Here is a 70,184-nt window from a genome sequence, read left to right on the forward strand (position 1 = left end):
ACATATCTCTGTCTGGGTTGACTACATAGAGAGGATCCTTCTGAGAGGGAGAGTTCAATCTGTCTTTGTTTACTGGAGCAGCTCAGGAGTTTCTATTTGGTCCTTCCTGTTAGAGATCTGATTCACCCTGTTTGATTAATCATTATGCTGATATAGCTTTGTGGTACCATAAACATAAATTACACATCAGCTCAGTTCATTGGAATTTGATGTATTTTTCTGGCTCATTTTTAGTGTTATTGTTTAGAGTGGGGTGAAAACACCCTCTCAGGCAGCTATAAAAGAAAGCAGCTCCAACTCTCTGCAGAAATCTGAACATCCTGTACAAAGAAGCTTCAGCAGCTCCTCATCACACTTTGAGACTTAAAGCTCCAACATGATCTTGCTCCTCTTCCTGCTCGGTCTGGCTCTGGGTGCTCCTTCTGAGTCTCCTTCTGATGAAAATGAAGTAAAGCTCCAACTTGGTAACTTTTTTTTGTGCATTTTTTTTTGTCTTTTTAATATTATTTAGCAAATAATAGATTTTAAATGCACATTTATCATGTTTCTTGTTTTGTTTTGCTCAGGAGAAATATGTGTTAGTGTAATTGGGGATACATGCATTAATTTGGTTCCACGTTTCAAACCTCCAGCAGAACCAGGCTCAGACAGGAGCAGCCATTTGCTGTGACTGGTGGAACTTTAGGCCTCATCAAAAAGAAAAGCTTAATATTAAAAGTAGATTATTGATTATCTGTGTCCTTAATCCAAACTGGCTGATTACACATTAGAGGAGGCTTAAAGCGGAAGGCTCTGCCTCCCATTCTACTTTTAATTAACCTCAAAACCACAAGTAAACCAGCAGTCTGAGAGCAAAGTACTCCATTGCTCTTAAAATAAGACGTAGCCTGAGTATTTAATACCTTGTATGTGAGGAGATGGATTCTTAATTTTAATCTGGATTTAGCAGGGAGCTGATGCAGTGAAGCTAATATGTAATGTTTCTTTGTATTCCCTGAAGTACATAGAGAAAAGCAGCCTGACACCAGGTCTCACCTTTAGGATATTAGCAGTACAGATCAGGTTTCTTCTGTCACTAAAAAACAAATCATGATCTTTTTCCTCTTCTTGTTTCTGTCTTTTTCAGATGACCGAGCAGTGAAGCTGCAGCATGGAAACTGTCCAACGTTCTGGTGGAGCTTCAACGGCCGCTGCTATAAGTATGTAGCTACACCGATGAGCTGGTCTGATGCAGAGTTCCACTGTTTGTCACAGGGAGCCAACCTGGTGTCCATCCACAACATGGAGGAAGAGAACTTTGTCAGATCCTTGATCAGGAACTTTGATCCTGCTCAGAGAGCCTCTTGGATTGGACTCAGTGATGTTCACAGAGAGGGCAGATGGATGTGGTCTGATGGCTCTGTGGTACGCTTTTTTAACTGGCTTGCAGGCGAGCCAAACAACCTGGGAAAAAACGAACACTGTGTGCAAAACAACTTTGGTCTTGTTAAGAAGTGGAATGACGAACCATGCTCTCGTGGTTATCCCTCTGTTTGTGTAAAACGCAATGCCTGTGTTTAGAAACCAAGACGCTAATTCAACATTAGACAGTTAACCTGATGTTATGTTGGCATGTAGCGTCCCTCCACAATAAATTTAGCAATGTTAATATTAATATATCCTAATTAATGTGTTTATTAATTAAACATATTAGAAGTACAGAAGGGCAAGGCTGGAGTACTGAAATTTAAGGACTCTGTAATACTATATTAAACAGATATTTTCATCATGCATTTGTTTGTTTGTTTGTTTGTTTTTCTGGATCACTTTAAATTGATAAAATGAAAGTGTTGCACAGCAATAGGTTGTTTGGGTGACTCTGGGTGCTGAGTCCTCTTTAACGTTGAGTATTTGTTCTACATTTGTTTATTAGAGAAGGCCATAACTAGAGCTTGTGAGCTGCTGTCTTCTTGTTACAACTCTGACCTTTCATGTTTGTTTAATCATTATAATGAAAAGGCCTTTGATCATATCATGAATGCAGAATTACAGCAAATACAGTCACGTTCTTCTGAGTCTGCCAGGAGGACGTGGCTGTTCAGCAATTATTAATTTCTTTAGAATCTGATGGTGTTTACTGCCCGGTGTTAGTGATGTTTACTGTGGAGAGTTTTGTTCCATTTGGTCAATGATATCACAGTGATCGGTGAAAACTCCCTCTCAGGCAGCTATAAAAGAAAGCAGCTCCACCTCTCTGCAGAAATCCTGTACAAAGAAGCTTCAGCAGCTCTTCATCAAAGGTTGAGACTTAAAGCTCCAACATGATCTTGCTCCTCTTCTTGTTCAGTCTGGCTCTGGGTGCTCCTTCTGAGTCTCCTTCTGACGGCAATGAAGTGAAGCTACAACATGGTAACCATCCTATATTCTGACTCTTCCTTCCCCTCCTTTATTTAACTTTATTTTTGTGGGGGGGGGTTTTATTATCTTAATCACAATTTAGTCAAATACTCCAAGATTTTCTGTTGTCTGTTTCAGCAGTCAGTGATACAAAATTCTTGGTGTTTCATTGTAACATAGATTTTTTTTCCCCCCCCGTGTCAGATAAGTTCTACTATACTGTAGAGTTATGATAAAGACCTGCTAATAAACGTAATAAGAGCAGCTTACTTCTCTGCATTTTTTTAACTTTCACCATGTCAGCTGTGCAGACGTGCTTTTCTGATATTCTTCAGAGGTTACATCAAAGAAAAAAAATGTCAGTCACACTGACAAAAACAGTTATTTGTTTTTCATCGAGCTCTGACTGCTGTGTCTTCTTCAGATGACCACAGAGTTCAACTACTGCGTGGAAGCTGTCCCCCGTTCTGGTACAGCTTCAATGGCCGCTGCTACAAATATGTGGCCACACACATGAGCTGGGCTGATGCAGAGCTCTACTGTGTGTCACAGCGAGCCAACCTGGTGTCCATCCACAGTACAGAGGAACAGAGTTTTGTGAAAAACCTGATCCAGAACTTTGACCACGCAGAGGGACTCACCTGGATTGGACTCAGTGACAAGCATAAAGAAGGCACCTGGATGTGGTCCGATGGTTGTCCACTGCGTTTTGTCTACTGGAATCCAGCACAACCAGATAATGCGGGAGGAAATGAACACTGTGTTCACACCAATGTAGTATCAGATAAGAAATGGAATGACTACACGTGTGCTACCAATTTACCTTATGTTTGTGCAACACGCATTACCTGTCCTAGAAGCACCGAACCTTCTGTTCCTGCTAGTACAGTGCTACAATAAAGATGTGAATGCACACTGTAATCTGTCTTTTGTGTGTCTGTGCAAAAGTCATTAAATTTCACTCACCTTGATTTTCATGAATACAGAATCATCCACTGGTAGCTCTGATGGTGGATCACAGGGAATATTTACTCATTGTTTTAATCTCACAGCCAGTGTTGGGGACTAACGGAATACATGTACCGCCGTTACACATTTAAAATACAAAATATGAGTAACTGTATTCCGCTACAGTTAACCTGCCCTTAGAAACTGAAATGTATCTTTTCGCTGCATTGTACAGAAGCAAATCGTTTTTGGCCCATTAATAGATGTTTAAAACTGCTCCAAATAAAAAGGAAAAAACAATTAAACATGAAAATTCATCATCAGTGCCACCACTGTTTAACTCTGGGGTTACAGGTCCTATGAGAAAACATGCAAGCGTGTAACTGGTGTCACAGACATGCGGGTGCATGTTTCATCAGCACGCAGTTAGTATTCAATTCAACTAACCTTGATTTTCATAAATGTGGAAACAACCACTTGTCACGGCAGGGTGCGCCGGTGTGAAGAATGAGGTAGACCAACCAAAAACAAGGAGTGAGAGTCCAGGAAAACTGACAAAATCACACCAAAGCCAATACGAGCCTCAAAAAGTTCAGGGGGCCGACCGTGCGGGCGGCAGCACAGGAGTCCAAAGTAAAACAGGTCCGGAGGCCGGCCGTGAGGAAGACTGCAGCAACAGATCAGGAGGCCGTCCACGACACCAATGACGTCTGGCGGCCGGCCTGGAAAGTGGCCGGCAATCCCGAGGTGGCGTGGCAGCCGGAGCTGGACCAGCCGGAGCTGGACCAGCCGGAGCTGGACCAGCCGGAGCTGGACCAGCCGGAGCTGGACCAGGCGACGGCGTAGGTGCTGCAGGCAACGGAGTCGCAGGTGGTAGAGCAGGTGGTGGCTGGATGGGCTCCTCGGGCCCTCCAGCTGACAAGGCATGAAGCAGCGGGGGTGCTGCAAGGTGCCGAGGTGGCACACCCAGGCATCCAGCTACAGATGCAGGATGAGCAGTTATGGAGACCCCTGGCAAAACAGAGCTGAACAGGGGGCTGAGCCGTTACTCTGGCAGAAGAAAGATGCCGCTGACTCTCTGGGAAATTTAATGTAACATCACACAATTCATTTCCCACCAGATCGCCCCTGAAAACATTATTCATTTGTTCACCGTGTGGTTCAGAACCCAGAACAGAAATGTCCATGGCAGTCTGAGAAAAAGTGGTGTCACAGCCAAGTACTATGTGTGTGTTCCTTTCAGAGGTCTTGTCCAAATTCATATTTTCATTTTCCTTCACAAACATAAAGACAGAGTCTTTAGTCTCAGTCTTTGGTTCTTTTAACTCAGAAGCAGAAAAACACAAACTCAGATTGGCTGCCTCACCCTCACCAGAATTACATAGATTAATCTTGGACACACAGGCAGCATCTACCCCATAATATTGCCCAGAATCAGTAACAGTCTCTGCATCAGCTCTAGCGGAAGTTTCGCCGTTCTTAGCAAGCAAGTTAACTGTTATGGAAAAACCCTGTTCGAAAGTTGGACCCCCAAGGCTCTCAGTACAGTTCATTTCCTCTGAAGAAACGTCACGTTGTCTTCCTGTGACAGTCTCCACCTGTGACAGGGTTTCAGTCACCAAAGGGGCTAGTTCGACCACATGAGCTGCATGTATAACTGAACCGTTCATAGAAACATGATTAATCAGTTCATGGCTAGGTTCCTGGACATCCATTAAGTCGGCACAACTGGTTAAAGAAGACTCATTCACGTTCATTTTGCAGTCATGTGGTGGACTTGTAACCTGATCAGAGTCTGTGCTTACACATACTGCAGTTACACTTACTTCTGATGGGATGGCTGGCACTAGGTTAACGCCAAGAGTCTGAATAAACTCTTCTGTGATTGGTTTGACAGAGCCATTAGCTTTAGCAGAGACCACATTAGGCACAAACAAATCAAAAGTGACGCTGTCAGAGGGGATTGAAGCCTCATTACGCTCTGACTGACAGGAATCATGCGGCTCGGCCTGGTATTTGGCAGTCTCAGGCCTGCATTCCCCAGCTAGCCCCCCACCAGAAGCTGACTTAGACAGAGACTCTGAGTCATCTATGAATGGAGGTGCAGCTAACACAGAGTCTAATAGAGCTGTGGCTGCCAGTGGTGGTGCAGACTGTGAGCTTACTATATCAGTAGCACTCCCAACCAACACCCCATCCTGAAATGATTTAGAAACAAAAGAACATGATTCCAAATTTACACAAACTGAAGGTAAAACATGATCATTAGAGACAGTATCGGAGGCCCAGATCTCAGCCTCAGCATTCACTGCGCCCTGAGGGGTGCTGGAGCTACATGGTTCAGACATGTGTCCCCCATCTTCTTCTGGGGGGCACAATTCACTTTTAGAGTTCAGAACATAAACCACATTCCCATTACTGTTCTCTTGACCTGGAACACAAAACTCAGGTGAATTGTGCTTGTTGAGTACAGGAGTGAGAGCATCACTCAGAGGTTGCTTTGAATTGTTCTCCTCTGGTTTACCTAATAATTTGGTCTTACACAATTCATAGCAAGTAGTAGAGTCACAAGATGAATGAGCTGAGGAACAGTCAAGTTGATCACTGGGTACAGACAGGGTGTCATTATTTAAGTCACACCGCTCATGACCAGAGGTTATATCACCACCCTTCACACCAAACATGAGCTCGTGATCAATACTTTCATTGTTTATTAAGAGAATGGGTGGTGTTGAGGAGCACTGGGTCGATATCGCTCCTCCAGCACATGTAGAAATTGTCTTTATCTCTGGAGCGTCTGCGAACCCTTCATGACAGTCACATTCCAGCAACTTAGGAAGACTTTGAGGCGAAAGATTGTCACTAACCTCTATTATTAACGGAGTCCGAGAGGAAACGAGAGTTCCACCAACCTCCAGCTGCTGCGGCGACGTGGATGTCGCCTCTTCTTTGAAGAAACCACTGAGGCTGAAGCATTGGCTGTTGGGGAAGTGAGGGGTGGCAGACCCTGGCAGCTCCGAGGGCCCCCGAGAGCCAGGCGTGTTCCCCGAAAGATGTGCTGACAATCGGGGGTGAGCCACGGCTTTCCCCGGAGCTCCTCCTCTACGTGGGTGCAAGCTGCTTGCTGCCGCTCACAGAAGCCGGACTCCATGATTTCCGTAGTAGGTCTTTCTAAACAACTAAACACTGTACTGTCAGTCTCAGAACACGATTCAGTCATAGTTTCCGGCCCCGGCGAATCAATGCACATCTCGCTCCTCTCTATAAAAGGATTATGAGACGCAGACACACAGTCACTCACCCCCGGGGGTAGCGCGGTGTGACGGCGGCGCTGACGCCGGTTCTTTCTGGAAGGATGGATGCTGAAGCCACCGAAGCAGAGGGTGATGTGGAAGCGATCTCCTCGTTGTCCGCCCACATCCTTGCCAGAAAAGAGGCAGGTGAAGTAAAGTCCGAGCGGGGTGGAGAGGGCGAGCGGCTGGTCCGAGGCGGTGCAACAGTTGTGAGTTCCTCCTCCGAAATGAGCCAGGGCTTCCAACGAAGCTCGTCCTCCCGTAAAGCTAGCAATACCTGCTGTCACTCATCGTTGTCGAAATCTGTGGCCTCCACCATCTTGGTGCGCTGGGCTGTGCAGCTTGACAGTGGCGGAGACGAACTGTGAGTCGATGGCGGTGCAGCGGTGAGCCTCAGAGTCCCTACTCTGACTGCCTCCGGCTCGCGAGGCAGCGGCGACGACAACGACAACCGTTTACGAGTCTGAGTCGTAGGTGCGGAGGCGGCGTTTAACACCCTCTGGGCCAGCGCGCGGGCGCAAAGCTCCTCCTTCAGGGGGGCCAGAGAGTCGAACACCTCAAAAAGCTGGGGAAACTGCCGGAGCTGTGGCGCCTTCTGAAGGATGGCGTCAATGGCCTCCAACCCAGTGGACACCACTCTGGGGTCCGTGCACCCACAGATGCGCGTCATGAGCCGACTGATCCGTTGCAGCTCCTCCCCAATCTCGTCCGGACTGTCCGCTGGGTCTGACATAGTCAGATCGTACTGTCACAGCGGGGTGTGCCGGTGTGAAGAATGAGGTAGACCCAAGAGCAGACACAGTGGAGACAGAACTAGGTTTCCAAAATAAGGCAAGCCTTTATTGTGGCTGAAGGCATAACAAAAACACTAGGGAAACACGGAAACTGGGAAAACTAAGAAGACAGAGAACACTGTGTAAACTAAAAAGGCTAAGACACTCTGTGAAGGAACTATGGAAAAAACTATAAACACAGAGTAACTAAGCAGGCTATGAAACACAGTGTCACAATAAGGGAAACTACGAAAATACGATGTGAGGATAACAGACAATCTGACACTGACACAAAGACACACTGGGCTTAAATACACTGAGGAAGTCATCAAGGAATTAGAGACAACAGGGGAACACAGCTGGGAGGAATAAGACCTAATGAGACAGGGGGAACAAAGCTAGAAACACTGACATAAGATGGGAACATGAACCTTCAGAGTAAAACAGGAAACAAGACACCACTAAACAAACACGCAGACACGACACAGAGAGACAGACTAGACACTGAACTAAACCTGCAATAAACATGAGAACACAAAAACTTACGAACTAATCCCTAAACAAGAATAACCGAAACATAGAGTCATAATCATCATTATCATCATAATAAGAAAAGAATCCAAAATGCAAAAACACACCAAAAACATAACAACTCAAAATACTGGGTCAAACTGACCCAGAACCGTGACACCACTGGAAGCTGCATTCAAAGGGAATATTTACTCATCGTTTCAATGTCAAAATTCATGAAAGCAAAGACTGTTTTAGGTGAACAAATAAATAGTTAAAACTGCTCTAAAGTAAAAGAACTGAAAAGCTATAAATAAAAACTCATGATCAGTGCCTCCATTGTGTATCTCTGGGGTTACGAGACACATGTCTGCAACATCAGTAATCACATTTCATGAGTAGTATTTAATAAACACTAAGTATTACAAAAGGAGACAAATGGAGATTATTCACATCTACCTTTATCGTTACCAGAAAAAACTCTAATGTAGTTAAGATCTATAGTTTGGCTTCATCCTAAAAAACACACAGAATAATATCACTGAGGAGGTGAGGAGAGAGGTACAGCAGTGAGTGTCTACAGCCACAGCCTGTAAAGGTAACATCCAAAGAAGAAGTTTGACTGTTTTTCAAGCTTATGTTAAATATGACCAGCGGTTAAAGTGGGCTGGAAGGATCCTGAACTGTATTCTGGTTCCCTCTGTTAATGAGCAGTTAAATCTTATAGGCAGATGAATGTGTGTTACTACAATCTAAAATTTGATTGTAGGAATGTTTTCAGGTAACTAAATACTACTGCCCTAGTACCTGCACTTTGTTGTAGTTTTATTGTATCATAAAGGTCCTTCTTGGCAAAGTGGAACCTTTAGATCAGATCTTAAAATGTGAGCTCTCCACTCTCCTTTTTTTATAACAGTAAAGCCTCATCAAAATGAGTAGGAGGCCAACATAGAGTCACTAAAGACCTCTGTCTATACAAACCACGGTCAGACATGTCATTTTAAAAATAATTTAAATAAAACCACTGAAAGGCTATAAAAAGATAGAAATGCACCTCCAACTGTCAATTTTCATTGTAAGAAATGTTATTTAAAAAAACTTAAACCAATAAGGTGGGAGTTAAGATGAAAGCTGGAAGATGAAGAAAGTTTTAAGGCTGAACTTCACATTTTAGGGTAGAAAGCGACACAAACCCCCCACATGAGTGTCAAATATCTGCAGGACAGCCTAGCTGGCACAGCAGTGGTTATGATCTGCTTTAGTTTAAAAGTCTATTTACTGCAATCTTTTTGTTTAGTTTGGTTTATTTAAAAAATGTAATAGACACAAGGGCATTTAAACATTTGTACAAGCTGTAAATAAAGTGGCAAAGTAAAAACAAAAATTAAAGATTAATTGTACTTTTTTTTCTCCTCTATTTTTAAAATGTGCTTCTTTTACTTTATTTTTATGTAAAAAGGGGGGCCTTTGCTTTTTCTTTTTTTGTCTGTGCATCACATTTTCTTTTTTGTAGTTGCTCGTGCCTTGCATGCCTTAGTTGCAGTGTTTCTTCTTCATTGTTCACTTGTTTATTTAGACATGTATAGAGTGATTAAGTGTATAACTCTTACAGTTACATAGACAGTCTTTCTTTTTATTGACTCTGAACAGGCCAGCCACAATCACTTCATTTATATGTGTTCACTGCAATAAAAAGTGTGCACAAGGTTTGTTTTGGATTTGTTTACTGAGAATGATCGCACACTTCTATTTCCTCTTCCTGGTATAGTAACCTATTCTGTTAAGCATTTTGCTGATGATGTGATTTTATAATATAATAAATCAATAAATACTCAGTCAAACAAACAGTGAAGTTCTCTGGAAAAGGCCAGAGCTCAACACGTGTCAATAAGTAGTTAAGTGATGTCTTTGAGTTGTGGATAATTTTACCAAAACACACTTAAATCAGTTTTGCAAAAAAAGACTAAAAGTTCAACGATGATCTCATAAATAAATAATATGTCTGTCCTGAGGCTTTTGTTAGAAATGAAGTAACCTAACAAACACTAGGAAAGACAAGCAGTTTCATTCATATGGACTTCACTATGAGTTTAATTTCCAGCTGTTTTGCTTTTCTTTTTTGAAAAGCAGAGCTTACTTATACTGGACCCATCCTACTGTCTCTTTCTCCTGCTGAGGTCCAGTTCTAGGCTCAGCATCAGCTGGGAGCACGTGCACGTGCACCTGGACCAAACCAAAACATGAAATAAGGAGGGGGGAGGCTGACTGGATATTATTGTTGTTGCCAAAAACAAAGCTACATTAATCATCCTCTCTGTTGTAGCTCAGGTCTGTTTTTTGGTACTGCAATTATTCAGATTAATATTAATAAGATGTGACCAAAAATACTTTTATAAACTGCTCAATGTCATGATGCCAGAGTTTTCTAATGACATGTAGCTTTTGTGACAAGGATTTAACAGCTGGTTTGATATCATGATAAATATCACACATATCCAACAGGTGTGTATCAATCTGAATGCATGAAAACATTATTAGTGTACTTACTACTATTACTATAATTACTGCGTAGAGTAAAAAGTAAGTATTTCTGTCTCTCTCCTTTTGCATACTTGCACAGAGGCAGTCAGGCGATATTCAATATGCAATCAAATAATAAATGAGTTTATTGATATCCATTGATGTTTATATAAAGCATTGTGAGATCACAAAAAGCTTGATAAAGACCACATGTATTCAAAAATCATGCAGTTTGTGGGGATAGGTTAAGTGACTAATCTAAATTGCCCATAAGTGTGAATGCAGGAGGGAAAGTGGTTGTCTCTCTCTCTGTGTGTTAGCCCTGCGACAGACTGGCGACCTGTCCAGGGTGTACCCCGCCTCTCGCCCTATGACAGCTGGGATAGGCTCCAGCGCCCCCCACAACCCTGAAAAGGATGAGCAGAAGCGAATGGATGGATGGTATTCAAAAATCCATCTATATACCAAAGGTCCGAATTATGTTATTTAATTTATTTTAAAATGTGTATTTACTTCAACTTTACTGGCTGCTATAGCAGAGTCACATATCTCTGTCTGGGTTGACTACATAGAGAGGATCCTTCTGAGAGGGAGAGTTCAATCTGTCTTTGTTTACTGGAGCAGCTCAGGAGTTTCTATTTGGTCCTTCCTGTTAGAGATCTGATTCACCTTGTTTGATTAATCATTATGCTGATATAGCTTTGTGGTACCATAAACATAAATTACACATCAGCTCAGTTCATTGGAATTTGATGTATTTTTCTGGCTCATTTTTAGTGTTATTGTTTAGAGTGGGGTGAAAACACCCTCTCAGGCAGCTATAAAAGAAAGCAGGACCAACTCTCTGCAGAAATCTGAACATCCTGTACAAAGAAGCTTCAGCAGCTCCTCATCACACTTTGAGACTTAAAGCTCCAACATGATCTTGCTCCTCTTCCTTCTCGGTCTGGCTCTGGGTGCTCCTTCTGAGTCTCCTTCTGATGACAATGAAGTGAAGCTACAACTTGGTAACTGTCCCACATTCTGGCTCCTCTTTTCCTTCATTTACTCATTGTAGTTTCTTTTTTGTTTTTGTCTTTTTAATATTATTTAGCAAATAATAGATTTTAAATGCACTTTTATCATGTTTCTTGTTTTGTTTTGCTCAGGATAAATATGTGTTAGTATAATTGGGGATACATGCATTAATTTGGTTCCACATTTCAAACCTCCAGCAGAACCAGGCTCAGACAGGAGCAGCCATTTGCTGTGACTGGTGGAACTTTAGGCCTCATCAAAAAGAAAAGCTTAATATTAAAAGTAAGATTAGTGTCCTGAATCCAAACTGGAGCTGGTTCCACAGTAGAGGAGGCTTAAAGTAGAAGGCTCTGCCTCCCAGTACACTTTACCTCAAAACCACAAGTAAACCAGCAGTCTGAGAGCAGAACAGAGTATTTAATACCTTGTATGTGAGGAGAAAGATTTTATATTTTAATCTGGATTTAGCAGGGAGCTGATGCAGAGAAGCTAATATGTAATGTTTCTTTCTATTCCCTGAAGTACATACAGAAAAGCAGCCTGACACCAGGTCTCTTCAGGTTTCTTCTGTTACTAAAAAACAAATCATGATCTTTTTCCTCTTCTTGTTTCTGTCTTTTTCAGATGACCGAGCAGTGAAGCTGCAGCATGGAAACTGTCCCCCGTTCTGGTGGAGCTTCAACGGCCGCTGCTATACGTATGTAGCTACACCGATGAGCTGGTCTGATGCAGAGTTCCACTGTTTGTCACAGGGAGCCAACCTGGTGTCCATCCACAACATGGAGGAAGAGAACTTTGTCAGATCCCTGATCAGGAACTTCGATCCTGCTCAGAGACCCACCTGGATTGGACTCAGTGATGTTCACAGAGAGGGCAGATGGATGTGGTCTGATGGCTCTGTGGTACGCTTTTTTAACTGGAATGCAGGCGAGCCAAACAACTTGGCAGGAAAAGAGCACTGTGCTACAAACAACTTTAGCTCACATAAGAAGTGGAATGACAGCCCATGTTCTCTCAGTTTTTCATCTGTTTGTTTAAAACGCAAAGACTAATCCAAGTTACTAATTCAGCAATGGCATGGTATGTTGACATGTATGGGGATTCCACAAAAAAGATAACAATGTAAACTTTTATGTCAGTTTTGTTGATCTGTGCTTTAAATTGATAAAGTATTCCTACTGTTTCTGTATGTATGTAACCATTGAATGACAGAATGTAAAGAATCCACACACGCAGACCTGTCTGTACAACGCTGTTGGCCTAATGACACTTATCAACTTTCACAAAACAGTAACAGGGACTTTTTCATAGTTTTCAGTGCATATCTTATCTTCACTGGGTTAAATACACCATAACTTATTTATGTGATTTGTTTTTGCTTTGACATCAGAACACTCATACAGAGGCCACGTTGTCATCTTTGTTATGGTTAACCATGAAATTAGTTCACTAATTGTCACCACTAAAGAAATACTTCCTCCTTTTGTTGTCCAGTTGTAGTTTATTTTATCCAAACACACATTAATGCACTTTTTTAACTACGATGTGTACAAACAGATGATAACATTTTATTACACTTTGATGCTTTGCAAAGCCGATTTATGTGGTGAAACACAAATCAGTTCCTTTTGGAACAACAACTGTAAATAACAACTGATAAGACTGATAAAATTGAATATATCAAAAAAATGTTCAATTAAGGTTTTCTCACATCTCTGGGAGAACTGACAGTCTTTCGAGCTTGAGATAATAATGAACATTAGCTGTTGTCCAATGACATGAACCCCTTCTCTGAAAGCCATAAAAGAGTCTGTTAACATGTCTCTGCAATATTCTCAGTAATGTTCAAGCTCCAGGAAAACATCAAGGCCTAAATCATCAATAAAAATGTCTTCCTCTTCTCACTGGTTGTGGCTCTGTGTGCTCAGTCTGGTCCTGATGAATGTGAAAGCTACACTGTGGAAAAACACAGCCACACCTGTGGCTCGATTAGATTGGCTGACAGAAAAGGAATACCATGGCATTATCCTAAATCACTTATCCCAGCTTTTCCACACAGAGGCTAATTATCAAACATTAACCATAAATTATGTGTAAAAATGTCAAGTGACACAGGGGAAAACTGAGCAGACGAGGACATCTGGTGACAATTTCATGTCAATAACACCTTTACAAATATAATTAGAGAATTGGTGACGTGTTCAAATATGTATTTTACCCACTGTATATCTGATCAGTTATGATGGAAAGTGTAAATAAATCAAATATCTCAGTGTCATATACTAAGGTGTCATATTAAAAGGAATAGAGAGAAATTGTTCTTCAGGTCCCTTTGCTCCCCTTATGAAGTACTGTTTGTCCGTGATGTGGACTGGGGTACAAATTGTGGCAGGATCAGCCTGATGTTATTTGTATCCCACTTTAACTTTGCAGTTTAAAGAGCTAACATCTCCAAAATTTCAGGTGAGTTAATCATTATAAGAAGTGTTTGTGAACAAAAAATCAAAAATGTGGGACACTGTTTATCCGTGATTTGGACAGCCCAGCGTGTGCTCCCGACGCAGGGGAAACTAATTCTGTCGTGGAAACCTAACTTAGCACCACCATTGTGCAGGTGAAGCCAAAGGCAAGATATGCTTCATCATTTTTCCTTAATGTCCTTTGTACCCCTTTTGTAAAAACATAGAGAAATGCACCACATAAAATATTGCAAAAGGAAAAGGTTGTCTTGCATGAATATAGTGTACAAACTCAAAACACACATTTCTCCTAAAAATTAAGTTGTGCAAATGTGAACAAATCAACTTGTTACAGATATTCATCTCCGCTCGAGAAAAAAAAACAATCCCACAGAACAAAACTCCACCAAACACCACAATAATACACAGTAAGGCCAAATTAATAAGTCTTCTCATCAGACATTGATGCTTCTTTACTATGTGACTCAAAAAATAGGAGACAGATGTTTGTTTGTTTTTTTAAAGTTCATTCATAATAAAAACTAACTGTAAGATGTTTAACTATAATGCTGTCTGTATTATTGTTGAAGTCCTAAATTATCACCTTTAAAGTGTTTATGCTAATAACACTGTGTACAGTAAGACAGGCATGGAGAACAGCACTGACTGGGAGAGGCTTTGAACAGATCACATACTCGTTTCAGTTAAACATATAAGACTTACACAATTATCTACCTAAAATCTATTTATTTGAAATATCATCTTATGTACAATTATAATGTATTGTTCATCTCCCTTAAATAAACAGGCAGCCTTAAAGTATGAAATATTCATATATGAAAACACATAGATTTGTCTATTGCCTCAATGGTGGATGGAGCCCCACAGGCCTCAATGTGAGCTTGAAGCCATTTATAATGTTTAAGTTGTTTAATGTGTAGGCACTCATGATAAACAGATTTTGAATGAAATTATAGGCATTGAAGCCATTGAACCCAGTCAAAGAGGTGGTAATATTAATTTTATCAGATAAAAAGAGAAGCATTCTGGATATTTTGTTTAAAGACTTCACACCCGAGAGGCATGAATGAGGATTTTTCTATCAATGAGTTTCTGTGAAATGTACCTTTTGTGTTTGTATGTTTTTGACTAGATTTTGGCATTGTCTCCCTCTTTTAATGTTCTTGTACTCATATTAACTTTTTATTTTTATCTTTTTTATTTTTTATATTAACTTATTTGCATTTTTTGTGTCCAGAATCTATTTGTACTGTGACTTAACCAATTAGCCAATACCACCTCTTAAATGTCAATTGTTCAGGTGGTTTATCTGTGAAGGTGTGATTGGTCCATTTGAAAAAATTTCAGTTTCTTGTCTTTTATTTAAACACAAACGGTTTCACATTTTACAATGACCCTGATGAAGGCCACAAGCCGGAACGAGCTGGTCACGTAATAAAGTTGTTTCTCATTACTTTAAAGTGTTGCTGGAATCTCCGCGTTGTCAACTCATTTTATTTCTCTTTCTGATAAGAAAACTATTCAATCAGATAGTTATTTGTGGTGAATTAAATAAAGTTACAGTTTCAAACACCTTTTAGCACCACATCTGAAATTCAAGCACTTAACAAACCTTGAAAATATAGTATTAATATTAAAGCATTTTCAAGGATTTCAAGCACCCGTACGAAGCCTAATAGATTGATCTGGAGGTCAAAGTGGAAATAATTCTATATAGACCTTTTTATTAAAACTATGTTTCATACTGCCATTGTTTGTATTGACAGGATAGAGACAGTGAGAAAATGATATGTGGGGATTCTAAATACCACGTTACTTTGGACCTCTGACCTTTTCTATAAGGTCAGACTTTCCTAAAATGTATTTTAGCTTTAAAATGTGCTTAAAACTCTACTGCCTTTGTTTCTAAAAGTACATTTATAGTTTACATTTGAATATCATGTCACATTTCACACACGTCACAGTTAATCTCTGATTTTAACTGCAATACAAACGTCTCATAGCATGTTTAAAATCAACAAAGAAAACAAAATGTTTCATTTTGTTTTGGTGGTTCAGTTTTTTTTTTATTGACAGTAAGATGGCCTGCCATAATCAATTTATTTCTGTGCATTTACTGTTATTAAAAAATATATTCATGTACTGTAAAACCTCACAAACTTCTATTACCCCTGTTTAATTTATTTATTGAGTCCTGGGTTGTTTAAGTGGGTAGAACAGAACAGCAAATCAGTGCATGGGGGACATTAGAGCCAGTGTCTCTAACACACCCTGCTATAGAAAATATGATCAAAGTTACCAGTGCATAACAGAGTGGCCAGAATCCAAACACACATTTGTCTGTACAATCAGCCTAATGAGACTTAAATGAACTGGACTGATACTTTTTTAGCACCTTTCTATTCAGTTGAACTCTCAAAGTACTTTCTACTCCAAAGCTTCATACAGCAGCATTCTTGTAATGTGATTTATTTTTGGGGTTAAGCCATGTAGAAGAGTTTCCTCACTCCTGAGAGGAAAAGATGTTTGTGGTTTGAATCTTCACAGCTGGAATGTAAGTACCTGTTATTTACTTTGTGGCCACTTGAGGGCAGCAGAAGAAAAAGTCAATGTGATGCTGCTGATGTCAGATGCTTTAATTAACAGGTCTTATCAATACTTTAAGATCCATTGTGAAAGGTGTTGTTTGAACCATTCCTGCATGACAAATAACATGTTAGATACTCTGTACTTGTCATATGGTATTATGATGTTATCATATATATCATGAAAATTAAATAAACAACAACAAGACAATCGACAAGTCCACATTTTTACATTACAGGTTTTATGTTATTGGAAGGTCTTGTGCTGCACAAGTGTGGACTCCTGGAGTGCTATATACGGACAAAGATTGCTAATTCAAAGTCTTCTATGAACTCAGTCTCTGAATCATTATAAAATAGGTAGCAACAAGACAATATGAGTGAAGGTTACATGAGTAACAATTAGTTTAACTGTCTAACTAAGAAGCTGGCAGCTTCTTTAGCTGAGAACCTGACAGATCTTAGAGCTTCTTCACAACATCATCATCCTCTCTGTGATGAAGAAAGCCCTCTCAGCGCCCGATTTGTTCGTGGTCCTCTTCGAGACCCCCTCATCAGTCTCCACCAGTCCATGAGTCCATGAATTTTGACGAGAGCGAAGTCAACCTCAGTGGGTTCCTGATCTTCTGACCTTTTTTCCACATCATTTTCAGATTTTGGTCTCCTTGTCCTCTTTCCGTGTCCAAAGTTTACATCAAACACCATCCTTTTAGTTTTCCTCAGTAATGCAAAAAAAAGTTAATAATTCTAGAAAACTGAAGTATTATAAGAGTCAAGAAGAAAAGCACCTCAACATTGTATTTCCCTGTTGTCTTTAAGTTATTGTTATTCATTTATATTCCACCACTTCAGAAAATAGAACTGCGTTAAATATATAGTCAGCAAGAAACTCCTATCATAACGACAAGAAACTTGCCTTCAGGCAAAGGTTTCCCTGGCTCTAAACATAGACACGCCCACATGTCGTTTTTCGCGCGAAAAGCGGGACTAGACCATTTTGAGTAATGGGGGAAAGTAGAAATACTACTACTTCAAAACATAGATAAACCTTTTTACCAAAACCTACAAATGAGTGAGACCGTTGTGTTTTGTTATAAACACCGTGAGTGGAGTCTTAAAGTTTAAGCAGTTGGACTTAACTATAAATTAAGCAAAAGATCAGCAAATACAAAACCCCCATGTTTGCATTCGCCGGGCTTTTCTAGCGGTTAGTTTTTAAATACACCTCTATCGCCGAGTCTCATGTAACAAGATAAAAGTTATTGTTATGCCACAGTCTGGTTATAAACAGAGTAAAATGACCCTCACGTCAAAGGTAAGTCGTAGAGCAAATCTCGTGTAAGCGTGGCTTTCTTTTGCCTGTTGGATTTTAGGGTAAAGAAAAGTCCTGCCGAGTCACTAAACGAGATCCAAAGCCGCTAACATTGGTGGCATGGTCGGCCTGAATCACTAAAGTTACGATTCGTTTTCTGAATTATATACAGGCTAGTTCAAAGGTTTCTTTTGTACATGTCATCTGGCGAACCAGCAACTTGATACGTACTCAGCTTCGGATTAGTGTTCAGGTACATTCTGAGTTTAAGGTTGTGGTAAAAATGAGCTGATGCTGGGTTTAGTTTTGTTTTTATGGGGGGGCTTCATGGGTGGGTTCCGGTTTGTTTTTCTGCGAGGTCAAAGGTCAGCTTTGCTGAAGCTGAAAGGGGTGGTTTAGCCAAACAACTGGGACATCAGCTGCTTTCCTGAGACAACGTTTTACACAGCTCATTAGATGACAGATTCATTTACAGCAAGTAAAATCTGAACCTCTTCCCTACACAAATGCCTGTAAACAGACTTTACATTTGATAAGCTGCCTATAAAATTGATCTTGAAGCAGTGATGCTACTATAACATCTGATTTAAGCTGGCGGATTCTTTTATATTTACTTTATCAGTAATGGTGGAGAGATGTTTTTTCTATTGTAAAGCCCACTTCTCCATTTAAAATTTGGAAATCATAAATATCATATGTAATTTAAAAATACTGATTCCTTTTTTTTGCACAATCAGTGCTTTGGTGTCTTCTCTCTATTTGACCTACACTGGCAAAATGTAGGCACCCAAAGTATGTGAAAAGTAGGGCGTTAAAGAGTCATTCACCTTGCCTAGAGCCAGCTTACTCTGATTGGCTACCCCTCACAAACAGAAGGTGGGTGGTACTTCTACGCTCAGCCACAGATGTGTGCCAGAAACTATCACAGATTTTTCCTTTTTGACATTATACAGAGTCAAGTGTGAAGAAAAAAATATTTGTGATAGGCTTGTATCGAATTATTTTAAATTTTTTACCATGTTAAATATGAGCATCTAGAATACAATAGAATTGAATAGCCCTTTATTGTCATTGTACATGGAGGAGTGCATGTGCAGGAGGAGTAGGATATAAATCGTAAGACGACAGGAATAAATGGCAAATAGAAGAAATGTGTACAATCAAGAGGAAGACAAAACAAAAGAATAGCACAACAGGTCACCGTTAGATCTCTCAGAAGAAAAGAAAAACATCATATGAAGAAAAGGCATATTAATATCAATATTATTATTATTAGCCACAGAAAATTAAGGGACTGGAGAATCAAACCGCAATGCACTGTGTGGAGGACCACACATAGGAGTCTGTCAGGATTGACGTGCTTTTGGAGTCAGCCTCAAGTGGCAATGAAAGGAACTGACATGTGCATTTTGGCCTCATTTCACAGCTCTGGAAGTTGCCTCTTGTTTTCACCACACCTTTCACATAGTGGAGAAGCTTGTCCACTAATAGCGAAGTAGCTCCCTCTGGTGAAAAATGTTGACTGCAACTTGTTTAATATGGTGCTTTACATATCTGCCAACAGGCTCCATGCTTCAAATCCAAGTATATAACTGCCGAGCTGGCTCATCTGTTCACCCAGTCAGACAGTGAGGAGGACTTTGAAGGTTTCAGTGATGATGAGGAAGAAGAGGATAGAGGACGCTTTAACAAGCAACTAAGGACCAAAGTATGAAACTGCTAACGCTGTGTTGTTTCACAAAAATGTTACAGCCAAAGCAGAAGCCTGCATGCTTTCTTTTTCTCTGGTTTTCTGCAGGTGGTGGATTCAGAAGAGGACAGTGACATAGACACAGGCTTCCACTCCGATGAGGAGGAGGCCCCACCAGCAAAGAGAAGGAGTCTTTTAGTAGCTCTGAGGTAGGTGCATGTGTAAAACTGGTTTAAGTAAGTTTTGGGTTGTTTTTTAGTTGTTGTTTTTAAGTAACTTGATTAGAGTGAAACTGGGCTCCTTGTCACTGTCCCTAAATCTGTGATTGCTGAATAGAGACTTTTTTTTGAAAACTTTCTCCTCAGGTTTCCTGTCAAAAGAGTGTCTTCACCCAAGAAGGAAACACAAGAGAAAAGTGTTAAAAAGCCGGTCAAAGGAAAATCTCCCTCACAAATATCCAGAGGAAGGCAGAAGGTGAAGCAGAAACAGGATGAAGAAAAGGAGGAGGAGGAGGATGAAGACAAAGAGGAGGAGGAACTCTCTCATAGCCTAAAGAAACGAGACAAGAACATCCAAGAAAACAAGGCCATGGTATTGAACCCTTCCTGCCCTTTCATATTCTGACATCTCAACACATTTACAATAATACAACAGCTTTTTCTTTGTCAGTAGTTCTTAACTTGATTATGTGGTGGTGTTTTTTTGTTTGCTTGTTTTGTTTTGTTTTTTGTTAGCTGGCCAAGTTGTTTGCTGATCTGAGTACAACGATGGCTGACCTGACAGCACCCACCACTCCTCAGGTGAGTATATGTGGCAGTTTCATGTGATGGGAACATAAATAGACAAAAAAAATAAAAATAGTGAAGCAATCTGGAAGCCCATCGAATGTTGTATTGAGGTCAAGACTTCCTGACAGTGTCCTTATGCAATAATGACATTATACTGGTCATTGTTACAAATATAGATAAATTTTAAAAAGCTAATAGCTAATATTACAAGGCTGACTTGCAGTCTGATGATAACCAGCGGTTGTAAAACTGTATTTCAGTAAATAAAATCTCTCACTCGCTGTTTACGTGGAGCTTTTTACCCTCAGCCATAAAAGGCTGATTGGGAATTGCTGTCACCCTGCTGGGCGGCGTAGAAACCTGCTTATTTTGAATGGATACCATAGATGTGTGTAGTAGGAGGCTGAGGGGTAGCACTGGCAGCCACCAGTAATTTTTCTTTTTTAACCTATACTACATGCAACCAAAGCACTGTCAAATTTAATGGGTCCATACTACTCAGACTACAATCAAAAAGCAGAAAATGTCCAGCATCAGTTGGTTAAAATTCTACACATTCTTATAAAGATATAGTCTCATAGAAATAGATGGAAGTATCGGAAGAGTTTATATTTGGTGCATTCAAACTAGGTAGAAATAAGACTATACTTGCTAAGTATATGTCTGTACCGAAGTATGAACCGTTCTTGTAAGTAGGCTTTAAAAACACACACATAATACTAAACAAGAAAACAAATGCAAAACTGGACACTGGTGTGTATGTTTGAGTAAGAGGCATGAACCTCTTAAAAATGTAAAAATATTTTTATAGGTGTTTTTTTTTTTTTTTTTTTTTTCATGCTTTTGTGTTTATTTTGTTTATTTATTTTACAGACTCTACTGTGTTTTTACTGACAAACATTGTCTTTGCTCTATTTCCGCAGAAGAAGAAACGGCTGTCAGAGAGAGCAACGCCAAAGAAACGCAAGTCTGAAACGGACGTGGTGTCAGAAAGGAGGAACCCGTCGCGTAAGGCTCGTCCTCCCGAGAACTTTGCAGTGGAGGAAAAGAGCGAGCCAGTTCATGTCCGAAGCCCCCGTACTGTAGACATCAAGAGACTGGTGGAGGTACAACACCCAGCACACTGTCTGCTGACATATAGCAACACAAACGCATGGATGAACTCAACAGGAAACAAAGGGCTTTTTGATCAAGCAGGTTATTGAAAATTTCATTGTCTTTAATCTGGACTTGGTACAATTTATAGTTAGTGTGATAGCACAGACGTGCATATCATAGTAAATTGTCATAATGACACTCTGTTGGATGTTTAGTTTTGAGAGCTCTGTAGTGGAGTACTGTGTGCACATTTTCCCCCAAACCAATTACTCCTAAAACATCTGCTATGGATTTGATGTATAAAACTGATATTTAGTCAGTAAGGATGAATAAAATTTGTTTGTGGCATTTCACTTTTATGTAACCTGGCAGGTGGACGAGGACCATGTTGGTGAGAAACACAAAAAGAGAAGGAGCCAGTCTTCCAAGAGGAGTCAATATTGCGTGAAGTCGGTCGACGAGATCACCAAAGAAGACCTGGACAACATAGCGTACCGCAGCAAAGACAAGATCTGGGACAAGGAGAATGTGAGTCTCATCAGGCCGTCCTCAGATTTGGGCTAACGGTAGTCTGCAGCAGTGTGTTGTATTCTCAGGTTTCCTGAGTTGGAGCAATTTTTTTTCACACTGTATGTGTGTGTGTGTCTGTGTGTGTGTTCTCTCCCAGGGAAGCTCATGTCACCAGTGCAGACAGAAGACTCTGGACACTAAGACAGTGTGTCGCAGTGGTTTCTGTGTGGGGGCCAAAGGTCAGTTCTGTGGACCGTGCCTCAAGAACCGCTATGGAGAGGACGTATGCACCGTGCTGCTAGACCCGGTTAGTCCTAATCCACATGTTTCTCACTGTGGGTTTAGTCTACCCCAGGCAATCGTGGTTTCTTTTGTCTTTCGAATAAGTAATAATCTTTTGGTTGTTGTGATTACATTCTTAAATTTTCTTTTTAAAATTTATTTTTACAAAAAGTCGCTGCACAGCGATGTGATGCTCGAGGAAGTCTTACATAGTGGACAATGTTCTGAATCTCTTTAAAATCCTCTGTCATCAGGAATTTTTAAATAAAACTAAACTTAGAAGTGAACAGCAGTTGGTACATGCATAGCTCAATGTACAAGGCAGAGAGCGCCCCCTGCTGAAACTTTAATGTAATTACTGGAAAGTCTGAGCACAAAAGGTACAGAATGTTGTAAATTCGACTAAAATATATTAAGGAAAAAATGCTGCTTTGCACATGTATAGGCTTTTTTTTTAACATCAAGTTTTCTTTTAGCTGATGATCATTGCTGATCATCAGCAATGGGAGGGAATGGAGATGAGGAATATCTGTGTTAGCGCATAGTGTCCAGCCTGAGATGTTTCTATGGCAGCTGTGCTTCATATTGATCTTGGTTCTTACACTAAAGAGCTCACATGTGGCTCAGATCTGAGTGAGAGCTGTGATTTAAGTTGAGGAGGAGTTCAGTAAACCGAGGAAGCTTCAACAAACAAAAATCTAACAAAGAGATGAAAGGTTATAGATTTTTCACCAACAATTTGTTACTTATTCTTTATTACTGAGATCAAAGCAGAGACCATTTATATGAATTATTTAATCATTTCCAGTAGAGTGTGCTGAAGCACAGAGCCTGAAGAACAGACAATTAGTGACCAACTGAACAACCAGAGTTGGGATCTTTTCTTTGTAGACGTGGTCGTGTCCCATCTGCAGAGGGATGTGCAACTGCAGCCTGTGTCGTAAGAAAGAGGGCCGCTGTGCCACCGGTATTCTGGTCGGTTTGGCTCGCTACAACGGCCACGACAACGTGCACGAGTATTTGGAGAGGTGAGTCTGTGGTTTGGGATTTTTTTTGTTTTGAATATCACAAACTGGATTTCCCAAGAAACTGATATGATGTAAAATTATTTTTCTAAATTTATTGACGATCAAGGGCACGAATTACTAAACAGCAAAAGTAAATGGCGTGTGAGCGCAATCCCCAAATAGCGCTCATAGGTGTGGTTAGTTTTACAGCTGATTTACAAAAGTTACACTGTTTTATTAAGTACAGATGGAGTCGGTTCATTTTGTTGTCAACCACAGAATAATGTCTTTTTTTTAATGTCTTTAAATAAAACTGCATGTTGCAAATATTATTATCAGTTTGGATACTCGATGTTGGTATTTTATATTATAAAAGCGAACATTTCCTAAAATACCTCATTTTGATGCTTACTAATTGAGTCTGAATGTGAGCGATTACTGAAACAATTACAATGATTAGCCGACACATGAGCTGGATAGATCGTAAATATAAGTGTCGGGTCTTGTTTGCTTTGTATTTGTTGTCTCATTGATTTTTGGGTGTCTTTGGTTGAAGGCCAGTATGCAGGCAGTGATCGATTCGGTCTTGAGCTCTGAGCACCGTGTGTTCAGACTGAAATTGTTGACGGATCAGTGATGATCATAACCACTGGTTGCAGCCTTTATTCAGCCAGCAGCTAAAACCTAGAGCTGTCATGTCTGATGGTGTTTTTTTGTTTTTTTTTTTCTTTCTCCAATGCAGTATTCGAAAAGAGCTGCAGTGAAAACAAGAGACACGATCAGAGGAGAGAACTTGCAAAAACAGATGATATCCAGGGGAGGAGGATCTGATGCTGCACAGTACATGTACTGTAGAAATCATTTTAAATGCACATTTTTAGGTTTAGAGCAAACTTTACTAGACATACTAAATCTAAAGTTTGTTGTTGTTGTTTTTTTAAGCTGAAGCACCTATGCTGTTCTATGTTTTATATATGCTGATTTTTTAAAAATTTTTTAAGACTGCATAAGATGCAGGGATGCTTTTTCTTTGTTTTAAAGCCAGTACTCACTTTTTACTTGGAGGTTTGTTTTCTTTTGGGTCGTTTTTAATCGTGATGTTGCTTGGACAGCTGTAATGTTTTAATTTTTGTGATTCGGGTACAAACAGAGCCTTTAACACAAACTACTGTTTTAAAACTGAGTTACTTTGCAGCTTTCCTCTCAGTCTACTGTTTATCCTAATAAAGGACATTACTATCTGAACAGTTTGTTGTTTTTTATGCAGTACTATAATAATCATAATCATCATAATAATAATAATAATAATAATAATAATCATCTAAGTGTTAGAACAGTTCAACCCTTTTTTGGAATTTGTTTGACATAAAGTTGTGAATAATTAATTTCTGAACCAAGGCTCAGCTTCAGTTTGAGGAGGTTTGCTGTATTTAGACTCTTTGTATTTGTAAAAAAAAAATTAAAAATGCAGGGCATCCTCAGGTTCTGGTCATGAATTTATGTCACACCAAAACAAATGTCTAATCAGCCAATCACGTCGACTGAAACTCAAAGCGTTTAGACACGCAGACATGGAGGAGAGGACATGCTTGAATTCAAACTGAACATTAAAGGAAAAAGTAACTTTTGTTGGTGTCCAGTTAGTTTTGGACCCTTTCTGAACTGTGTAGATGCAAGTGAAGTGAGTACCTTCTAACTGACCCATAAAGATCCTCGTGGTTCAAACAGTATTTTGATAGGAGTTAAGATTAGTTGAGTTAAAACTTTTCATCAAGTGCACCGAGAGAAATTTGACCGTGATTTCCCACAGAGTAACACCATGTCAGTATTTACTGCAGTCGAGCTCAAAGCTGTTGGCTTTCATCTTCAGATGGTGAATTTAAGTGTATGGGAATTAAAGAGCATTCTGATCGGTACATTAATTTCAGGCTTATTTTTCATTGGTGGATTTGTCTTCAGCAGGCAGCTGGTTCAAATCAGGGCAGTTGATGACTTGTAGAATCATTTTTTCCGACTGGATGATTAGAACTGAAAGCATTTGTCTGTAGTTGATTCGCCCACATTTCAACTCATCTAACCTATTTTAATGTCTCTGGTTTTAGTGTGTAAAGGTGATCTCCTAATTAACACACAGTGAGTCTTAAAGTGAAATCCACAAAACAGTTCAAGATTAAGAACTATTTTACCTGTACATTTGATGCCAGTTCCCCTCTTTCTCTATATGTCACTCACTCGCTGATACTCAAACACAGAAGATATTCTGCAAATATTACGGTGTTTCCTGCTTGAACTTCAGCTTTGAACAGCTCTGCACTTTGGCTTTCGTGTGAATCATTCATTGTATTTGTTATTCAACATTTTTTTTCACCAAAGATTCAGCAGTTATAAAAATATAAATCAAACCATTTTTTAAGGAAATGTATTCTGCGGTTTTATATACCAGTTTCAGTTACTGTTGTTAATATGTTAACAGTAAAAATAAGTTTTCTTAAAAATAATAACACTACTGTTATGTTACTTACTGTACTTGTGGAGGAACCCTAAGAGACTCTTATAGACATCTAAAGGAAAAATATTTTTTAAATATAGATGCAGATTCATGCAGGAATATTCATGAGTTTTGTTTTTTTTATTTGATTTGATTTTGTAGTGTGAGAACAGACAGATGGGAGTCTCATAGTCAGTCAGTTTCTCTGGCTCTGAAACAGCAACAGACCTTTGAGTTTTTGGAAGACGCCCCGTTCTTTCTTCTTTGTCTTCCTGATTTTAAGGTCTTCAGACTTCTCTGGAATATTGATAACAGATACAGCTGACTGAGACATGGATGGAGTTTTAGAAAGAGGTTCCTCACAGGGAACTTTCAAAAGGAGGTTCTTCACTGAGGGGAACAGCAGGCATTGGCCGACTTTCAGACTTTTTGGCAGGGTCTTTCAGAAGGACATTCTTCATTGGAAAGAACATCAGAAATTGGTGGAGTTTCAGAAGGGGGCTTAAAGATCTTGGATATATCGTTCTTTTCTACATCTGCAATTGAAATGAGCAGCACTGGCACAAAGTTTGCACTGTTGGTGAGTAGAATTTCTTGAGGATATTTGTCTCTGATTTTCGTCAGTATGCTGTGGACCATGTCATCTCTAATGGAGCAGGAGAAGATTGCCTGGCTTTCCACCGCTGTGAGAGTTTTGTTGACATGATCCAAAGTGGCCTTTGTGATACTGAAGGAGATTATGCTCAGATTCTGGGAGGCCCTGTTCAACAGGGGGCGAGGAGGAAGCTCCAAGAAGCCCTGCAGGACGCAGGGAACTACCTGTATAACCAGTTCATGTGCGGTGAGCAGTTTGGTGCTTTGTGCTTCCTGATGCTTCTCTTTCAGGATCTGAATGTAATTTCTCACCATGCTGAGGACTTTAGGTGTTCTGTAGAGTAATGTTATAAGAATGATCTTTTAAACATATTTAAAGAATCACAGAAATATTGAAACACTGTAGCTGGACTATTAAGAATCTCACTGATATTTAGGTCGTACGGCCTAAGGAGCATCCACGCTTGAAACTTTATATCCCTCATTTTGTTAATGACATTCACGGCCCAAACCTAAGATGAAAAACACATTTACAGGGCATTTTATTCTAGAGGTTATGTGAACATAATGAAAAAAATAAATCTCCAAAAGTTTCAGAAGAGGTTTGGCTTCTTCTTCATCGAAACCATCTAATTCAAACTCTCAAAGCCTTCAAAAGAAAACAAAAGAGAGGTTTTCTCACAGCATTAACTCACTGCTATCTGAGTCTCCACCAAAAGATCTCTTAGATCTTCATGTTTGATGGGATTTTGTTTTCCTTCTGAAGCCTAAGAAACTCCATCATCATTGCAATCTAGAAATAAAAGGAGACATTTGAACACCACCAAACTCAGGTCCTCGGAAATTACCTGTTTTATGTTCGTTTTGGTTTGCATGGATCTGGGTCTTACCTGAGCCCTGTAGCCTGGAAGATATCAGCAGGTCTTCACAGCCATGTCGTAAATGCATGTGTTGAACAAAACCTGTCAAAGAAATAACGAGTTACTCATTGTCATTTAAACTGATCGTCAGTTTGTCAGCTTTTAAAACTACATCAAATTCTTTAAACTGAAATGCAGTAAAAACAAATACTGTCACATACCCTGATGGGTTTGTAGATTCCTCTACTTGCTTCCATTGAAATGTTGTAGTTGTATCACAGTCGGGAACAAAAAATGTCAAAAAATTGTGTAATGTACAATGTAGACCTTACTCTTTATGTCACTCACTTGCTGACACACACACACAGACACACACACAGAAGACGTTTTGCAAAAATTCTGTTTTTTTTTTTTTTTTTAGATGATTGAGTTTAGGCTTTTAAAATACATCATTCCACTCTTAAAGTAATTTAATGAATATGAGATTTCAATATTCATTCAGATTTTTCCTAAATCTAAATTTTCTTTGATCATTGTACATGTACAACTTTAAAACTTTGTCTGTGTGAACTTTATCTTATCATAGGTGAATGATTCGATGTATTTCCGTTAAATTTAACAAGCTTCCCAAAAATGTCAGCAATTAGAGGATTTCAGAAAGAAAAAGAAAAACCCTATGAAATGCTAAACTAATGGTGCCAAAGCCATACATATACAGGCTACATGCTAAATGACTTCAGCTCTCACAGTGGTCGGTATTACATCAGAGTATCTTCAACAAGAGGTAAGGGGGGAATCAAGCTCACGTGTTTAAACTACAACACAGTAACCTAACAGGCTGCACCAGCCGAGCCTGAATAAGCAGTTATTTTGTGTGTATCTGGTGTTATTTAGCCCCGGCGAGTGGGGTCAGGTGCAGGTCATCTGCTGGTCCCTCTGGTTACCAGCTTGTGTCATGTGAAAGCATGGTCAGAGGTTATCCTGAGGTCACCGGCTCTCTATGCATCTCATTATTGTGCAGCATGAGTGAGAAAATGATTACAGCTATCATTTGAAGCTCTAATCTTACCCATGATGATCAGTGTGGGTCTCCTGGTTCTCACTTAACATTACTGGGATTTTTAAGCACTGAAGAGCCACAGAGAGGCTTTATTGTAGAAAAATTCCCCCCCTCATGCTTCAGTGTGTGATAGGAGAATAAGAAAGTCTGCCTTTGTTCTGATACTTCTATAGCTTATTAGATTAAAATAATTGATACCTACAAAACTTGACAGAAGCACCTGAGGGTGCAGAGAGAAGAGCTGCGAACTGTTTTTGAAGTGCTTCAAAGGAGTGACGCGCCAAAGGTACACGTGAGGTGCCAACTACGTGACACGCTTTGTAAACCCGACAGAGTGACTTGTGGGTGAACCCTCACAGGCTTGGCGCTTGCCGTTGCAATTAAGATGTTGTTTTTGTTGATTATTTTTATTTCTGGAGTTTCCATCATCTAAGAAAAACCTCCAGAAATATACAAGAAGAAATTCATTCAAGCAGGTTTGACAAATTTCTTATTGAGTGTCAAACGATTGTCCTGCGACTCAGGTCGGATCTTCACAGCGCCATTCTGAAGGCCACAAGTGGCACAAAGAGAAACCCGGGAGCAGAAATTGTTCCCACAGGGAGGGCGGCTACTTCATCATCACCGCTGTCAAAACACAGCTGAGAGAATACCCAGTAATAAGGAGGCGGCACGAGTTATAGCTGTGTGTCTGTGCAAAGAGCACCATATGTAAAAATAAAATAAATTCGCAGTGACTCACTCCCCACTCAGAATCATCAGAGATGAAATGTGAGCCTCACTTTAAGAATCACTTTATTGTCAAGTGTTATGCAGGCAAAGCATCTTTTCTGCTTGTAATTTTTCTTCCCTTTTTTTTTGTTTTTTGTTGACATAACACATTTGTACAAACCAGTTTTAAAAATATCAATAAACTGGAGCCTTTGAGGCTGTCCTGCCAAAAAACCCATTATCAAATGTCATGGAGACGAACAAACATCTTTAGAAAAAGATTTACAAATGAGATGTCACTACAAAATATCAAAGAAAGAAAAAAAAAGAGAAGTCGTCACACAAAATATTACCAAAAAACATCTAAATTTGTTTGGTATCAACCTTTTTCAGCTTTAAACAATAGTAACTTTTTTTCTCCTTTTTTTCTTTTTCTTTTTTTTTTTTTTGTTTTTTTGCTTTCTTCTTCTTTTGTTTGTTGATTTTTTTTTCTCCAAAAACACGTTATGGCGCAGAGAGAAAAGAAAACAGAAGAAGAAATGAACAGCGATGGTCAGACATAGGAAGACAAAAAAAGAAAAAGAAAAAAAACAGAAGCACAGAGAATAAAGAAGAGAGAAGCAGCACTACGGCAAAGAACTGAAACATGCTGTACACAACCTCAGAGTCAACGCGCACAAATACAAGTCCAGCAAAAAGGCAAATATTACAAATCAAGGATAAATAATAAATTAGCCATACACAGTGGGGGTCCTGTGTGTTAACATACTTAAGGAGGGGTGGGGGAGTTAAAAGAATTGATAAATTTTATAAAATAAAAGCATCTTATTATTATTTTTTTTAATTTCAAATGAATATACGCACTGAACTAACACAGAGAAACACCACCAGAAAACATTTCGTAATATCCACGTAGCTAAACGGCCTGACCGACTCCCACCCAACAGCTCCGTCTTATATATATACCTGCCTGTGCTTTGGTTTGCACTCCGCGTCACCCTCTTACAAGTCCGGAGAGCTCCCCTCTGACTCTGTCCGGCTCACTCCGGAGATCCCTCTGTACGACAGCTTGTGTTAAGGCAATTGTGGTACATCGGTCATGTAGCGGGGTGGGGGGTTTAGAGGGGCGGTCATTAGAGCACAGAAAGCAAAAAAAATTTGAAAAGAAAGAAAAGAAAGCAACGCTGTCACCACAGTTACGCCGACCGTGCCGTGTTGTTTTGTTTTATGTAAAACTGTCAAACACGTGGCGGTGTGAAGTGTGCAGCCGTGATGTCAAAGCCACCCTGTGGTACCAGGTCATCCGGACTACGGCGCTGCCTTCCTTAATCTTAGAGCGAACTGGCTTGTTGTATTAACAAGAGAAAACTTCCCCTGACAATGTAAACATGGTTTCACTAGGATTGTCATTATTACAGTATTGCTTTCACTACACAAACAAAGTTGTAGAAAGCTAGATTGTTTTTCTCTATAGAAACCCTTTTTTTTTCTAATGGCCACTGCGCCTCAATAGGAATGCATTTTATAAATCTTTTTTTATATGTGCTTTTTTTCCTCCCCTACTCTTCTTTTTTCTTCTCTTTTCTTAGAATTATCCCCCTATATTTGTCATCTGATCGCAAAAGAATCAAACACCTGAATCTTATCTGAGGACTTAAACCTGAACCATGAATAAAAACTCAAATTAGGTAGATCCTCTGCAGGACAGCATGGGAGTACACACTCATTCACACAGCTCACATTTACACCCACCCCCCTCCCAATACTGCCCCTGTTCTGTCACTGATCTGCAACAGCTCTGTACCTTGATTGACCCTCAGCACTGCCTGACAGGTGTGAAGCAGGAACACAACTTTTGTGCATAGAGTTCTGTTGTGATTAGGAAAATGTCTCTCAGTGTCGGGTGGTTTCAAATTCAGCAGGTCCCCTGCCTTGTGCTAATCTGCGTACATCCCTTCCCCCGCCACACCTGAAATTCTTAATAGATTAAATTTTTATAAATGCCAAACTAATCTTTGATACACTCTAAATTTCTCTATTTTGTTATTATACGCGTTAGTTTTGTTTTAGACTGTTTATATTTTTCAGGTTTCCCTTCATCGCATGGATCCCTGCCCGTCCCTTTAGAGTCTCTTCGTGAGCGAACCCTTTCAAAATAAGGTCAAATTTTAGAAAAAAAAGGAAGAAAAACAAAAGAGAAAAGTAACCCCTTACAGTCTATGCAAAGACCTCCAAAAAAACAGGAAGCCAGCCTTCCAGCGAAGAGACGGGAGGCAGGCGCCTACTCAAACTCCTCCTCTTCCTCCTCCTCTTCCTCCAGGTGATTGGAAGTGGTCGGCGTAGCGGGGTCAGAGTCACGTGACAGTGTTGCTACGGCGACAATCTGCGGGGAGGCGCCGAGGTCCTCGGGAGTGTCTTCCTCCATGTCGTCAGTGGTGATGATTGCCACCGCGGCGCTGCTCTTCTTGTTCTGGTGGGTCTTGATGTGCTTCGAGAGGTGGTCGCTGCGCATGAAGCGCTTGGAGCATTCGGGACACTCAAAGCGCTTTTCTCCTGCAACAGTGTGGAGAACAAAAAAGTCAGACTAATGTTTTAAGGAAGACTTTAAAAGAAAGAAAGTAAAGAAAAATTGTGATTCCACCTATTTTTGCAGCTTTTCTCTGCCCTATAGATTATTTGGGTGGTGGGAAAAAACAAAAACCTTTAAAGGTGCCACTTTGGCTTCTGCTGGACATTTCTCAAGAACTGAGGGTAAAATTAAAACATTGCAGCTCTAGTTTGTATTCAGCAGTGAATTCAAATTCAATTCAAAATCACCCTGCATGTCTGTGTCTATGCTTTCTCCCACCTGTGTGTGTTCTCCGGTGTCTCTGCAGCTCGTCGCTCCGGGTGAACCTCTTGCCACAAAAGATCCAGTTACAGACAAACGGCCTCTCACCGGTGTGCCAGCGCAGGTGGGCCCGTAGGTGGGATGTCTTTCCATAGACCTTCCCGCAGCCCTCCATGTGGCAGATGTGCTGCTTTTTCTTTGTGGGATCCCCGCTGTTCCTACAACACAAACTTCTGTTATGAGTGAGGACCAGGAGGTTTGTGTGTGTGTGCTACAGATCAAACTCAAAATACTCCTATAATAATTACATGTTTATATTTGTAATTCCATAATTTTTATATTACAAAGCCTTTTGCTTATCCCCCCCCCCCCCCCCCATATACTCTGTAACCCTAAAGCTTTAGCATTACCTGAAAGAAACGCATGCAGGAAAACAAACGTTCTCAGGCAAAGTCCCTCCCCTAAACCAAATAGAGCATTTCCTGTAGTGAGAATATGGCTGTCATGCACTCCTCCTGTTGCTGCGTGTTGTGTTTAAGAAGCCAATTCTCATGACATTTTCAGTGCTTCATGTGTGAAAACAGTTTTAGATATAGTTTTGTGCTTTTGTCTCATTTAGTATGTGCAGATGCATGAATTGTCAAGTTGGACCCCGCCTTCTCTTTCAGTCGTTTGCCTGCACCCCACCCCCACTTCTCCTCTGCATTTGCAAGCCTCAGAAGTTATCTCACGAGCACTGGGCCCAACTGCCAACGCGTCTGTGTATGTTAAGCAGCGTAGCAGAACAAGGTACAAATTTTTTATGAATCAGGAAGTAAACTTTATGTCTCATTAGCATATATACATATATATATATATTTTTTAAAAACATTATATGGACATGGTAACCAATATATGAGTATGTAAAATTTCAGCTTAGGAATCCTAATCTTTTATTCAAAAGCAATTAAAATTCAATTGCATCTTTTTTTAAACCACTGTTGGTGCATGATATTGAAAATTCTGGAAACAATAATTTTTTTTCTCAATGTTCTCAAAATTGAGAACATGTAATTTATGGATTTATGGAGAATGAACTGTGTCAGTCTTGTCAGTTTTGTTAATTTGTTAGTAGTAATCAGTACAGAGAGAAAACTGCTGTGAGGTGATGAAAAAAAATCCACTACGGAAAGACTTTTAAGTCCAAAAACAAAAAACTGCTTCCTTTGAGATTGTATAGTTTGGATTCACTATAACTTCTGAGCCTTCAAAGTCCCTTCAAAGACTAGAAATAATCATGAGTATCTTATGCATGCTTTGCATACCTTCCCTCTCCATCCCTGCAGTTTGGACAAGAGCAGGCAACACGTCGAAGCCTCTTGCTGGGCGGTCCCTCCTGGTCTGAAGAACTTTGCACAGAGCTCAGCTGGTCTGGACTCATTGACGAGCCTGATGCAACATTGCCCACAGTGACAGTCACTGGAGACGACTGAACTTTGACCCCATCTTGACCCTGTGGTTGACCTGGAGGATGATTGAAAGTGTGTAAACACATGATCAAAAACAAGAACAGTTTCTATATTACAACAGAGAAAGTTAAAAAACAAGAACACCTTTGACTACAGGCTGTACATACAATATGGAGCCACCATTATATCTCCCATTGGTTTGAGGTGATCTGCTTTGAAACTTTAGGCCTAAAGCATATGCTGCATTGTCTGTTCTATTCTAAATGTACTAAATGAGCATATGAATTTCACTCAAGAAGACTTGAAACTAACACTTAAAGCCTTTAACTCTTTAGGAAAATAATTGCTGAGGTATTAAGACAAGTGAGATGTAGTATCATTTTTCATAGACTTTTCTACAAACTGATACCAAGAGAGTCACCCTCTGCTGATCACTAGAAAGAATGTAGTTCAATGACTTGGTCTTCACTTTAAAGACAGAGAGGCAACATGCACTTTTATTACAGACTATGTGTCATACACACAGTCTAACTGAGCAAGCAGGAGAGCAGGACATCCTTTAATTCAAGCTTTATAGATTAGTTTGTCATGATATGAGGGATTAGCGCACTGGACTAATATGATATTTTCTCAAGAAATAAAGACTCTCTGTCTCCACAACCCCATTGCATTCACGGTTTATGAAAGTGAGCAGATTGGTGCTGAATACGCATTTAGACAGTTACTCTCATAATGCCCTTACCCTGTAGACCAGTAATAGTGAGTGGTACGCCCTGCACCTGGACCCCAGCTGTGCTCAGTCCTGCAATGCTGACCGTCTGCACCCCTGACCCAGGGTTTATCTGGGCTGCACTTAGCGTCAAGGGAGCTCCACTAAGAGAGACTAGTCCCCCACTTCCAACTGCAGTCCCACCAGCTACCGGAGCCAGCGTCAGCTGCTGTGGCACAGCTGTCCCGAGACCACCCTGCAGGGAGACTCCACCGGGTAGCTGCAGCGTTTGCCAGGTGAGCTGCCCAGAGGGTGATAGGGTTGGGGTACGAATAAGGACCTGGGCAGAGTTCGGGAAGGCCTGGATGGGCTGCAAGGTCTGTCCTGGAGCCAGCTGCAGGGTCTGAATGTGCTGAGGTTGCTGTTGGCCCTGTGCCTGACCCTGACTCTGAGCCTGGGGCTGCAGCTGGATCTGCTGCACCAACTGGTGCCCCACCTGGCCCACAATCACCTGCTGAATGGCTCCAGGTGTGTCTGTCTGGTTCTGTAGCCCGTTGGTCTGATTCTGGCTTTGAGAGTCTGCCTCGCTGCTCTGCACTTGGGCGTCAGCTGATCCACCCTCTGATCCAGCTGAAACCACTTGAGCCACATCAGGCACGCTGTCGCCTTCAGCTACTGCCATTGTTGATCCAGCTGCAGCTGTGGTAGGAGCCACCCCTGACACAGCTGTTGTCACCAGCTGGTTGCCATTAGCAACAGAGAATGTGCCATCTGCTGATTGGATAAGCTGCACAGCTCCACCCCCTCCGACATTATTGATCACAGGCAAAGCCAGGGTCATGCCACCAAGGTTTATAGGTACTGTGGTCATGACAGGAGTTTGGGAGCCTTGCAGAGTCTGCAGCTGAAGTGGGAATGACTGCGCAGGACGGATCTGCAGTGGAACCGTCTGATTGGCTGTACTCGTCAGGATGGCCTGCTGGTTGGTGGGTTGAATGATAGCTTGGGTCTGGCCCGAACTCTGGATGAGCTGAACCTGCTCGGGAACGGCCCCGATGGACGCTGTTTGAGGGCTGATGTGGATCTGCTGTCCATCTGCAGTCTGCAAGTGCGGGATGACCTGATACTGGACTCCTGCTCCGGCATTGGGCAGGTTCTGAACCTGGATGATCTGAAATTGCTGCTGCTGATTGGCTGCGACACTGTTGGTCCCACCTACTGCCTTTACCTGCCCAACAGGAAAGGAGCAGTAAATCAGTTATGTGGACAAGGATTAAAAATTGATAAAAACATTTGCACAAACACACCACTCCCCTCACCTTACGTCCACCAGGTGAGCTGTCATTAGTCAAGGTGGTGGCCACGGTCACAGCAACAGGTTGACTGGTGTTCTCCTTGGCCATAGTAGGCGCTGCTGTAATGATCTGCCAGCCGTTCCCTGTGAACTGTGCCGGGACCAGTTCTAGCTGCTGGGGCACTAAGGCCTGACCCCCAGCTGTGTCCACCACTATTTGACCCTGGATCTGTCCCGCCTGCAACTGGATCTGACCAGCCTGGACCTGGATCTGCTGGGCCCCTGCTTGGCCCTGTGCCCCCTCTGCTCCCCCCTGCCCTCCGATCTTACTGCAGGTGGCTGCTAGCAGAGCCAATGGAGAGGGCTGAGAGGAATCCTAGAGGAGACGGTGGAGGAAAGGGGATGGAGGAGTAATGGATGGATGGATGGGAGGGGTGAGAAGGGTGATAGGGAAAACAGGAGTGACAGGTGAAGGAAGGACAAGAAGGGAGTCAGGGTTAGAAACATACATTAACAGCTTGTACGCATACACAAACAAAGCCAAAGAGTACATGTGCAAAGATAAAAACGCTTAAGGCTGGGGATGATAGCAGGTATCATTGCAAACGCTCACGCAATGATTAATTTTAAATGAATAAGAGAAAAAGAGCGAGGGGTGGGAAATAACATGGTGCAGAAAAAAGAAACACAAAAAGCTGAGTGAAAGCGAGAGAGAGAGCTGTCAGTGGAAGTGGGCGGTATTACAGGAAGCGAGTGGGTGGGCGTGTGAGAACCACATTTCTGTTTTCTGAGAACACTGGAAGAAAATGCCGCCTTCTCTCTCCTCCCTTTTCAAAGGAACTAGGTCGCAGGCAAATTTTTAATGCTCAACACCTCACAACAGTGCACGGGGAAACAGCCTAGATTTTGTAACAACTACAACAGCAGGAAAATTAACACAGCAGCGATGCTCGTCATGCACATTTAATGACAATAAGATGCGCTCAAGAACAGCTGCCTGGCTCAAAAATAATCTCAAAGATATATATGTATACAACCTGCTGCAGAGAGAAGTTTCACAGTCTTGGGGCCACTTAACCAAAGCTGCAGGTCTTTCAATAATATCCACGTGCAGAATTAAATCATTCTGACCATAATTCAAACAGACAGTTCAAAAAGTATAGCGGCTGAAGTGTGACAGCCGTGTAAGCCTATTCATGAGGCTCTGGGTTGGCTCACTGTAGGGCTGCACAGAAGCAGGAAGTGGAATTCACCAGAGAAACGCCCCCAGAGGTGTCTGGCTGGCTAGGCTGGGAGGGAGGGAGTACATTTTTGGCCTACAGGCAAGGGAAAAGTAACGAACTATAATAAACTCCTGTCTCCTTGCTTTTACCTGTGATCCAGAACTTTTCCCCCTTTTAGATGCTTTCCCTCCTTCAGTTCCAGATGATTCCTTCTTCGAGTCTGTGAGGAAGAGGCAGAAATGTTAGAATATTTTCAATTACAATATTATCACATGGGGATTACTGAGTACTACAAAGTCCCGAGCAGTATACGGGGCACTGCATGCTGCAAATAAAATCCAAGCAAAAAAATAGCATATATGGCATCACAGAGGTGATCAATATAGACAGAAGAGAAACCAGTAACCTTATCATCAATATCAAAGGGGCATTGAGCTTCCTATCTGTCAAACGGCTATAAAGAGGGAAGGAGGGGTGGAGACGGGGAGGGGGAGGGTACCTACCACTCATAACGCATTAATATACCGAGAGGGAGAGGGTGTAGTTCACGGTAGAAGGCCGGCCGGGTACACAGGCGGAGGACGGCCTATATGTTCGGCTCTGAGCCGTGGCGGATCTGCCCGTTTGACGAAACCACCCACCGGCCAGGAAGGGCGGTGCCAAGCGCAGGAACAATCAAACAGCCCCAAATAACGGAAATAACAGAGAGAGCGGTGACCGTCCCCGGTCCGCCGGACACCTCACAGATCCGTCGTATGACTCCTTTACCGGATAGACAGTCCATAAACGAACAAATTGGCGGTTGTCAGAGTGATATCCACAGAGAAGTTGGCAGTGTGTGACCGTAGAGGCCCACCCACTTCCATTTAAGCATCAGGACAACACCCTCCTCGCAGCTCCTGCCTGTCACCGCTGTTTCTCACGCCGCACGACGCGGGGACGCCTCGTCGCTGTCCGTCGCGCGCCGAAAACAAACCGTCACCTGTGTTGGTATTTTAAGCGTGTTCCCCTTTTTTTCGTGCACAATTGATTTTTTTAAAGGGGGGGATACAGGGAGATAGCTGTGGCTTTTGTGGGCGGATGCGCTCCTCCCACATATTCAGATTGGACGACGGGGCTCGGCGTGCGAGGGTCGAGATGGGAGTTGTATTTTGGTGAGGCCTCGCCTTCTCGAACTGGCTAGCGCGAGCGGGACTACAACTTCCGTGATGCTCCGGCTTGTCGGTTGGGTTTGGAGCGGCGGTGTCGGTAGTCATGTTGGTGTGAGAGCGAGAAGGAAGGGCGGCGACTTCTGTGTTGTGGGGGTTGGGCAAACGGGAAAGGAGGTGTGTGCGCGCGCCCGTGTGTTTTGTGCACGCGTGTCAGTTTCAGAATGTCAGTAACGGTTAAAAAATTAAAATAATCAGGGAAACAAACGATTTAATTATTTTTGAAATCATTTAAAAGGTGAAAATGCAACAGTGTTGCTTCTAAGCTGATGTACGTCTATTTATTTACCTCATCTATTTCCCCCCTTGTTGTCAACTTTAGATCCTATGAAGTAGAAAATTACGTCATTGCGTTGCCAGAGGCTTTAGGAAATTCACACTAGTACAAGATTTGTGTGTGTGTGTGTGTGTTTGTGTTGTTATGCAATTGTGAATTGAATATGTGGGTTCTGATTGGCTAGTTCAACAAAAAAGGTTCTTCAGACAAATTGAACTTTTGGGATATGCATTATAGCTTCATTCTGCCAATCAACAGTAATTTTTACAGTGGGGGAAACGATTATTTGATCCTTTTGAACAACTTGTATTTGAATTTAGTTGCAAAGAAATAAACTGTCTCTAATTGTTATGAAAGTTTTATCATGGAGAGAGACTACTTGGATACTAACCCCGAGTTGGTCTCCAATCCATCGGAGTATGTGTGTGAATTTTAGGTAGGAAGCACTTAAAAGCATAGAAAAAAGTGCTTGTGTGAACTGAGTGTGAATGTGGCATGTTGTATAAAGCGCTTTGGGTGCTCTAGGAGAGTAGAAAAGTGCTATATGTGACTTCAGCTTGGGTACCTTGATGGATTTGGTAAACAGGCTAACATCCCAGACTGCCATAAACCACAGATGTTTAAAAGAATGCTAAGAATCTGAATAACTGATGCATTTAAAAAAGATCATCTACTAACTAAATCACAGTAAATATAGTAATTATTTATTTGTTCATTAAGTGACTTTCTAGAAGCTGGTTGCTTATATAATCCAGCTACAATACACACTGTTTTCTGTTTAGACCAATAATACATAAGCAGTCCATCTGTTTAAGCATTCAGGAGCTGTCCACGAAATAAGAATCAGCCTGGCATGATAACTTTAGCCCATAAAGTGACACTGTTACTACTGTTCTGTAAATGCATCTGGGGTGGTTTCAGGCCGAGGAACAACAGCTGTACTTAAGTGTCTAAATAGAAACAGAAGTCATGTCTGTCATTCTAGTGACAAAACCTCTTTCAGACTTCTAAACAGTGTGTTTTTGATGCATCTGAGAAGTAGGGGTTTGTGATGAAGCAGAAGGCCTGTATGAGGGCCTTTAGGCCTGTATTGGTTTCTCCGTGGCTTTAGCCAGTCACAGCCCTGGTTCTCCAAGCAGAAAACATCATTAGCAAGAGGCCAACTGAGGTTATGGCTCCGGCTCACAGGGGAAATATTTAGGCTTATAGACTGGCAGCCAAGGCAATGCAGTTGTCTCAGTGTCTCACCCCAACATAACATCATAAACACTCAGACAGGATGGTATAGAAGTTCCAAATCTAGTATTAATTAAAAATGCGACAGCTCATCTCTTTTAGTCTAATTGACGTGTTAATAAGTTGTTCATGTTCCCTGAACATGATCCTTTTATGCCTTCGTGTGCCTAAATGAGGAAACAGTGCATAGGTAGCCCTAAACCTTTGCATCATCTTAGTATGCACAGACCTCTAAATGTGTAAATAAGTGTCTCACGTGTCTTCACCTATCTGCTGTGTGCCTGTAAGTTAAACAAACCTGCTCAAACTCTGAAAACTATTGCAGTAACAATCAGAAGTCATTGTTGAGAAAGAAGAGAAAAGTGAAAAAATAACAAATGTACAGTAGGATTAAGCATTGTGCTTGGCTTTTTGTCTGTCGCCATCTTAGTTATAAAATAAGTTTATCACTAGTTGGGTAGCCTGTTTAGCAGGGTGCATGAATGATCCAATGGGACATTAAAGGGGTTGTTAACTTTGGCTAGCATAAAACAAAATGACCTGAAGGAAACAGCTGTTTATTAGCACAGCTGAATTCTCAGCAAAAGGTTGCCAGTTGCTTTATGTGTCAGAATGTGTTCAATATATCTCATTTTAAAATATTAAATGGTAAAAGATATCATAAGCCTTCAGCTTTGTTCCTCATTGCTCACACACAGCCACTAAGAGGTTACTGCTTCCCTAACTTTGAAACCCTGATGGTATAAACCAACGTATCTGAGACTGTCTACCATGCTGCAGTCCTCAGGAGGAACTGTTCAGCTGTAATATCAGCTGCTTAGTTTCCTTGTGGCTTTCACACGTTAACGCTGTTAAAAACACAATTTTCACTGGAGCAAGTCTTTCATCCTTGTCCATGCACGTAGCTTGCATGTGATAAAGCCTAATTTAGTCCCTGTGTGTCTCATAGACATTGTTAACATGGCCTTTCACATTTGAGTATCATAATGCTGAGACATATCTCATGAACGAGACTTTTCACACTTAGAGACCTACAGAAATTTTGAGAACTTTATTCTTGTAACATGCTCATACACTTTATGCTTATGTGGTTTCGTTTCCCCTTTTCAAAGGTTTTTATTCTGTTTGTGTGTGTGTGTGTGTGTGTGTGTTTGGGGGAACGCTGCAGTCTAAACATATTTTCATAATGAAACTATGTTCACAGGAAAACACACCTGGGCTGGCCTAGAAACATACATGCACATGCACTGTAATTACTGCGGAAGCCACGGCCCTTGTTCCCGCCTCCTGGGCCACTCGGCAGGGCGTTGCTAGGCAACGAGGTCTGCTCGGAAGAAGGGGTGTTGTTATATATGTATGTAAGGTGGTGGTGATGGAAGGGGGTGTGGTAGAAAGAAGGCTGTTCTCTGGCACAGATAAATATCCTGCGAACAGAAAAACTAATAGCCACTGCAGTAAAACTCTATGATACAATAAGGCTTTAATTTACAGCAGGTTCAATCCTCGTTAAAGTTGTATTTATCATATTTGTCTGACAAGTCATTGAGTTTCCTGCAAAATTTAGCAGTCCTTTATGCTCACCAAAAGACAAATAAATAAATAAACAAATAAATAAATAAAATATCAGCATATAAATAATAAACATTAAAGCTAAAGGAATCCACGATGGGAACAGGTTATAAATGATAGTTCCATTTGTGAACAGCTGCAACCACTAGATGGCGCCATGCACCAATCAGGACGACAGATTGTGTACTCATCCTTGCAGCTGTTATCACGAAAGACGTTTTCAGATTTCTTACAATGAAAAAAAGTTGTTTAAAAAGAATCCGTCTCAAGTCAAACTGCTACATTGCAGGTAGAGTCAAAGGTTTTCTGAAGGGTCCTTTTATTTATTTTCTGTTGTTATTCAGAGTCACGAACAAAGTGTTTGCCACCTTGTTGATTTCTTAGTTTTTTGCTTACTTGTCACACAGACTAGTTTTAAATCATCAAACAAATGTTCATATTAGACAGAGATAACCAGAGTAATCACAAAATTCAGGATGAAATAATAATTTTATTTATTAAGGAGAAAACATATCTAAACCCATCTGGCTCTGTGTGGAAAAGTAATTGCCCCCTCCCTTTTTTTTCACATCACGAATTGACTGTGAATAAGCAAAGTTTTGGAAAGCTGAGTTCAATTTCACTGGTCACACCCAGGCCTGATTAAGTAGAACCTGTCTGACAAAGTGACGTAAGATAAAAGATCTCAAACAGCAACACATTGTGCCATGAGCTAAAGAAACAGATGAGAAACCAAGTCACTGACATCTATCTATTGGGGCGATTGTGGCTCAAAGAGTTGGTAGTTCGTCTTGTAACCGGAAGGTTGCCGGTTTGAGTCCCGGTCATTGTGTCCTTGGGCACAATGACCTACCGCCTACTGGTGATGGGCCGATGGCGCGATATGGCAACCTTGCTTCTGTCAGTCTGCCCCAGGGCAGCTGTGGCTACAACTGTAGCTTGCCTCCACCAGTGTGTGAATGTGAGAGTGAATGAATAGTGGAATTGTACAGCGCTTTGAGGGCCCCAAAAAGCGCTATATAAATGCGATCCATTATTATCAGTCTCACAACAGTTACAAAGCCATCTCTAAGACTTTAAGACTCCAGTGAACCACGGTGAGAGCCATTATCCATAAATGAAGAAAATACGGAACAGTGGTGAACCTTCTAAGCCAGCCTATCAAAATGACGCCAAGTGCAATATCAACGACTCATCCAGGAGGTTAAAAAAGAGCCCAGAAGATAATTTAAAGAAGTGCAGGCCTCACTTGCCTCAGCTAAGCTCAGAGTGCATGATTCAACAATAAGAAAGAGACTGGGCAAAAATGGCATTTATGGAAGAGTTCTAATGTAAAAATCACTGCTGAACAAAAACACTTATCTCATATTTAACAAAGAAACATCTGGTTCATAACACATTAACATTTATTTACACTATAGTTGAATTGCGCTATAGTTTAACAGCACATAGCTTTGTTGAATTTGTGTCTATAAAATTTGTTGCTACTGTTGTCATTTCCTAGCATCATAGAAAATACTCAAGAGCCTATTCTTGTGTGCTTTAATGTAATTATTGTAGTTCAGCTTGACTTTCTTTCTGATGAAAGGCAGACTTCATAACCAAACACATAAAGTGTGCGGACACAGTGTAACTGATGCGACTTCATTTTGGACAGTGCAGAATGATTTCAATTTCTTCCTCTGAATTTAATGCACTGTGTTTGTTTGTGTGCGTTTGTACGTATGGGAATGGAATGTTAATATAGTGCATCAGCACACAAGCACGTTTGCAGGTATGAGTCAGTACAGGCTTGTGTACTGATGTGTGTTGTTTTGCGTGAGATCCGTGAGTTTGTTGCACACGCATGCAAGCGTAAGTGTGCATTTGTCACATGCAGGCTTGGCGTCAAGATGTCTCTGTTTCCTAAAGGTTAGGCTGTAAAGATGGAGAGATTTATGACTTCTAGCATGAGTTAATGTTTTGGCAGTGGCCTCTGTTGCTCATCTCATTGCGTGTGTGTGTGTGTGTGTGTGTGTGTGTGTGTCTTTGTGTAGGCCTAGAATTTGTTGACAAGTGATAACAGATACGCTTCGCATAACTCTCCTATAATGAAATACATGATAGATAGATAGATAGATAGATAGATAGATAGATAGATAGATAGTCATTCTTTAGTCACTCTATGTTCCAGTAAATGTGAACAGGAACAGGTGATTTCACTGCTTTGCTATTGCTCATCATCATCACTCATACTTGTAGTTTTACCCTGTGATGGATGATGACGATGGTGAAGCCATAGACTTAAATATTTCTGTATTTGCTGTTTGTTGAGGAAATGTATCCGGCCGTGATGACATTTTATTGTTTTACTGCTAACACCATGGAGCATCACATAAGACTGACCCGGACTTGCATTGAGCTCCCTGGAAGTTGGCTTTGTTTTAGTTTAAATGTTAGCTAAATGATTGATGCTTCCTGGTGTCTGGCTTGAGTGGAAGACAGCCGGTATGTCTCATTGGGTATTGTGCCAGTTCAGGGTGTGGGTGGAATATGCTCCTAACCCGCGAAGAGAAAAACCTTTGTCAAGGTGAGTTTTTTCTATGTGACTGGATGTTTCATAGATGTTTTTTAGACCAGTGCTGTTTGAGTTTACCACCCACTCCTTGTTTGTCACTCTTTAAAAAGAAGCAGCTAACAATGCTCATCATCTCTTCAACCTTCATCACAGGCTGAATTTCCTGCGTATGATCTGCTGAAGTTCAAACCACAGAATAGAATAGTGAAGAAAGGGGATTCATGTGACTTTAGATGTGTCATAGTTGTTGTTTCATTTTAGTATTTCAAATCTACTGGTTTTTACCTGCACATTTATCACTAGAGTTTGCAGTGGATGTTCAAAAAAAGAGAAAATATTCGGTGAGCAGCAGTGGTGAGAATACCTTGTTAATGTCAAATGTCAGAGCTGAATGGCCAAACTGCTTCAGGCTGATAGGAAAGCTACAAAGATTCAAATAGCCTCTCATTACAACCAAGGCAAGTAGAAGAGCATCTCTGAATGTACAGCAGGTTGAACCTTGAAGCAGATGGGCTACAGCAGCAGAAGACCAGGACAGGAAACTGAGGCTGCAGTTAAGACATGCTTACCAAAATTAGCTGGTTTAAATAGTGTGGGGGACTTTCTTGGTCCACTTTGTTCTTTTTTATACCAACTGAACATCATTTAAAAACAGTCTACTGGGTGTTGTTGCTCACCATGCCCACCCTTTTATAAACAGAGTCCATTAGTCTTGTGACAGATTCTGTCAGCAAGATGTCACAAAGCTCAACTGATCTCAGATACGAATGTGCCAATAAACTCACTGATTAAGTCACCAGATCTCAATCCAATACGGCACCTATGGAATGTGCAGGAACAGGACATTCACATCATCGATGTGCAGTGGAAAAATCTCCATCATGTTAGTGTGGACCAAAGTCTCTGAATGTTTCCAGAACATTGTTGGATCTATGCCATCTATGCTAAGAATTAACCCTTTCAAACATGAATTATTACAACCTTTTTTCTTAAGTATTTTTATTCATCTTTAGGCATGAAAAAACATATTTGAACTACTTTTCAAAGAGTTTTTTTACATGTCCACTTAGGTGGACAACATACGTTTTGACAAACTAATAAATGATATGCACTGTGTGTTGTGTTTATGTGCAAGTATACCATCAACACTGACACAAATACAAGAAAACAGCCTTTTAATAGCTGTCCGCTGCAGTGACCACTATGAGTTAAAGGGTTAAGGCAGTTCTGAAAGTAAAAACTGGGTCCAACCTGGTGCAAGGTGTGCCTAATAAAATGACAGTTGAGTGCATATCTCAATTGTTCCTCTCTATTGTCATACGCTATTCTGCAGGTCCATAATTATTTGTGTCTGCAGGGGGGAGTTAAGAATTCAATAATGTCTTTACTGTCTGCTTAACACAGTAACACAGTATAATGTAGAAAAAAACCCTTTTCTCAACCAACTACTGCTGAGTGATTCTAAATATGGGAATTAAAACAAAATCTTTTCCGTTTTTGCAAAAAACATATGTTTTATATATTCCTTTAATCATCTTTCGATATCTCAGGTTCTGCATTTTTATTGAAAAATGCTGAAAAGGTATTTCATTTTGTTTCCAGTACATCAGACTTCAATAAAAAACTGATAAATGGGATTTTTTTGTGTTCATTTTAAGTGAGTAGCTGCATCAAACTGAATTACAACCTAGTTTTGTTTTTTGTTTGTTAGTTTTTAATCCCTTTTGAAATATACATTTGAACAGCTCGTAAAAATATAAGTACAGTGTTTGTCAGAAATGAGGAAGTGCTCTGGTTCTTTTAAATAAAGAATGAATGACAGACATAATCCGGATACAGAAAGAATTTTTGTGACATCAGATACTGGTTGTCACACCCTGCTAGAAGACTCTGATAAGCCTGACAACAGTCTTTGACTGTAAAACTAATAACAAATTACCTTGTGACAGGCTGGATTACTGTGTGTGCATGTGTGTGTGTGTGTGTGTGAGAGTGTCTAAATGTGTGTCAGTGGGATACAAGTTTGACAGATTCTGTCTGTGCCCAGAACATTCTTCACATATGGTTTAATTGACTGGAATAATAAGGTTTTATTGCTTAAAAGAAAAAGAAAAAAACAAAATAAACATCTCTACTCTAAAGTATGCGTGCATGTGTGAGTGTATGTGTGTGATTGTATGTGACTGAGAGAGGTGTGTCCAAAAACAGGTGAAGTGTTTCCAAAGAAATACTTCTGCAGTGACCTGGAACACAAGAAAACAGAGCATTGTGCTAATACTTGAGAAGCATCTAATCAGACTTTTAGTATCCTTCTCTCCTGTTCTTGTCCATATCTTGCTGTTAAGTGCTTGTGTTAGGTGTTCTCTTGTTGAGAACAAATCTAATGCAGGACTGCCTTACTTAAAATCTTTTAAGCAATTTTTCAGTGGTTTTTTTTTTCAGTTATTTTATGGACATATTGTGTAATTCAGTCAAAGCTGCAGTTATAATAATTAACTTTGTTTTCCCCCCCTTTTTTTCTTCAAAGTGAACAGTTGCCTCACACGTTTTCTCCCCACAATCCAAAACATTCTCCTTTGATTGCTTCATGATTTCAAACTGGACATACTGTATGAATGTGAGAGTGGGAAGCTGGGTCTCTCTTTGTCTTAGCTCTGGATTGGCTTGGATAGTTTTCATACATACATCATATGGCATGATTTTGCATTCATGGTTTAAATGTGACCTTACTGTCTCAAAAATCACTAGAAGGTATTAGTTATAGTGAAATTCTAATCATCAAAAGAGAATATCTTTGAGTTTTACTGCAGCCTCGACTGTTACACAAACTGTTTACTTTTCTGTCTTCAGCTCTTTGCCCCAACTTCAACCATGATACTTAAAGCCAAACCTACAGTAATTAACACTTCTGTGACTCAGAAGACATCCTCAAAGACCAAATCTGAGTGGCATATGCAGGAGTTTACTATTATATGTACACATTTGCAAAGGTGATAGAGACATAAAAGATGCACAAAGAGAAGGGAAAAGTCAACCTGCGGTCAGGCTCCAAAACTATATGACCCTGAGAGATCACAGGTCAAAGACCTCCTGAGGAGATGAGATGCTCAAAGATATAACATCATTACAGGAGAGGTAGGAGCAAGACCTTGAACTGAGAGTAAACTCTGAGATGAACTTTGCCCCCGTAAATCATGCAGTACAGCCTAAATTTAGTTCAAATTATGGGCAGATTAAAGCACAAACTCAGAATTCCTTGTTATTATTGTTTTTAGTTCAAAGCACTGAAATTGTTTGGCTTTGTTTATGAGATGCATACACAAACGGGAAGTTTTTTCAGCATCGCCACTTGACAGGAAAAATGTATAACCGAATTCAAAGACACAGAATTAAGCTGCACTGAAAGACTATTAAAGAGGACAGGTCTCATGCTGTGCTTTCAGACAGTGAGCAAGTATGTGTTTAAACAGTCTCTTTGAAGCTAAATGTGAAATGATTAAGTCCACTTAGAAGTCTGCGTGGCTCTTCAGTGTGCGTTCATGTGTGCGTGCATGGAGCTCTTTGAAGATGGCACTCTTGTGAGCTCAGGAAAACCTTTACAGCAGTGCTAAGTGGAGGGTGCAGCTCACTATAAAGATCCAAGATAAGTGTGTAATGTGTGTATTCATGAGTTGTGTGTTTGTGTAGTTGAGGCAGGACTTGACATGACTTGAGGGCCCGGTAGAGCTGACGCCAGCCCCTTGTTTCTGGCTGTCTGTATGCGTCCTGAATGACAGCCCAGAGGCAGTGCGTATGTGTGTGGTTAGGTGGGAAAAGAAAGGTTTCATGTTCGACAGGAACCATCAATAAAACAGCAACCGTCAAATCGCCTCAAAACCACCTGAACCTGCTCTGAGAAAGTGTGGAGGAATGTGTCTGAGTGTGTTTGAGAGGGAGAGAGAGAAGAAGAGCAAGACAGAGAGTGAAAGATAGTAGAGGATGTGTGTCGACATGTATTCTCTCTTCTTTAACTTGTTCAGTGACTTCAGCAGCTCTAATTGGTGACCATGTAAAGCATGGTTTGCGCGAGGCTGTGCCTCTGCAGAGATTTGTCAGATGCACAGATGATATTTAAGCTTGCCCACATTTCCAGGCAAATCTTGGGGGGCGGGGTCTGCATTTATGTGTGGAATAAATTAACAATTTGTTGCACGGCAATTAGCATGAAAAAGCAAGCGGCTGTTTTCCAGTCAATTTAACATCAGCCATCTCTTAGTGCTTTTCTTAGCGCCTCCCTTCTTCTGCTCTCTCTAGCCTCGGAATTTTATGGCAGGCATTGTGGCGAGTTGAAGCGCAATGATGGGGAGGAGGATGAGCTAACCATGAGCGTAGCATTGATTGTGTGGGTTTGTTAGTATGTGTCTGTTTCTGTGCATATGTATGTGAGTGCTATTGCATTAAGTTGCACTGAGAAGTGCTTTGGTCTGCAAATCTGCAAGAAGTAATTGACATTTCACAGCAGCAGAGGTAAAAAAAACAAAAAAACAAAACAAAACAGATTCATGCTTTAAAGAATATAATAGTACTTGTAATACAATACTACTACAGCACTGTGTGCACATTATACACTACCTTATGACTTACAAAGTAAGTTAAAGCACTTAAGTAATTTAGACTTTTAGGATTAGTTGAAGAGAAACCACTCAGAGGACTGCTGCAGTCCCAGTGTGGTGTCATTTTCCATAACTTTTCATAATGAGGTTGTGGGAATTTAACCCATGCAGAGACTACAGAGATGCACTTGCACACAGTTCTCCAAAAAGTCAGCACATAGTCCAAAACCCACGACACTGCATGTAGGTGCTTATTGAAGCTAACTTGAACAAGACCTTCACTGCAAATAAGTTCTGTATCCATTATGACTTATGGTTATAGTCAGTTTACATACACTCAACATATATATGTGTGTGTCATGGTCACTTTGGGCTTTTACTGATTTCTTCAATTGTTCTTTTCCAGAGTGGAATTATTTTACAGCATATATCTTTAATGACTTTAAAAAACAAGAACTGTATGCAGAACTTTGGCTTTATTTAGGATGTTCTCTAATCCACACAGCATGAATACATTACTCCTAATATTTGGATAAATCTCCCTTAGCAACTTTCATCAAAACCAGATGCTTTGGGTAGCCATCATCAAGCTTCTGTCTGGTTATTTGACCACAGTTCTTGGCATAACTGCTGCAGTTCATTTAAACTGGTTAGTTTCCTGGCACAGACCAAGCGTCATCCATCAAACCGCTAATTTGTTATGAAGTTGAATAAGTGGAAGAATTTCTCCTCCTTGTTATCACATCTACTTTGTGCAGTGTACCAGTACCTGTTAAAGCAAAACAGTCCCACAGAATGATGCTACCACTACCCTGCTTGGTAGCTGATACAGTGTTTTTAGGTTTGAAGGCCTCTCTGTGTGAGGATCTAAACGTATTCTACGCTAGATTCGACACAGCGAACACCATGAGACCGGACAGTGTGCGCACCGCGGATGACGTCAGTGCGCACACTGTGTCTGAGGAGGATGTGCGGAAGTGCTTCAGGAAGGTGAACGCACGCAAAGCTACTGGTCCGGACGGGATTCCCGGCCGCGTCCTCAGGTCATGCGCGGCTCAGCTGGCTGGAGTGTTCACGCACATCTTCAACCTTTCCCTCTCTCTGTCTGTAGTCCCAGCCTGCTTCAAAATGGCCACCATCGTCCCTGTACCCAAATCCTCCACCATCTCCTCATTGAACGACTGGCGACCTGTAGCCCTGACCCCCATCGTAAGCAAATGCTTCGAGAAGCTGGTCAGGGACTTCATCTGCTCTGCACTACCCGACTCACTGGACCCTCTACAGTTTGCATACCGCCACAACAGGTCCACTGATGATGCCATAGCCCTGACACTACACACTGCCCTGTCACACCTGGAGAAGAGAGACACGTATGTGAGGATGCTGTTTGTAGATTACAGCTCAGCATTCAATACCATCGTTCCCTCGAAGCTGGACAGGAAACTGCAGGATCTAGGACTGAGCAGCTCCCTCTGCAGCTGGATCCTTAGCTTCCTGTCTGACAGACGCCAGGTGGTCAGACTGGGCAGCATCACCTCATCCCCCATCACACTGAACACTGGTGCTCCACAGGGGTGTGTACTGAGCCCTCTCCTGTACTCACTCTACACCTACGACTGCACAGCCACTAACAGCTCCAACATCATTGTGAAGTTTGCGGACGACACTACAGTGGTGGGTCTTATCACCAACGGTGATGAGACGGCTTACAGGGAGGAGGTCAGCGCCCTGACCCACTGGTGTCAAGACAACCATCTCACCCTCAACGTTGCAAAGACAAAGGAGTTGATAGTGGACTTCCGGAGGTGCAGAGAAGTACACACCCCCATCACCATCAACGGCGCTGCTGTGGAGAGAGTGAGCAGCTTCCGGTTCCTTGGCGTACACCTGGCTGAGGATCTTACGTGGTCAGTACACACAAACAAAACAGTGAAGAAGGTGCAGTAGCGCCTCTTCTTTCTCAGGAGACTGAAAAGATTCGGCATGAGCCCCCGCATCCTCAGGACCTTCTATCACTGTGCCATTGAGAGCATCCTCACTGGATGCATCACCACCTGGTATGGCAACAGCACCGCCTACAACTGCAAAGCTCTCCAGCGAGTAGTGCGGTGCTCTGAACGGATAATTGGAGGTGAGCTTCCCTCCCTCCAAGACATCTACAGGAAGCGGTGCCTGAGGAAAGCGGGGAGGATCATCAAGGACTCCAGTCACCCCAGCCATAAACTGTTCAGACTGCTTCCATCAGGAAGGAGGTTCTGCAGCATCCGGTCCCGTACCAGCAGACTGAGAGACAGCTTTTTCCATCAGGCCATCAGACTGCTGAACACGTCATAGACACCTCAGCTTCACTACTGGAACTTCAACATTATGCACTCCACACTGTATATAAATGCCACTTGTTTTGCACATATTCAACTCTGTATATTTTATATATTTTATTATTATTATTATTATTATTATTTTATTTTATTTTTTTACTATTTAATTTGTAAAAATGTGTATACACACACACACACACACACACACACACACACACACACACACGTAGGAAAATATTTAGTATACACATCCAGAAATGCATACACTATTATATATTGTACATATATTTATTAGTTTCAGGTTGGCCATTCTTGTATTTTGCTCGTTTGTGTTGTTGTGTTTGCACATCTCTGTTGCTTGTGGGGCTCGCACACAAGAATTTCACTCGCATGTGCTGTGCCAGTGTGCCTGCACATGTGATGTGACAATAAAAAGTGATTTGATTTGATTTGATTTGAAGGCCTCACCTTTACGCCTCCAAATGTAGCTCTTGACAGTTGTTTTGACACTGCCCCCTGGAAACAGTACACAGCTACACCTTTGCAGAGCAGCTTTGACCAGCACAGCACACATTCACAATTCACCTATTATCATTCATTAATTAAACTGATAGTGTCTCTTAAGAAAATTTCTACCTATTTAACTTACAGCTCGGTGCTTTGCACTTTTCTGACGGCAAATTCTACTCTTTATGAAGGATCTGGTTTGTACCTTCGGCAATGTTATTTATATAGCACATTTCATAACATGTGAACATAATGTGCTTAACATAAAAGTAATAATTTCAAAACACACACAAAAATAACAGTTATCTTTCAAGCCCTTTTGATCAAATTTTGGATTTGTGATCTGAGCTTAACAGACGGGTTACTAAACCATGTAGTATTGCCATAATGGATGAAAAATTCAGTAGTTGCCCTATAGAGTAATTTTCCAATGCTTTCATCCATCACATGGGTCCCAAAGTGATCATCTTAAAGTTGTCCCTTGCTTAACCTTCTCTCCGCAACTTAAAACCAAGCTGTGATCTAAAACTAATCTCTGATGGATCTTGGCTTGCTTACCTTTTTGTATTGATTTCTGCAATGTTTGTGTATACTGTGAAAAAAGGAGAGAGCTCAAGCAGCTCTTGGGGACTCTCACACTCATACCTGTATGTACTACCGAAACCATAAAGTTCACCTGCCACTTCTTTTAATTAAAAAAGCAAGGAGAAAAACAACGCCTTTTTACTCTAAACAAAAGAGCGATCAAGCACAAGGCTAGGTAGAAAAGGAGAGGGGGCAGGGCTAAGGAGGCGGACACTTATACGGCCATACCCCATATACCTTGCAGGTGTCCTGTGTTTAGCATCATTGGGTGACACCTGTAAACTCAGAAGCAGAAGAAAACAACAACAGTAACAGTGATCTGTAACACCAGGTACATTTAAAGTGAGCACATAACTGAAAAAAGTTTAAGAACTGTGTAATTAGGGATGGGTACCGGTATATAATTCTATCTAAGCACTGAAATCTTAATTAAACTGAAAACTTAAAAGAGTCAAACTTTTAAATGTCCAAAATATCACTTCACATGAAGAAGTGCTAGAGAAACATATGAATGCTTAGAGGAGTCAGAGTGCTTATAAGCATCAGTAGCAGCAGATGTCCATATCCTAGAGTTTTCCATGAGACTTCCTTTTGCTTTTTTGATGACACTTGATCAAAATAATTTAGGATGCCTTGTATTAAGCTCATTGAGTCATTGATTAAGACTAAGAAGAAGACTAAGATAGGTGCCGTAAACTCGTAAATGTATTTAATTAAGGTTTCCAGATTTATAGAGCTCAGATCTGCACTGATTATACAAGAAGACACAATAACAAAATATATATATCATGTTCAAAAGCTAAAAAAATTATAAATCACAATAAACCTGGCTGATGGTCTTCGCTTTAGCAAACATGCAAACTTAAATTCTCCGAAAGTTAGCTGCTGCGAGCGGTAGTCGTCCAGGTGAGGATGGGAGGAAAAAACCTCACAAACAAGCCTTCTAATGCTGATGTGGGTGTCTACTCAATCACCACTTCCATCAGACAGACAGATGGACTGCTAGCCAACAGGACACACACACACAAGATGACCTAGACCCCCCACGCTGAGGTAGCAGCGATCAGACGCATCAAGTCCATCCATCAAGACTGAAAGTGAAAAATGACGTCTGGAAGTGTATGATTATGCTCCTGGGCTTCAGCTCATCAATCAATGGACGCACATACATTAAACACAGAGAAGACACAAAAACCTGAAAAATGAACATGAGTAAATTAATCTTCTTGTCTGAGGAGTGTCTGTGCGGTGGTGAAGAGCAAGAAGAGGAATGAACAGAGTTATTGGTGAAGAGAACCAAGATCACGGTCAGAGCGGGATTTAATCAAGGAGAACGAGTTTGTCCGAGTGCTCCTCAGTGGTTGAGTTTGGAGAACAAGGCTGGCTTCAGGACAAACACTGCGGCATCTTAACTCAGACATGTGACATGTGTGGCATGATGGGCTTTTTTGTTTTTATATCTTCATCCTCTTCTTCTAGTTCTTCTGCTCTTCTGTTTGTCTTCCTTCCACTTTGAAACCCAGCTTTATTAGTTCACGTGTAAGCAAAAATGTTGGTTTTCTGATTGTTGAATGCCACAGGAAACAGATAGTAACAGCAAACCTGAGTCAATAAAGACAAAATCTTGTTTGCTGATTGTTTTAGGTTTTTGCTACCTTATCACTACATGCTGATAAAAAAAAAACTTCAACACCATTTGCAGAATGGTGATACACGTGTTTGAAGCTTAGCCATGATATCAAACACTTCAGGGTAGTGTTTGGGAGATATGCTTCCTGTTAGTTCTGAAGTCAGATTTCGGAGCTGGGTGTCACATCTAATTAAAGTTGACTTCGTTCCAGCAGTAGTAGTCGTAAAATAACTTTTTCCCAATAAGACAATGTCAATATGAAGTTGGTAAAACTCAATCTGCCAATGTTTTGACAGACAAATCCTCCTTCCTCCTCTGTTGCTAACACAAAGCTAGCCAAGAACTCTTTAAGCTGAGTGAATGCTGACCCCAGCCCAGCAGCCAGACCCTGAACTTCAACAGGTAACAAACTTATGAGCAGTCAGCCTGCAGCCTCTGTTTTTATCTGTTTATGGTTCTAAGGTAGAATCACTGTGGCAATTTTGGCTGTTTTTCATCTTTGCTTTGTCCTGTTGGTTTTTTGTGCTTTTTACTAAATGAAAAATTTACTTACCAAACAAACTCAGCAGGTGACTGCTTTGATGGTCTTTTAGTACAATACAGCACTTGTACTGCATCTTAGCTGTCTCATACAGATGAGGAGGGAGAGGCTATAGAAGATATAGAGTTATCTGCTAATGCTAGCACTGGTTAGCAATGTGCATCGTTTTTGTAGTTATTTCCCTGTCAAAATGTGATTTCATGTACACCACACACTGAACAAAAACTTAACTCTGCATAACTTTAAGCCATTGTAGGATTTAAATAAGTTATGCAAACCCTATTAAACCCTCTTGTATTTGCTATGAAGGGGAAATTATCTGTAGAAACAATCAGTGTTTTTATATCAAACTGTAAACATATTTATTTCTGCTATAGATTTTGGGCATTTAAACATACAGTGGGGCAAAAAAGTATTTAGTCAGCCACTGATTGTGCAAGTTCCCCCACTTAAAATGATGACAGAGGTCAGTAATTTGCACCAGAGGTACACTTCAACTGTGAGAGACAGAATGTGAAAAAAAAATCCATGAATTCCCATGGTAGGATTTGTAAAGAATTTATTCGTAAATTAGGGTGGAAAATAAGTATTTGGTCACCTCAAACAAGGAAAATCTCTGGCTCTCACAGACCTGTAACGTCCTCTGTAAGAAGCTTTTCTGTCCCCCACTCGTTACCTGTATGAATGGCACCTGTTTGAACTCATCATCTGTATAAAAGACACCTGTCCACAGCCTCAAACAGTCAGACTCCAAACTCCGCCATGGCCAAGACCAAAGAGCTTTCGAAGGACACCAGGAAAAGTATTGTAGACCTGCACCAGACTGGGAAGAGTGAATCTACAATAGGCAAGCAGCTTGGTGTGAAAAAATCAACTGTGGGAGCAATCATCAGAAAATGGAAGACATACAAGACCACTGATAATCTCCCTCGATCTGGGGCTCCACGCAAGATCTCATCCCGTGGGGTCAAAATGATCATGAGAACGGTGAGCAAAGATCCCAGAACCACACGGGGGGACCTGGTGAATGACCTGCAGAGAGCTGGGACCAAAGTAACAAAGGTCACCATCAGTAACACACTACAACGGCAGGGAATCAAATCCCGCAGTGCCAGACGTGTTCCGCTGCTGAAGCCAGTGCATGTCCAGGCCCGTCTGAAGTTTGCCAGAGAGCACATGGATGATACAGCAGAGGATTGGGAGAATGTCATGTGGTCAGATGAAACCAAAGTAGAACTTTTTGGTATAAACTCAACTTGTCGTGTTTGGAGGAAGAAGAATACTGAGTTGCATCCCAAGAACACCATACCTACTGTGAAGCATGGGGGTGGAAACATCATGCTATGGGGCTGTTTTTCTGCCAAGGGGACAGGACGACTGATCCGTGTTAAGGACAGAATGAATGGGGCCATGTATCGTGAGATTTTGAGCCAAAACCTCCTTCCATCAGTGAGAACTTTGAAGATGAAACGAGGCTGGGTCTTCCAACATGACAATGATCCAAAACACACCGCCCGGGCAACAAAGGAGTGGCTCCGTAAGAAGCATTTGAAAGTCCTGGAGTGGCCTAGCCAGTCTCCAGACCTCAACCCCATAGAAAATCTGTGGCGGGAGTTGAAAGTCCGTGTTGCTCGGCGACAGCCCCAAAACATCACTGCTCTTGAGAAGATCTGCATGGAGGAATGGGCCAAAATACCAGCTACTGTGTGTGCAAACCTGGTAAAGACCTATAGTAAACGTTTGACCTCTGTTATTGCCAACAAAGGTTATGTTACAAAGTATTGAGTTGTATTTTTGTTATTGAACAAATACTTATTTTCCACCCTGATTTACGAATAAATTCTTTACAAATCCTACCATGTGGATTCATGGATTTTTTTTTCACATTCTGTCTCTCACAGTTGAAGTGTACCTCTGGTGCAAATTACTGACCTCTGTCATCATTTTAAGTGGGGGAACTTGCACAATCGGTGGCTGACTAAATACTTTTTTGCCCCACTGTAAGAGTCTATGGAGACTGAATCACGTTTAGAGCCAGTTAAAGCAGTCATTTGACAAACTGCAGTTGGATCCATTTTCTTAGCCCCAGAGGTTGACCCTTCACTGTGGCCCACAGTTCCATGTTATTGTTGAGAATCCGCTGATAGTCACACGAGACAACAAAATCTGTCCATAAAATAAAGTGAAGCTCAGTGTAGATGATAACTTGAGCCATGACAATAAAACTATTTATTTTAAGTCAGATCTTTACTATCTTAAGAACTAAAGGGGAAATTATGGTACAGCTGTTTGTCAGATGGCGACAGTGTCAAAAACATGTGGTACCACCACTTTGTGGGCTTGATGGTGCTGTAGTTGGTCCATCAGCCAGCCATACAAAAGAGCTGAAGTGAAACCTAGTGTTACAAACAATGAAAAGTGTCCACTGCACTCACTGTTTTATGTTTTCATGCTTTTCCCATTCCTTGTGAGCTCCACTATCGCTCCCTACCCGGTTCCGGTCACTGTCAACCAATCAGCATTTGACCGACAGATGTCAAGCAACATGCAGCTGGGATCTTAAAGGAGTGGTTGACAGCACTAATCTGTGGGCTTGCTGTAGACACAATTGCAGTACCGTAAAGTTAGCCTTTCCAAACCTTTAAAAACTGTCATTTAATTAGCAGCAGTGGTAAAAGATGGCCTGAGAAAAAACAAAGAAAGTAAAATATGAAACAATTACTTCTACTTACTATTTACTTTCTAGAAATCGCTGCATCACCATTCAAAATATTTATAAAAATCTATTTATTTATAGTCAATTCCTAGCACAGTTAATTGGTAGACCAGTAGTTGGGTTTTTTTTAATACTTTAATATTAAAAGTTGCAAACCTGAGGTGACACTTGGGTTATGTACACTGAGATGATGTGAAGACAAGGCGGAGGTCTCTCCATGAGGTTTAAGCTACGTTAACAGAGCGCAGCAAGAGTGTATACAAGCAGTGACCTGCAATCAGCGTACACACTCCCTTTCATCACAAACATCAACGACTTCTGAGAAAAATCAATGAAGACTCCTCCTCCAGAAGCATCTCATTAATATCTCGGTGCGCAGAACAGCTCCTCGGCATAAATCAGCAGCTTTACTGGGAGTAGTTAACAGAAACGTGACGAAAGTTGATGGAGGAGCAGAGAAACTCATAACGCAAGCAGCTTTAGTGAAGACGCTTGTTGAAAAGATACCACTTTCAGCACAACATGCATGTGTGTGCGTTTGTGTGTGTGTGTGTGTGTGTGTGTGTGTATGAGTGAAACTCCGAGTGAGACTGAATGAGAGCTTTTCATCCACTCCAGTTACTAATCACAGTCTCATTCTCTCACACCCTGCATAATTCTCCTCCCCACCTTTATAAATCTTTCTTCTCACTCCACCTCTTCCTGTCTTTCTGAGGGCAGAGACAGCAGATGTGTTGGCAGGTTAAATGACCTCTGTGATGTACGACTTAACAAACCCCGAGCATCCATCAACACTAACCCTCAGCGTGTGTGTGTGTGTGTGTGTCTGTGTGTGTGCGGAATAAAGAGAGGAAAGAGAGTGCTCATAAAGTGCAATTTCAATTCACCTTCATCCCAAAACTTGAGCCAAACAAACTCGGCAGAGGTGTCTACACACTCATCCTCCCAACCTTTCTCTCCTCACTGACAAATCCTCCCTCCTCCTCTTTTTTTTTTCTAATTTCATGAATGGGTTTGTCTGCTGGTGTATGTATATGCGCTGTATACATGAATGCGAATGAAGCCGTTCAACAGTGTAATTACATTGGCCTGGATTCCCTCAATCTGCTGCACGGGCTGATGAGAGATGTCCTCTCTGACCCCTGTATGTGCGTGAGAGCGACAGAAAAATGAGGGTAAACTTCTACAGATTTCAGGGCAGCTTATTGTCACTGTATCCACTAACCAAAGGGATAATCTATGAAACCAATGGAAATCAGTCCTCTCTACGCTTGCTTTCCATTACTCTAAAGCACTGGACTTTTTAAGATGTCCTCCTCTGATGACCTTATATTTATCTTTTCTTGCTATTGTATCATTTATAAGCGTTAGAATTTCAATAAGCTGCTATACGCTATGTGAGAGATTAAAAGCATACAAAGGGTAAATGAGTCGAAGAGATTTCACTATGTACTGATTCTTTATGGGATGGTTTTTTCTTAAAAAAAAAAAAAAAGAGGGGTGAATCTTATGATGTCATCACAACAACTCAAACTAATTTCCCTGACTCTGCTGCTACAGTCGTCCATCAGCTCCGTGCTGACAGACAGGCTGCGGACGTGCCCTCTCAGTGGAGTAATTACAGGAAGCCAAGGAGGAGCTGCTTCAGGCACATCCTGGCGCACAGCTCACCTGGATGACTTTTCCTGCACTTTAGAAAAGAAAGTTTATTTTATTTTAACGTCTTAACGTGCGTCTTCACATTGATTGTCGCAAGGTCTGGAACCTATCCTTCTTTTTTCTTTTTTTTCTTTTTTTTTTAACTAAAATTGAGTGGCTACCCCCTGGTTACAATAAATATTTTTTTGTCATGTTTAGCAGCTTTGTCGTTTGACTCTGTGATTCTCCCGCTAATTGTCTCAGCAGGGCAGCTGACCAAGATGGCTGGCCTGCCCTCTGGATCACTCCTGACTATGCTCCAACCTACAAAAGGAGGAGATGGGGAAGAAAAAGCAAGGAGAAATAAAATACTTCACCCACCCCTCTCCCGGAGAAGTGCCAGATCTTTATTTCACTCTTTTCTCCCAGCTCTTTCTGTCTCAGTGCCCACAAAGTGATTGGAAAGCACACGACAATCTTTTTTTGTTGACGTTCGATGGCGCGTGATAATGCGGTCATTATCGTGGCTAAAGGAGCAGGTTGAGGCTCAGACAGGGTTTCACTGGGGGCCTTTAAAGCACACACATACAAAAACACGCACACACTCTCAGTGTGGGAAAAGAATGCTTCGAAAAGAGGGACAGCTGTTTGGGTGGCTTGTGAAGATGGCGATTAGGTTTAGGGGAAGATGGCCCACTGTAAACTCCACCTGTGCATACGGCCTTGCCCGAGGCTGTGGGGGAAAGCAGAGCCTCTCATTTCATCCAGTCTGCTGAGAGGTGTGTGTTTTTGTGATTTCGCTGTAATAACTAAAATACCCAAATCCAAAATTTTACAGCTATGAAGCCCAACTTCTAAATTATTTTCTGGGTTTCATTTCAAAGTAGAGTAAGCAAATATTCATTTGAAGCTAATCCAGCATATCAAGTTTATGAAGTCAATTTTAAGTTGAAAGCTGTGACATTGTCCACCACAGCACAGTGGATTTAGCAATAGCTGCAAAACAAACTGAACTAAGAAATTGTAGAAACAACTCAGTGTAAAGTGTAGACGGTATGAAAGAGAACCAAAGACATCACGGTGGCACCCACTGCTTTTAGATTTTGCATTTTGAAGCTTCAACATGGCAGTCACTGTTTTGTTTTTGGTTTCCTGGATTGAGAAGTTGCATTAGATGAATGAAAGTGTGGAATTCCCCTTTAACAACTAATGCTAGCTAGCTTGTTTAGCACGTTACATTCTCAAACTGTATGGGTGCAGCTCACAAACACACATATCGGCTAATTAGTGCTAATAAAGAGCTACAGTTTCACTCAAAACTAAAGCATATATATTTTTTTGAGATGACAGATATAAAGCTCAAAAAGACAGCAGCAGCACAAACAACGGTTGGTCGGCCTAGTGCACACTGAGCCAGCTGCCTGTACTGGGACACCTGTCAGTCAACATAGCCACGCCCCTTAAACCGTACATACTGAATGCTTTTTGTTTGTTACATATTTCTCTCTGAAACTGACAGCTGGTCATTTGGACTGGCAGGTTATAGTTTCCTAGGTAACCCTATAGGTGGTTTTATGTCAGTCAACGGCATTCTTCAGTCTCATTGGTAGTCACTTCAGTCGCCTGCCCAAAAGTTTATTACAGGTCCCGCCCACTTCACATCGTCAGCAGTTATTTCGTTCATGGTTGCTTCACGAAATCATTCACTATCTTTGGTCTCTGTGAATTATCTCCAGTGTTTATGCAGCTCTTCCAGGGAGATAAGATCTAAAAACATTGACCTCACTCAAATTTATTTTAAATACAACAAAGAAAATGTATGCAAGAAAGAAAAAACAAAAAACAAAACAAAACAACATTCTGGGTTATTATGTCAAAAATTTAATTTGGGATATGAAATTGTTAAATTACTTGAAATTTTTAGTTTCTGCTGGACAAGTCAAAATTTTAAGATATTAAATTGAAATTTTGAAATTCAATTTCTTCACTTTTTTTCTCTTTTTTGGTGGCACAAAAATTCTTCCATACAAAAGCCACCTGGTTCAATTTACAGAAGAACTAAATTGACTGTAGGAAGTATCATTATTTAATTTAATTTTAAATTAAATTTAAATTAAATTACATTTTAATTTGGTTTTGGGGTAAAGTACCCCTCTAATCTAAGCTGATGCACCATGCCATCCTTACTTACTTAAAATGAAAAAGGCTTTGCAGCTGCTTGTCTAGCTTCTCTACATTTTACAAAAAGGTGCAAATACAGCAGACCAACAATGTATTTGTTATTTTCCTGGAGAATAGTTGTTAGGCCTATAAACTACTAATCTAGCCACTGGTCAAGTAAGTCAATCCATTGTACATCATATGTTTGAGATATTAGTATCTTGGTGTGTTTAAACCATCAAGGATATGCTGAATAATTTCCTTCAAGAAACAAACAACAAACATCTGCCTTAACATTTTGAAGTGTACATGAAATCTAAGCTAAAATGATATATCGGACTTTGCATTGCAACACCAAAAATAATTATGCACACTAGCAGCCACTTGATTTAAACTGTGAGATGTGATTAACTTTTCTGTGAGTGTGGAGCTGACTTCATTTAGGATAGTCAAAGCGATGAGGTAAGGGCAGGAAAGCAGTATATCAAGCAAATGAAGAAAGTAGCTTGAATCCTGCTGTTTTATTACATTTGAAATTCAAATGAAATATAAGTGCCTTTGCTCTTACATTAGGTTATTTCTAGGGTGCTTGTGTCATCACAAAGGTTAAACATGCCTGATTTAAGTGTAGGACTATCTATTCAAATAATAAAAGTTACTTCCTCCCACTGTTAGTCTGAGCTTAGCCAAGTGTCTAAATGAGTTATAAAATTAGGGAAAAGAACAGAAAGAGGTGCTTTATTTTAAAAAGTAATTTGTTTTGTGTTGAATAAGATGAAATTGTAGAGGCAGTGATGGTATCCTCCTTTCCCTCCCCCAGGGCTGACTGGATACGCCCCAGGGACAGGATGGGACGGACCTGACCAGCCTCCCATTCATCAGCCTTTCCCTCTGAGTGAACTCACAACATAAGTAAAACAAAACTGCGCTTTGCTGTTTTACATGCACAGAAAGCTTCCCTTGTGTATTTTATTGTGTTTACTAGCACGCATTATCTTTCTTGGCCTATGGCACAAAATCCCCTTATGCCATCATAGTTGCTTTTTAGTTTATTAAATGTTGCCTTTTTATTGCTAAATTAAGGGGTAACTTCACCTTAACACAGCTTTAAATTCAACTGGCAGTGAATAGGTTTGGGGGATTTTAGCTGCAATTTGCCTACTTTGCCTTATCATGGAGCCTTGCGCTGTTCGAAGTCCAGTAACGAAATACATGGAGCATCAAATATAAATACACGTGAAACTAAATGGCATTACTGCTGCTACATTTTTATTAACCTAATGAGGAAATGCCTTAAATCAGTCACGGAACTATTCACTGCCACTTTTTGTGGCGTTATGACGTGTATTTTGACCAAGTGGTGAGAAGGAAGAACGTTTCTGCGCACTCATCTGTTGCTTCAGTGTCTCCTTTTGAATTTCATGCCTTAAACTTTAAACTATTCTCTCACTCCTACTTTGAAACTATACTTGCTTACAACGTTTGAAACTTATGACGACCCCGAGCACGAATGTTTGGAGAAGATGACAGCTGATGTCTGATTGGCCAGCGGATGCTTAGCGCCACTTCAAAGCCACGGGGAAGATACAACTACTACCAAAGCAGTCAGAGAGGAAAACAGACCGATCACGCAAGCTACCGAGAGCACACACAGACACTGACAGCAGAAGATATCACTGCACGGAGTCCATGGCTGCCACACTGCTTGGGGTGAGTTTGCATTTCGACGCAACTTTTGTTTTTCTCTGAATATTTTTTTATTTTAATTTTAATTTTTTGGCAAAAGCAAATTCTTAAAAGGGTCTGTCCATTTGCTTATTCGGTTAATATTTATTTTATTCCCTTTATCTCGTTTAAATGCCGCTGTTTATAATAAAAGTATCGTTATTTAAATTAACCGAGCTTTAGTTCTTTTCCCATCTACATTTTTAGCTTTCACAGCTTGCGCTATTGATGGCGAGTTGCTACGTCTAATGGAAAAGTTAAGCGATTTTTTAAAGATTATTTGCCCACCATAGTTAAAGTTTTATAAGTTACTAAGTTATCCCACCTGCTGTGATTTTGCTGGTTAAGTTAAAAAACAACAACAATGTAAGCTTCATTTGTGTTTTGCAGACTGTGTCCAACTCATTTGATTTACATGCTGCATTTTACGCGTGTTTTGCGCACATGGTTTCAGTGGCGTGCTGGCTCTAAGTGCGTGCTTTGTGTTCCCGCAGGAGGAGCCACGGTTGGGCAGCACCCCGCTGGCCATGCTGGCCGAAACCTGCAGCAGGATTGGGGAGCCCAGCCCCTCGTGCTCCCCTACTGTTTCCGAAGGAGCCCCCGGACCCGTCAAAGGGTTCCATCCGTGGAGAAGGAGCTCGCAAGTCACCAGCAACTTGGGTACCTGCCTCACATCGTTTGGGGTTTCTTCTGGGACCTCCAGGAGTAGCAGGACCGGACTGAATGACGCCTCTAGCGCTTTCACTGTGACGGCTGCTACTTCTTCTTTAGGGAATGATTTTTCGATGTACCAGCCCGCTGTGCCACCGGACAACTGCGTTCCCAATTCCGCACACGCACAGCGGCCCGTGCTTCTGACCAAATTTCCCTCCTCGGTAGAAAGCATAGCCGGGATATATCCAAGGATGCATGCACATCCCTATGATCCATGGTTCAAACCCGTGGGGGATACTGGTAACGGGCCTCCTGCCTGGTGGGATATGGGCAGCAGCTGGGTGGACGCACAGAACACAGTCGGGTTACCCTCTCCTTTGAGCAGCTACACCAGTGACTACAGCTCTAACTTCAGCCCTGGTGCCTCTCAGCACCTGCTCCCCGCGGCGCAACATCTCTTCGACGGCTTCAGACCACCTGTTCCCGCAGCCTACACAGAGCCTCCGGTCACGGCGGCACCTCCTCTCACAGGTTCCCCAGTCGTTTCTTTGCCCCCATCCTCCCGCTCCTCTTCACGGCGCTACTCCGGTAGAACCACTTGTGACTGTCCAAACTGCCAAGAGGCGGAGAGCCTCGGCCAAGGGCGCACGAGTCCCCGGCGGAGGGGCTTGCACAGCTGCCACATCCCAGGTTGTGGTAAAGTTTACGGCAAAACTTCGCACCTGAAGGCCCACCTGCGCTGGCACACCGGGGAGAGGCCGTTTGTCTGCAACTGGCTTTTCTGCGGGAAACGCTTTACGCGCTCTGACGAGCTCCAGCGGCACCTGCGCACACACACCGGGGAGAAGCGATTCGAGTGCCCCCTCTGCCACAAACGATTCATGCGCTCTGACCATCTCAGCAAGCACGCAAGGACACACAGCCCGGAGGATGGCGGGGAGCCGGGGCTCACGAAGGGCACCAGCGACACGGACAATAGCGGCAGCCCGAGCCCTGGACTGAGACTGCACAGCACCGAGGGACAGAGAGCGGTGCAATAATCCACAGAGCTGAACCCGATGAATCCACACGTGGGTTGTTTGCTTTACAGCGTGCCGTGGACTCTAAAGAACTGAAACAGCACTTTATGGATCACTCTGCTTATACCTCATCTGTTATTTGTACCTTTCTATGAAAAATCTTTTACTCATCTGTCGTTTAGTTTTTGTTTTCTTTTTTAATTTCTCTATTGCCTAATTTATTCTCTTTTTTTAATATAAAAAAGGAAGAAAAACGAGCCTTTCATAATCCCCTTTTACTTCATTATTATAGTAATTAAATATATAAATTATAAAAAAGTTTGAGTGACTGCATTTCTATAATTTACTCGTGTTTGAAAGTCTGTGTTGCACTGGGATTAATAAATGGGGCAATTTTCAATTAAAAACAAACAAAACAACTATTCACATGCAATAATCTAAGTTTTGTTGTATATTACAATTAGCCTCAGAAACAAAGTCTTAGTTTTCAGTTTGCAGTGATTATATATAAAACCATAAAAAAAATACATACATAACAATTCTATTTTTTTTAATTTAACAATTTTATTCTATTTAAGTAGGCACATCTGCACATCTGCACCTTTAGATACAAAGAGTTCTGTAGTCAGTGACGTCAGCTGCTGCTTTATGGGGGGGAAATCTGCTTTAAGTTTTTTGTTTCAATGATGAAAAGACGTTGCTATTAAAAAATGCTGTAAAGAGTAGACTTGGAGTGAATACTCACAGTGAGCTTTAAACACAGTTGTGTAGGTGGAGATCTCCACCTAGTGTTCAGTTTATGCAGTCAGCAGCTGCTTGGATCACATGGGCTTGGACTGTAATATTGAATGCAGGTCCTGGTTATGCAGCAATCTTTTGTTGCACCAATAAAATAAATTAAAATGTAAAAATCTTTGGCACATCTACACAAATATATTTAAACAAACAGATATTAAAAACGTGTAGTGAGTTGTATACATGCTTCAATTCTGGTGTTGGTCTTCAGGGACTGTCATGGTTGAATATTAAAAAAGTTTTTGCCTAGTTTTCATTAAAAAAAAATGTACATGAAATTTTGGGCCACAGGGCCTAAATAAATACAACTAAATAGAATAACTATAAATTAATAAAACACAGTTCAAGAAACAGTTTAAAAACTCTTGCACATTTTTATTGGAATGAAAACAGTCATGCTACACATTAATCGACAGCAAAACTACAGAGAAAGTGCTGTTGTCACTCCGAACATAATGCCCGGTAAGATGAGATGATTAATACCTTATTGCTGAATTCATTTCAGTTTTAGAAACAGAGACAGCTCACAGTATTCACTACCTATTTACCGCTACTCAAATATAGCATAACAAATCAAATAAACATAAAAAATATAATAGAATCATAATAAATATTCATTAGTGTTCCGAGGTTACAGTAAAACAGAGCAGCTAATGCTGTAAACAACATGTTAAAAAAAAAAGAGGAACAGGAGTGGGCAAGCAAAGTCTCTCAACAAGTCACGAAACTGGCACTCTGGTTTCAGAGGATCTAATCCTTTAAATTTGCTGAAGAGTGAAGTTCCACCTCTGATCTCAGTACCTTTGGAGCAGATTTGTGTATTAGTCTATACTTGTGAAACAGCAGGTAAATGCAGACATTATTCTGATACAGAGTTCACATTCTCAGGCTTTTGATGATACAACTGCCATTATGTCAGTATGTAAAATATAAATCTATATCCATTGTCATTCCAGTGTTCCAGTGGAGCTAATCCACTCCTCCAGTGAATTAGCTTTAAACACACTTAGGTACCTTTAATGCCTAGAGATCCCACACTTTTCAGTAGTAAAATGCAATTGTTCTAGTGCAAGTCTAACCAGATTATTAACAAAAGACAATCAAATGAAAGTATTCTTGCTTGTCATTACACAATGCCATGATATAACACTAATTTGCAATGCAGCCGATGTTAACAGAAATAAAAACATTAAACGACAAGATTCGCCATGCGTGACTAAAATGTAATCGCAATAAAATAAAAGCAAGCTGCTTAGTCACTTGGTGTATGCAAGGCAACACAGCTGAGGTCAGTAATGTGTGTTATTTGAAAGAAAATGTCGTACATTACACTGACCACATGGGGGCAGACTAAGACAGGGAGACAGTACTGTCGGATTATTGTAGTCTGGCACAGTCACATGATTTTTTTTTTTTTTATTAATATGTAGTGTTGTCACTATCAAATAAATAGAAAGCATATGTGCACCTGCACCACACACACTCACACATGCACACTCACACATGCACACTTACTCATGCTAGAGTAGTGCATGGCTAAAAAGCGCGGAGTGATCAACTTTCACCCTGTAAAGGTGAAGTAGCTTCCCTGCTCCTACAAAAGGAGGAGAAGAGGTGGGGAATTTGTGCTCTTCGTCTTCATCTCCAGGATTCCCAGGATACTGGCCGCGTCAGTCACACAGTCAATAAAAGTTTGGTCAGTTCGATTAACAAATAAAATCCCGTGGAGGTTTCATAGTTTACTTCGCTTGAGTCTCTACGTACTACGTACCGCTGGTTAAAGTTTTATGAAGGTTAGGAGGCAGAAAAGAAGCCTTGAGTCCAGCTTTGCTTCTATATGTCTCTACTGCCTTTGTTATGACCTTTTATTGCCAGGGGTCACCCAGGGGCATCTTAGGAACCTGAATGTGCATTTCCACAGGGCGATCAGGTGGATGGTCCCTCCTGTAGGTGACAGTCTTCTCATTGGTTGTAGGAATGTATGACAGATCCTGGTGGGGAAGGGGAGGGGGCAACAGAAATATGCAGTCAGTAATATTGGAGTCTGAGATGAACACAGATGCTCACTTCAGAAGACTTCTTCACTATTAGTCCAAAATACTACATACTACGGTTCCCATAATGCTTTACAAGTTGCCTTTTCCCCCCACATGACTCCTACATGTCATGTGTGACAGATGTTTCCGTGGTTACAGCTTGTGAGTGTTCATATTAGTGGAGAACTCAAAGTGTTAGTCTGTTTAATTGTGATTTATTTCTGGTAAAGATTTGTTGGTAAAGCCAAGATTATGAGTTAAGGGTCATTTTCACAGTCCTTCTGGAGCCTTTACAGGTACACAGAGGATCTTAACCTCTTAACAGCCACCAGGTCACTGGGTTTGGTTAATGTCCTCCCCTTTTTATAGCATTTTCACCTGCTTCAAACACCCACGTGGAAAAGCTTTTAACAGAAACTCTGTGGCTTTATTTGAAATCTAAATGCGTCCCCTATTTACTGAAAGTTCAGCATGTGGCTAAACATGCTAAACTTAACCCTTGGTGGATATTAGGCAGGTAAACTCAAAGTCTATGTGGCCTTTCCCATGACTGAGAAGTGAAGAGTAAGTCTTTGTTACTCAAAAGCAAAACTTCCCCCTGACAGTAAAATGTCATAAAAAAAAAATCAGCAAAGAACTGTAAATGTTAACCAGACAGATGGTCCTGATTCTTAAACACAGTCCACAATCGTCAGTATCATTAAGATGATCTGCAGCAGTGCCATAAACAGGAACCCCCCTCGCCACCCCTAACCAGTAACCATTGCTAAGAAATTCCCATCTTCCTCTTCTCCAAAGTGCTGTATGTCATTATAAGGTCAGAAAGCTGGAAACTGTAGCTGCTGAGCTGGGAGTTGGGAGGAAATGTAAAACACAGCTGTACCTCTAAGAGCACACTCACATTCCTCACTGCTGGTTTCAGCTGCCGGTACTACTTCACATAAATATCCTAATGAACCTTTGCTGCTCAGGGCTCCAGGGACACTTTGGCTCTCATTTAAAATCAGACAGCACTGAGAAATTCCTCAAGGATATCAGAGAGCTAACCTTTCCAGTGCAATGGTACCCTGCATCTTCAACAGTGCCCCCTGGTGACCACCGCCTCTTCTGCAGCAACAGCCGGGACACGGCCACAACCACCAGCCCGCACAACACGGTCAGGGCGCACACGCTCAAGAAAGTTCTCACCAGCCGAAGGCTGCTGCTGACACAGTCTGTAGACACATACACATAAACGCACTCAGTTTTACTGTGCAGAGCTATAACATTGTATTGTTCACTGATGGGGACAAAAGTTTGGAGTATTTTTGATCAAAATCATCTTTGAGCAACATGAAAGTACAGATTAAATAAAACTAAAAGTACAGATTCAGCAATATGAAACTGTGAAGAGCTAATCAGGTATATTTCAGTGGCTCTAAACCCAGGTGTGGGCTGGGTATGGTATGTTTTGGATGTAAACGTTGGACTTGCATGAATGAATTTGAATAAAAGTTACTAAAAGAGGAAAGAGACTGTCCACTGAAAAACAGGGGAGACAAAAAGGCAGTACAAAGCAGAGCTACTCATTTAAATGACATATGACACACACACACACAGAGCTCGCTCGGCGGCAGCTGTACCACTATTGCGGTACTGAACAGTCAGCTGGCTGTGTATCTGCTGGGGAGCATGTGTGGATGACGGGCTGATTGCTCGACACAAAGAGCCCAAAGATTGCTCTGACATTTTGTAACAGAGTTACCATAGAGACCTAGCTCCTGCTGCACCCGGGAGGAGTGGGTGTGAGCAGGAAGAGAGTGTCCCGTTGGGTGTGGGGGGTGGGGGGGTGGTTGGAGGGAAGCTTGAGGGGATAGGGGGAGATGGGGGGGAGATGCACAATAAGCAGTGCTGTTCCAAAAATTGGAAAAGGGTGGGGTGTAAGGGTGGCGGGGGTGATCTGTAACACTTAGATGTGCAATAATAATGTGTGCGAGACTGAGGGCAAATGTGAACTGTGAGGTTTAAAATTGTGTGTTTGTGTGTACGTGTTTGTGCGTGAGGAGGTGTGTGTGTGTGTGTGTTTGTGGATGATTGAAAAGAAAAAATCCATAAAGTGAGATGGAAACTGAGGGGAAATCTAAATTACAGCTGTAACACTGACAGCAGGCTTGCTGACTCAAATACACCAGGGTGCACTAGTGCAGCAGAGGTATCAACGGATATCACCCCAAGTTAAAGCGTGTGTGTGTGAGTTTTGACTTCATACCTGGTCTTGTGCTAATAAGAAGCTGAGCCTGACCAGACTTCGAGCTGGTCTGAAAGCGATAGCTGTTGCGACAGCTGTCGTTACTGATGTACATGCAGTGAATCCACGTCTCCCCTGCTTGACCTGAAAATACAGCCAGAGAGAGAGAGGGAGCAGTGAGACCCAGACATAGATCCAAGATCCAGAACAAATCCTGGAGGGTTAGTTTAAACAAAAAAATTGATCAGAGTGGTGCTGCTGCAGAGCTGCACTGTTTTAAAGCTTCTCTTGTTTCAATCAAATTGAATTCAGGTTTGTTTATATAGTGCCAAATCACACAACAACAGTCGCCTCAAGGTGCTTTACACGGTACCCTACAGAATTCTGCAGAAAACCCCAGCAATCAAGTGACCTGCCTGTGAGCGAGCACTTTGTGGTAGGAAGGAAAAACTCCCTTTTAACAGGAAGAAACCTCCAGCAGAATCAGGCATAGGGAGGGGCAGCCATCTGCCTTGATGGGTGGGGGTTGTGAAGGGAAAGAGAAGAGAAGAAACAGAAGCAAAAAGAAAAAGAGAGCATAGGGAGACAAAACACAGACTAAGGGAGAGAGAAGACACAAATGTGATGAATTTAATGCTGCTGCAGCGGTATATAAACACATGGGGAGTGAAAAGAAGAGAGTGGAGAAGAAGTGCTCAGTGCATAACAATGTATGACATGAAGGCAACCTTATTTTAGTAAAACCAAATTAAGTAATTGAAGATCTGTGTGCAATGAGAATCTGACTATACAAATCCTCTCAGTAATCTGGGGTCTTGATTCTCGAATAGTGACCAACTGTTAGACAAAGCATTTTGAAGCTAAAGAAACTGATTTTTTAGGAGTCAGTGGAGAACAAAACTGAGCTAAAAGGTCAGTGAATAGTAGGCTTACACTCATCAGGTGGTCAGAAATGCAACTCTAACTGTATATGAAAAAGAATGTGATGTAGAGGCAGTCTTTTTAGTGGCCAGCAGGGGGTGGCATCTCTGGTTGCAAAACGAGGTCAGGATACATAGTTATCTATGGGAAACCCAACTTTCCACTTCTTTTATGACTTCAGCAAATGCTTGCCTTGTGAGTTTATGGCCCCTGAAGACAGTTTTAAGTCATACTTAATAAAACATGGTGTTCTTTTTTCATTTCATTCATTTTCAATGATTGTATTATTTAAGGTATAATAGGTGTTAAAACAGGATGTGGTTTAGTTCGGGGCTACCTTGTGATTGACATGTTGCTATCATGCAGTATGCTCAGCTCTCAGTGAAATCCATCTGTCGCTCTGCTTCTAAATAACCAAATGGCTTTGGCTCAAAAATGCAGGCAATAAACTGCCAACATGTGCAACAGCACTTCGTGTAACTTGTCAATGTTGCTTTTATAGATTGCCAAACTTAGCAAAAAAAGATGAATACAAGCAGCTCTAAGGGTTGCTTGTTAAATAGTAAATACAAAGTAATATATTTCAAACCCAAGAGCAAATTCAAACTGAGCCAAGGCTTTTATTAAAAACAGCTAAATCTGTCGTAGCTTCAATTAAAGAAAAAAACCTTTTTAGTGTCCACAAAACTACAAATATGTAAACCTGAACCTGGAGGTTTGTTCCTGTTAAAGGGGAGTTTTTCTTTCCCGCTGTCGCCAAGTGTTCGCTCATATGGGGTCATATGATGGGGTTTTCTCTCTATTATTTACTTCGAGGCAACAGTCGTTGTGATTTGGTGCGATATAAATAAAATTGAATTGAATCAC

General features: G+C 41.2%; 7 protein-coding genes and 1 long non-coding RNA gene across 8 annotated transcripts in view; 5 read left to right on the forward strand and 3 right to left on the reverse strand.

The window, feature by feature from the left end:
• Window positions 1-265: 265 nt before the first annotated feature.
• LOC146549442 (ladderlectin-like) lies at window positions 266-1,770 on the forward strand. The gene is made up of 2 exons (XM_085262875.1): window positions 266-464; window positions 1,127-1,770. Exons 1-2 carry the CDS (start codon window positions 377-379, stop codon window positions 1,558-1,560), a joined length of 522 nt encoding a protein of 173 aa, XP_085119001.1. The 5' UTR covers window positions 266-376; the 3' UTR covers window positions 1,561-1,770.
• Window positions 1,771-2,252: 482 nt separating this feature from the next.
• On the forward strand, window positions 2,253-3,276 carry LOC146549443 (C-type lectin mannose-binding isoform-like). The gene is made up of 2 exons (XM_085261692.1): window positions 2,253-2,388; window positions 2,801-3,276. Exons 1-2 carry the CDS (start codon window positions 2,301-2,303, stop codon window positions 3,274-3,276), a joined length of 564 nt encoding a protein of 187 aa, XP_085117818.1. The 5' UTR covers window positions 2,253-2,300.
• An 8,012-nt stretch (window positions 3,277-11,288) lies between these two features.
• On the forward strand, window positions 11,289-12,489 carry LOC146549444 (lactose-binding lectin l-2-like). Its single transcript, XM_085261693.1, has 2 exons — window positions 11,289-11,427; window positions 12,062-12,489. Exons 1-2 carry the CDS (start codon window positions 11,340-11,342, stop codon window positions 12,487-12,489), a joined length of 516 nt encoding a protein of 171 aa, XP_085117819.1. The 5' UTR covers window positions 11,289-11,339.
• Window positions 12,490-17,561: 5,072 nt separating this feature from the next.
• cdca7l (cell division cycle associated 7 like) lies at window positions 17,562-24,525 on the forward strand. The gene is made up of 10 exons (XM_085262220.1): window positions 17,562-17,817; window positions 19,379-19,522; window positions 19,613-19,713; window positions 19,870-20,095; window positions 20,239-20,304; window positions 21,216-21,398; window positions 21,763-21,918; window positions 22,058-22,207; window positions 23,074-23,210; window positions 23,932-24,525. Exons 1-10 carry the CDS (start codon window positions 17,770-17,772, stop codon window positions 23,951-23,953), a joined length of 1,233 nt encoding a protein of 410 aa, XP_085118346.1. The 5' UTR covers window positions 17,562-17,769; the 3' UTR covers window positions 23,954-24,525.
• Window positions 24,526-25,845: 1,320 nt separating this feature from the next.
• LOC146549446 (uncharacterized) lies at window positions 25,846-27,691 on the reverse strand. Its single transcript, XR_014890480.1, has 4 exons — window positions 27,162-27,691; window positions 26,967-27,064; window positions 26,699-26,783; window positions 25,846-26,605 (listed from the first exon to the last, which is right to left on the reverse strand). It is a non-coding gene; the product is annotated as an uncharacterized LOC146549446 (long non-coding RNA).
• Window positions 27,692-30,410: 2,719 nt separating this feature from the next.
• On the reverse strand, window positions 30,411-37,685 carry sp4 (sp4 transcription factor). The gene is made up of 7 exons (XM_085262454.1): window positions 36,910-37,685; window positions 36,556-36,626; window positions 35,209-35,559; window positions 33,923-35,117; window positions 33,037-33,235; window positions 31,751-31,950; window positions 30,411-31,455 (listed from the first exon to the last, which is right to left on the reverse strand). The coding sequence occupies exons 1-7, from the start codon at window positions 36,914-36,916 to the stop codon at window positions 31,184-31,186; spliced, it is 2,295 nt and encodes a 764-aa protein (XP_085118580.1). The 5' UTR covers window positions 36,917-37,685; the 3' UTR covers window positions 30,411-31,183.
• Window positions 37,686-61,518: 23,833 nt separating this feature from the next.
• On the forward strand, window positions 61,519-63,991 carry sp8a (sp8 transcription factor a). Its single transcript, XM_085263126.1, has 2 exons — window positions 61,519-61,650; window positions 62,160-63,991. The coding sequence occupies exons 1-2, from the start codon at window positions 61,630-61,632 to the stop codon at window positions 63,357-63,359; spliced, it is 1,221 nt and encodes a 406-aa protein (XP_085119252.1). The 5' UTR covers window positions 61,519-61,629; the 3' UTR covers window positions 63,360-63,991.
• A 496-nt stretch (window positions 63,992-64,487) lies between these two features.
• The window catches only part of itgb8 (integrin, beta 8), a 19,589-nt gene continuing 13,892 nt past the window's right edge, over window positions 64,488-70,184 (reverse strand). Inside the window, exons 14-16 of the mRNA XM_085262538.1 lie at window positions 68,418-68,540; window positions 67,217-67,383; window positions 64,488-66,124 (exon numbers count right to left, since the gene is read on the reverse strand). Coding sequence (XP_085118664.1) covers window positions 65,999-66,124; window positions 67,217-67,383; window positions 68,418-68,540 — 416 coding nt within the window. The 3' untranslated portion in view covers window positions 64,488-65,998. The remainder of the gene's footprint in view (window positions 66,125-67,216; window positions 67,384-68,417; window positions 68,541-70,184) is intronic.

This window comes from Mchenga conophoros, linkage group LG22 (assembly GCF_057382185.1).
Source record: "Mchenga conophoros isolate Kocher_MC1m ecotype Shallow Benthic linkage group LG22, M_conophoros_male_GT1.1, whole genome shotgun sequence".
Taxonomy (NCBI): Eukaryota; Metazoa; Chordata; class Actinopteri; order Cichliformes; family Cichlidae; genus Mchenga; species Mchenga conophoros.

Bases quoted from the DNA above. Each gene is read 5' to 3' on its own strand.
- LOC146549442 (XM_085262875.1), top strand. From the start codon at position 377: ATGATCTTGCTCCTCTTCCTGCTCGGTCTGGCTCTGGGTGCTCCTTCT. The intron at 465-1,126 runs GTAACTTTTTTT...TGTCTTTTTCAG, and splicing joins TGAAGTAAAGCTCCAACTTG to ATGACCGAGCAGTGAAGCTG.
- LOC146549443 (XM_085261692.1), top strand. From the start codon at position 2,301: ATGATCTTGCTCCTCTTCTTGTTCAGTCTGGCTCTGGGTGCTCCTTCT. The intron at 2,389-2,800 runs GTAACCATCCTA...TGTCTTCTTCAG, and splicing joins TGAAGTGAAGCTACAACATG to ATGACCACAGAGTTCAACTA.
- LOC146549444 (XM_085261693.1), top strand. From the start codon at position 11,340: ATGATCTTGCTCCTCTTCCTTCTCGGTCTGGCTCTGGGTGCTCCTTCT. The intron at 11,428-12,061 runs GTAACTGTCCCA...TGTCTTTTTCAG, and splicing joins TGAAGTGAAGCTACAACTTG to ATGACCGAGCAGTGAAGCTG.
- cdca7l (XM_085262220.1), top strand. From the start codon at position 17,770: ATGCCACAGTCTGGTTATAAACAGAGTAAAATGACCCTCACGTCAAAG. The intron at 17,818-19,378 runs GTAAGTCGTAGA...ATCTGCCAACAG, and splicing joins AAATGACCCTCACGTCAAAG to GCTCCATGCTTCAAATCCAA. The intron at 21,919-22,057 runs GTGAGTCTCATC...GTTCTCTCCCAG, and splicing joins AGATCTGGGACAAGGAGAAT to GGAAGCTCATGTCACCAGTG.
- sp4 (XM_085262454.1), bottom strand. The intron at 35,118-35,208 runs GTGAGGGGAGTG...CCTGTTGGGCAG, and splicing joins GCTCACCTGGTGGACGTAAG to GTAAAGGCAGTAGGTGGGAC. The intron at 33,236-33,922 runs GTAAGGGCATTA...ATCATCCTCCAG, and splicing joins CACTATTACTGGTCTACAGG to GTCAACCACAGGGTCAAGAT.
- sp8a (XM_085263126.1), top strand. From the start codon at position 61,630: ATGGCTGCCACACTGCTTGGG. The intron at 61,651-62,159 runs GTGAGTTTGCAT...GTGTTCCCGCAG, and splicing joins TGGCTGCCACACTGCTTGGG to GAGGAGCCACGGTTGGGCAG.